This window comes from Lotus japonicus, chromosome 5 (genome assembly GCF_012489685.1).
Source record: "Lotus japonicus ecotype B-129 chromosome 5, LjGifu_v1.2".
NCBI lineage: Eukaryota > Viridiplantae > Streptophyta > Magnoliopsida > Fabales > Fabaceae > Lotus > Lotus japonicus.
In genome coordinates this window covers 19513579-19584695 of record NC_080045.1, presented here as the reverse complement: position 1 = coordinate 19584695, position 71117 = coordinate 19513579, and the positions used below count along the sequence as shown (strand labels likewise).

The following is a 71117-nucleotide window of genomic DNA, read 5'->3' as shown; positions in this document are numbered from 1 at the left end:
TTACCCAGCCTGCAACGGGAAGATTGGCGTCCTCCGTGTGGATCAGAATGCAGCAAGAGAATGTTACCTAAGAAGTGTGGTGCTCTACGGGCGAAAGGCCGCCAAAGAAAGCCACCGTATCACAGAAATTTTTCCACAGGAAGGGTTTACTTTGGACCCAAAAGATGAAGCTGATGATTTCAGCCCATAGCCTTTGGAAGAAACTAAATCAGCGCAAGTCAAGGATAAAGTTTTTAAAATTGGCAGTAGTTTGACAAAAGAACAGGAGGAAAGGTTGATCACCATTTTGGGCGATAATCTAGATCTCTTTGCTTGGACAATTAATGACGTACCAGGGATTGACCCCAATGTGATCACTCATAAACTGGCTATACGGCTAGGAGTGAAACCAGTCATCCAGCCAAGGCGAAGGATGAGTGATGAAAAAAACAAGGCGGTGCAAGTAGAAACTGAAAAGTTAATCAAGGCCCAATTCATTCGCGAAGTACAGTACCCAACCTGGCTCGCCAACGTAGTGATGGTCAAGAAAGCTAATGGGAAGTGGAGAATGTGTACGGATTACACAAGCCTGAACAAAGTGTGTCCTAAAGATTCGTACCTTCTTCCCAATGTTGATAAATTGGTGGATGGGGCTTCGGGAAATGAACTTTTAAGTCTCATGGATGCATATTCTGGGTATAATCAAATCATGATGCATCCTTCAGACGAGGAAAGTACGGCGTTCATGACTAATCGGGCGAACTATTGCTACAAACTATGCCTTTTGGTTTAAAAAATGCGGGAGCTACTTATCAACGTCTCATGGATAAAATTTTTGCGAACCAAGTAGGAAGGAACAAGGAAGTATATGTAGATGATATGATTGTCAAATCCGCCAAGTCTGGCGACCACTGCAATGATCTTAAGGAAGCATTTGCTCAGCTAAGAAAATATCGTATGAGGTTAAATCCCGAGAAATGTTCATTTGGGATTCAAGGGGGAAAGTTTCTGGGATTCATGATAACATCAAGAGGGATAGAGGTAAATCCAGATAAAGGCAAGGCGATCTTGGAGATGAAAAGTCCAACAAGTGTCAAGGAGTTACAACGGTTAACAGGACGCATGGCTGCCTTAGCACGTTTCTTGCCAATGGCAGGCGACAAAGCAGCTCCGTTCTTCACTTGTTTGAAAAAGAATTCGACGTTTCAATGGACTGAGGCGTGTGAACAAGCTTTTACTAAATTGAAAGAATCATTAGCAACATTACCAGTGCTATCCAAACCCACGCCATGCGTTCCTTTGACGCTCTACTTGGCAGTTACAGATAGGGCGGTCAGTACGATATTGCTTCAAGAAGAGGGGAAAAAGCAGAAGGTTATCTATTTTGTATGTCATACTCTGTAAGGTGCTGAATTGCGATACCAAAAAATCGAGAAGGCGGCTTTGGCAATTCTAAAAACGGCGAGACATCTTAGGCCATACTTCCAAAGTTTCCAAATCAAAGTTAAAACTGACGTTCCCTTACGACAAGTGCTCCAGAAACCTGATCTGTCTGGGCGATTGGTCAGTTGGTCAGTCGAATTGTCTGAATATGATATACAGTATGTGACAAGGGGGCAAGTTACAATCCAAAGCTTGATTGATTTCGTGGCAGAATTAACACCCACGGAAGGCGAGAAAACTCAGGGAGAGTGGGTCCTGTCTGTTGATGGATCCTCCAATGATACGGGAAGTGGGGCAGGAATAACTATTGAAAGCCCGGACAAGATGGTCATCGAACAATCTCTGAAAATCGAGTTTAAGGCGAGCAACAACCAATCAGAATACGAGGCACTAATCGCCGGTTTAAGGCTCGCCATTGAATTAGGCGTTCAGAAATTGTTCATCAAAGGCGACTCACAGCTGGTTGTTAAACAAGTAAAAGGAGAGTATCAGGTAAAGGATCCACAACTTTCCAAATACTTGGAAGTGGTGCACAGGCTAATGATGGAAATAGAGAAGATCAGGATAGAACATATTCTAAGAAGTCAAAATGAAAGGGCGAATATGCTAGCAAAATTGGCCAGTACGGGGCGATTGGGCAATTATCAAACAGTCATCCAGGAAACCCTTCCTCGCCCCAGTATTGACTTGGTGGAAGTTAAGTTAAAGGCGGTAAAGGCGGTAATGGAAGGCGAGCCTTCGTGGATGGAATCAATCAAAACTTTTCTCCAAAACCCACCAAAGGATGATAATTTGAACACAAAAGAAAAGCGTAGGGAGGCTAGTTTTTACACGCTGGTAGGCGATGAGTTATATCGGCGGGGAATTATGTCTCCTATGCTCAAATGTGTTGACATGAGAGATGCTCAGGGAATCAGGGCAGAAGTTCACGAAGGAGTATGCTCTAGTCATATAGGAGGGCGATCATTGGCAGTAAAGGTATTGAGAGCAGGATTTTACTGGCCAACAATGAAGAAAGACTGCCTGGAATACGTCAAGAAGTGTGAAAAGTGTCAAGTTTTCTCTGACTTACACAAAGCCCCGCCTGAAGAGTTGACAACCATGATGGCACCTTGGCCGTTTGCTATGTGGGGGACAGATATTTTAGGACCATTCCCAGTAGCAAAGGCACAAATGAAGTATATAATTGTGGCGGTTGATTACTTTACCAAATGGATAGAGGCGGAAGCAGTGGCGACTATTACGGTCGCTAAAGTCAGGAACTTTCTATGGCGACGAATTGTGTGTAGGTTTGGGGTCCCCATGACCTTGGTAATGGATAATGGGACTCAATTCACAAGCAATGTCACCAGAGAATTTTGTGCAGATATGGGAATTGAAATGCGATTTGCATCAGTAGAGAACCCTCAGACAAATGGGCAGGCAGAATCAGCCAACAAGGTCATTTTGAAGGGCTTAAAGAAAAAATTAGATGAGGCGAAAGGCCTTTGGGAGGAGGAGCTTCCAGGCGTCCTATGGGCATACAACACGACTGAACAGACAAGCACGAAGGAAACCCCATATCGTCTAACTTATGGAACTGATGCCATGCTCCTAGTGGAAATTGAAAACCAAAGTTGGCGAGTAGCTCGGTTTAATGAGGACGACAATGGGGAGAATTTGATAGCAAACTTAATCATGCTGCCTGAGGAACAACGGGAGGCACACTTAAGGAATGAGGCGAGAAATGTGAAGATTGCAAGGAAGTTCGCAACAAAGGTGGTCCCAAGAACTATGAGGGTATGAGACTTAGTGCTTCGAAAGAAGACTATACCTGACAAGCATAACAAACTCTCGCCCAATTGGGGCGGGCCTTACAGGATAATTGGCGATGTTGGAGGTGGAGCCTATAAAATAGAACAACTTAATGGTCAGAAGATTCCACGAACATGGAACGCCTCACATTTGAAGCAGTACTTTAGTTAAGTGGAACAACAAAAAGGAATGAAGCCGCACTCTTTTTCCCTTTCTTAGGAAAGGTTTTGAATGAGGCGGCATAATGTAAAAATGAAGGGACAACAGTTCCCATGTTTTGAAAAGTAATGAAAAGATCATTCCAAGAGATTACTTATTTTTTATTCATATTATGAATTTATGCAGTGTAAGTCGTATCAAGGTATAAAGTACCGCGAGTAATCCTTTCGAAATAAGAAAGTATCGCCACTGAGTATTAAAAGCCTTGGCAATTCTAGTGGCCACTAGAAACCAAGCCTCGTCGAAAAAACGACTAAGGTACATAAACCTAAACGTTGATAAAGCTCAATAACTAACAACAACAAAGTAACAACATAGTTAAACTGAAATGAACTTCATTGAAGATAGAAAAGGGCGTGGCCCATACATGCTTTAAATGACAAAAAGGGGCGAAGCCCAAAACAAGGCTTGGCCCATAAACAAAATAAACAACATAAAACAACAAAGATCAAGCCAGGTTTTCATTGTTGGCGTTGTTGTCTTGGCTTGCAGCAGCTTTGGGGGTCCTTTTCCCCTTCATCTACATTCTTGTTCTCGCCATGACCGTCTTCACCATTTTCTTCCTCAGACTCACTCTCAGAGTTGAATTGAGGGAGGAGGTCAATATCAACATCATCATCACCAACTACCTGCCCATCCTTAATCTCCTTCAAAAACCCGATACGGGAAAGGTCAAAGCCGGGTTCGACAACACTGATTTGCTCTTTAGCTTTGAGAAAGCCTTGACCAAATTGAATGGATGCATGCCCAAGAATGGAAGCATTCAGGCGTTCATACTTCTCCTCCATCTTCCGACACTTAGCCTGAGCAGCAGTATGTTTGACATTAATGGCTTCCTTCAAAGACTTAGTTTTTTGAAGGAGTAAGTCAGAAGTCACCAAGTCCTCAGATAACTTAGCACATTTTTCCTCGGACGACTTCAGGTGCTTGTTGGCAGTTCCGGCATCGAACTTCGCTCGCTCATACGCAGCCTTCCAATCAGCCGCCTTCTTCTCAAGACGATTCTTGGCCGCATGCAAATCCTTCACATAATGAGCCATACCCGCCACAGTGCTGGCGGCAGAAAGAGCATGGTGAATGGCCATGGAAGCAATGTCGGGGGGACCTTGACCAGAAATATCTTTGTGGAGCCTGTTGTCAAAGGTTCGATTCATAAAATCCAATCCGTTGAAATGAGGATCAGACAAACTCAGCAGGGTAGGGAGAGCCTCGCCTCCAATGGCTGAACTAGAGCCAGCATGGGCAAACGGAGTCAGCGGGCGGTTAATCAGTGCATTTGGATCTCCCCGGGGTGGCGGGACATTATCATGTCCCTTCTTTTTCTCTACCGGTTTACCTCTTGAGGCTAAACCGGATTGATTTAGAGTCGTCTGGTGCAAGGGTTTGTCACTAGCAGCTTTTTCAGTGGCGCCTGAAATTTTCTGGCACTTAGGATCTCTGATATTATCTGAGTCTGAGGTACCTTCGGGTTTTTTCTTCTGCTCAACATCAACAACTCTTTTTCTCGCCGCCTCAGCAGATTGGACGAGATACTCTTTCATCTTCAAAGGGCTGGCATCGACCTTACCTTTACCCATCGTGGCTGCACAAGAAAGTATCACAGTTAAAAGTGAGGAATGAATGAAAAAGCAAGTTATGTGTAAAGATCATTAACTTACTAAAAAATTGATTTAAGGTGCCAGTTTTTGACGCCTCAATCAACTCATGACCAGAGAATACCGGCAATGAACGAAGATAATCAGCAACCCCTCGCTCATAATCGTCTAAGGCGTCATACGAAACTTAGATTTTTCGGCGAGGGTTTTTTGTCCAGTAAAATGGGAAGAGAGGACAATTGTTGGAATCCCGGAACAAGTTCTTTATTTCAGGCGACTCAACAACTTTAAAATACTTTTTCTGCCACACTTTGTAATGACTTTTGAGAGCAGTAAACCTACTCATTTTCTTGCAGGCTAGGAGAGGAACCCACTTCACGGAAGTAGGTTTTTTAGTAACAGATTTATAGAAAAGAAAAAACAAAGGGTAGGTGGGCGTGAAGCTCAGATGATCACACAATATTTCGAAGCAACGGATGAAGCCCCAGGCATTGGGCTGGAGTTGGCAAGGCGCCACATTCAGAAAGGACAAAACATGACATATGAAAGGCGAAAAAGGAAGTTTCATGTTCAAATCAGTGAAAAAATAACTATAAACGTAAAAGAAATCGGGCGACTCATCTGACGAGTCTTTTCGCAAAAGAACACAGTCATCCTCGCCACATGGAAGAACATTTAGCTGAAGGTCCTCGTTACATGAAGTGGCAGGATTTACCTTCGTAAACCCTTGAGCAGATATTCAAAGCGAATTAATGCTCCCAATACTACCCCAGATAGAACGCCACAAACATTTTCTTCAACCAAATGTGCATCTGTTCGCCATTCAGGCGAGGATAAACCTTCATTGGAAGAAAGGACAGAATCGATAGAACCGGCTGGCCCGGAATCCTCGTGAATGGAAGGCGAGGAGTAAATTTCAATAACAGAAGGGGCAGAAATTTCCCCGTCCGTTGAAGGTGAAGAAAGCTCTAAGGAAGAAACGCTAACACTATTCAATGACATGCTGGGTAATTTCATGAAAGTTAAAAGAGGAAGATGAACAGTGTCAAGAAAGAGAGAAAATAAAATGAGAAAAAAGGATGTAAAGAACTCACTGGAGGAAGGGATGAGAGATTGGGTGAGGAGAACGTCGGCTAAAGGAGAACACCGCGCAATGACGACGACCGGAGTAAGCAAGGATTCGCCGGAGTTCAAAGAGGAGAAAGTGAGAAAGTTTCAGAAAGTAAAAAAGTGAATAGGTAAAAAAGGTTTTATAGGGAAAAGATGAGAGAGAATGAGTGGGATAAATAGCGAAGCGTCGTGGGATTTGAAATTTAAAAATTTTAAAAAGGTGCGAAGCGAAAAGGTATAACTCCTCGAGACACACAAATAGAAACTGCATTCATGGAAAATGATGACGAATCCCGGAAAACAAGGATTGCGTGTGTCAGTGGAAAAGACTTGATTGACGGTTGAGACAATGGCGACATATCTCTATAAACACAAAGTTGGCGATATAACAACAAAACATAAAAAGTGGCGGCACAACAACAAAACATAACAAGTGGCGGCATATCAACGAGTACGGAAAGTGGCGATATAACAATAAGCGTGAAAGGGGCAGTGTAGAGTAACCAATACATTCACAAACAACTTCACCAAAAATCACTCAATGAATAATGGAGGCAGGCGACGAAATAGCATACTGAAGACATTTCGAATCAATCTACCTGAGTCTCATGTCTTGGGAGCATGTGGACTGGGCGGGACATAAAGACCTCCATGCCCGCCCAAAACAAGCAATCAGCTGGATGAAGGAAGACATGGCGGGAACTAGAGAAATATCGAGGATTCTCGCCCCCTTTAAGTGGACCCGCAAGCCAGCTGGAAGATTCTCTTGGATTTATCCTATGTGCGTAGGGATTTGGGCCCTGGTTGTCAGGCCCAAAGGTAGGAAAAGTCCATGTCATGACCATACCCTCTATAAAAGGGAAGGTCATCACCTTGTACCAGGAACTTTTTGACAATTAATGAGAATATTCCCTTTTATTACATCTTTGCTATTTTCGTGCTCTGCTAGGGTTTGCTTTTTGTACCTTTCTTACTTAAGCTTACCTTAGAACGCAACATGTGTAGACTACACAGACCTGAACAAGGCATGTCCGAAAGATTCTTATCCATTACCCAGCATAGACAAGCTAGTGGATGGAGCGTCGGGAAATGAGTTGCTGAGTCTGATGGATGCCTATTCGGGATATCACAAAATGAAGATGCACCCGTCGGATGAAGACAAAACGGCCTTCATGACCGTTAGGGTAAACTACTGTTATCAAACCATGCCCTTTGGGCTGAAGAATGCGGGGGCGACGTATCAGCGGTTGATGGATAGGGTATTTGAGGGTCAAGTGGGGAGGAACATGGAGGTATATGTCGATGATATGATCGTAAAATCGGTTTTGGGATCAAGCCATCATGAGGATTTGACGGAAGCTTTTGGCAGGCTCCGAAAGCATAATCTGAGGCTCAATCCTGAGAAGTGTTCTTTTGGTATACAGGGCGGGAAGTTTTTAGGCTTCATGATTACGTCAAGAGGGATTGAGATCAATCCAGATAAGTGTAAAGCGATCCAAGAAATGAAAAGCCCCAGCAGGTCAAAAGAGGTGCAGCGCCTGACGGGACGGATTGCGGCCCTGTCCAGGTTTCTCCCTCATTCAGGCGACAAGTCGGCCCTATTCTTCAAGTGCCTAAAGAAGAATGCCGCGTCTGAGTGGAGTTCAGAATGCGAAGAAGCTTTTAAACGCCTCAAAGAGATGTTGTCCGCGCCACCCGTGTTATCAAAACCTGCCCAAGGCCTCCCTTTGCACTTGTATTTTTCTATCAGCGATCATGCAATCAGCTCCGTTATTCTTCAGGAGGTAAACGAAGAGCAAAAAATAGTTTACTTCGTAAGCCATACACTTCAAGGGGCGGAGATAAGGTATCAAAAGATAGAGAAGGCGGCGCTCGACATCCTCGTTATCGCCAGACGCCTAAGACCTTACTTTCAAAGCTTTCAGGTAAAAATAAGAACTGATCTTCCTTTGAGACAGGTGTTGCAGAAGCCAGATTTGTCAGGGAGACTTGTCGCATGGTCAGTTGAATTGTCAGAATATGGTTTGCAATACGACAAAAGGGGGAAGGTCGGTGCGCAGACTTTAGCTGATTTTGTGGTGGAGTTAACGCCGGAAGACGGTGAGAAGGTGAGCACGCAATGGACATTGTTTGTCGATGGGTCATCAAATGACAACGGAAGTGGAGCAGGGTGTAAGATCAAGATTTGGTCATGTGGTACAACTCTATATTTTGATGATAACAAATATTTATTTGTGGATGAACAATTATGGTACTCTAACGTTTGTCTTGAGTGTTTTGACAAACAGGTTCTGATTCTGATACCAGAAGATATATTCATCAGAAGATCTGAGGATTAGAAGTTCTGAGGATCAGAAGATCTGAGGATCAGAAGTTCTGAGGATCAGAAGATCTGAAGACCAGAAGCTCTGAAGGTCCAGAAGCTCTGAAGGACCAGAGGCTCTGAAGGTCCAGAGGCTCTGAAGGTCCAGAAGCTCTGAAGGACCAGAAGCTCTGAAGGACCAGAGGCTCTAAAGGTCTAGAAGCTCTGAAGGTCCAGAAGCTCTGAAGGACCAGAGGCTCTGAAGGTCCAGAAGCTCTGAAGGTCCAGAAGCAGAAGTTACGAAGGTCAGAGGATCCAAGCTTCCCTCTGACTCTGATCACCAAGCTTCACAAGTTCCAACATGAAGCGTCGTCAGATCAGAAGTCAATGGTTAAAGGCAAATGTCTCTATCAAGTAGTACAAGAGCAGTGTACTATTCTTACAAGCCTACCTACCAAGGTTCAGCCACAGCAGGTTCTGGAAGTTCCAGAAATGCCTTCCAACGGTCACATTCTCTCAACATAAATATCCTCTGCACCTTGGACTATTTAAGGCTGAAGAAAAGAAGAAAGATAAGAGAGAGAAACCAAGAGCTGCAATACAAGAAAAGATTCAAGCCTCCACTTTCTTCATCTGTTCTTATTTAGTTTACACTTAGCTTATTCAGAAGCAAACCTTTGTAAACACCAACCTCAAACAGTTGTTTGTTTTTCCTTAAGGGACCGGGTAGGTCAGTATCCTTAAGAAGACTAGGATCTGTGTATCTTAGTTGTGATTCCTTAAGGGACCAGTTAGGTCAGTATCCTTGAGAAGACTAAGAGAGTGAATCTTAGTGTTTACTAGTTCATTGTATTGTTAGTCACTGAGCAGGTTGCTAGTGCAGTTGTAACAAACTCTGAATAGTGGATTGCCTTCATTCTAAGAAGGAAGAAATCACCTTAACGGGTGGACTGGATTAGCTTGAGGGATTTATCAAGTGAACCAGGATAAAATACTTGTGTGCTTCTCTCTTCTCTCTATCTTTATCCGCAGCACCATCTATCTCAGATAAACCGAAAAGATTTACTTTAAATCTTAAGGGGAAAGTTTTTATATTCAAAACTCTATTCAACCCCCCTTCTAGTCGTTTTTCACACCTTCAATTGGTATCAGAGCGCAAGTTCTGATTACCACACTTAATAGCAGTGTTATAAAACTCGGACCGGACCGGCCGGTTCGATCGGTTGAACCGGGAACCGGACCCCTGACCGGTCCAAGCCATTTAATGGATCGGCCATGCAATTCAACCGGTATGAACCAGTTTGGACCGGTCGGTTCAGGGAATAAACCGGCGACTCGGCCGGTTTTTTATGAACCGGTCAGTTTTTTTTTTTTTTTTTCAAAACTGTTTTTAATGGTCAAATTGTAATTAATTTATATTTAATGTTAATTATTTGGTCAAATGATATTCAATTGAGAGTTATTTAAAAAAATTGTCATAGCTAGGACTTGAACACAGGACCTAGAGGGAAGAAAGCTAATCCAAATTTCCACTACACCACTTTGCTTCTTGTTAGGAAGAATGCATATTATTTTATATATATGATATACTAAATATTTTAAATTATTATAATTTTTTAATATAAACCGAGTCAAACAATCGAACCAATGACCCAGTGGTTGAACCATTGACTCATTGAACCAGTGTCTCGTCCGAGTCGATCACCGGTCCGAGTCTGATAACACTGCTTAATAGTGTTCAGTAGATCCGGGCCAGTGTGAAAAACTCATGGATTCCACCACTACTACAAGCAAATATCAATACAGTGCATGACCACCTAACTTTGATGGTCAGAGATTTGATTTCTGGAAAGACAGAATCAAAAGCTTCTTTCTTGGCTTTGATCCTGATCTCTGAGATTTTGTTGTTGATGGCTACACCCCTCCTGTTGATGAACATGGTGTAAAGATCCCAAGGGAGAATATGAGTGAAGATCAAAAGAAGGAGTTCAGAGATCATCACAGATCAAGATCTATTCTGCAAAGTGCCATTTCATATGAAGAATATGAGAAAATTACTGATTGTGATTCCGCTAAGTGTATCCTTGATTCCTTAAAGATGACACGTGAAGGAAACAAAAAGGTGAAAGAGACAAAGGCGTTGTCTCTGATCAGGCAGTATGAATCCTTCCAAATGGAACCTGACGAATCCGTTGAGGATATGTTTTCCAGATTCCAGTTGATTATTGCTGGAATAAGACCCCTCAACAAAAGCTACACCACTGCTGATCATGTCATGAGGATCCTTAGAGGTCTTCCTGAAAGCTGGATGCCTTTGATAACTTCCTTGGAGCTCACAAGAGATGTTGAGCAGATGAGTTTGGAAGAACTCATAAGCATACTGAAGTGTCATGAACTAAAGCATGCTGAACATCAGGATCAGAAGAAGAAGTATATAGCCTTGAAATCCAAATCTGAAAAGGCTAAAGCTCTCCAAGCTGAAGCAGAAAAATCTGAAGAAACCTCTGAAGATTCTGATGAAGATGAGCTAACCCTGATATCCAGAAAGCTCAACTGCATCTGGAAGCACAGGCAGAGCAAATACAAAGGCTCATCAAAGGACAAAAAGTCAAAGAAGCATTTCAAACCAAAGAAAGGCCTCATGGTGACTTTTGATGACTTAGAGTCAGAAGAAGTAGACTTTGATGGTGAGATCGTTGAAGGACTCATGGCAATTGTCAAGAACAAAGATGCAGAGTCTAAGGATGCACCTAATGTTGAATCTGCATCAGAGGAAGAGCCAGACTCTGACGATGAAAATGAGGTATTTGCTTCTTTCTCAACTTCTGAACTTAAAGATGCTTTGTCAGAAATTATGGATAAATATAACTCTCTCTTGACTAAGCATAAAAAGTTGAAAAAGAATTTCTCTGCTGCCTCTGAAACTTCTGTTGAACATGAGAAAAAGATTTCTGAATTAAATGTAAGTAATCATGCTTTAGTTAACTCTAACTCTGTGCTCAAAAATCAAATTATAAAGTTAGAGGAAGTTATTGCTTGTGATGCCTCTGATAGTAAGAATGAATCTAAATATGAAAAATCCTTTCAAAGATTCCTGGCTAAAAGCGTAGACAGAAGCTTAATGGCTTCAATGATCTATGGCGTAAGCAGAAATGGAATATATGGCATTGGCTATTCTAAACCTTCTGAAGTTGCTCCATCATCTCTTAAGAAAGGAACTTTCTCTATGTCAAAATATCATGCTCAAATTCCTTTATATTATCCTGCTGAAAGACCCAAAGTTGTCAGAACTTCTGGGCTAACTAACAAGAAAGGACCCAGAAAGTGGGTACCTAGGGATAAGATTATATATGTTGCAGATATCTTCAATAGGTCCATCGAAACTCCAACCATGGAACCTGGACAATGGATGCAGGCAACACATGACGGGAGAAAAGCATATGTCCCAAGATCCAAAACTTGAACCTGAAGGTGAAGTTGATCTTGGAGGCATCAGTAGAGTAAGATTTGGTCAAGGAATCGTTGGTTTTTGATAAGAACCCCTCTGTTGATATTATGAACGCTATTCATGTTAGAATTAATGGTAAGCTTGACTCTGACAAGTCAAAGCTAGCTGAAAAAGCTTGCAGAGATGAGCATGACCGTTTCAGAAAGAAACAAGGACTCAGAACTTGACAAACCAGAAGCAACAACATCAGAAGATGCTACTACAACTTCTGACTTGCGTCATCAGAAGAAGAGTAGGTTCATAGCTTCTCATTCTGAAGTATCTGAAGATGAAATTTTGTCCAGAATGGAGATGTCACCAGAACCACACTTCTGTTCTCATCAGAAGATATACTAATCAGAAGCTAAGTATCACTTGGTATTCCTTCTGAGGGGGAGTATTTCGTCTTATGCTCTTACTATTTTTTTCCACCTTTATTCTTTTTGCTTATGACAAAAAGGGGGAGAACTAATAGTATCTTGAAAACTCCCTTATGTGATCAATTTCTATGCTCTAACGATACATTCTGATTGATGTCATCTCCTTCAATGCTATGATACATCTTATGACTCAATTAACTCTGATCACATACTTCAATATAGCTCAGAATCTAGATACTTCTAACGTGGTTGATATTAAGTATTAGATTCAGGGGGAGCTTAGCTCAGAATCAAGCTCGAGTCTTGGATTCAGAAGGAGCAAGATAAACTATACACATCAGGATAAGTTTTAACTCTAATACCTTATACTCTGAGTGTATTCAGTTTATTTGTTTAGAGTTGTTCATCAAAATACATGGTTTTGTCATCATCAAAAAGGGGGAGATTGTAAGATCAAGATTTGGTCATGTGGTACAACTCTATGTTTTGATGATAACAAGTATTTATTTGTGGATGAACAATTATGGTACTCTAACGTTTGTCTTGAGTGTTTTGACAAACAGGTTCTGATTCTGATACCAGAAGATATATTCATCAGAAGATCTGAGGATCAGAAGTTCTGAAGATCAGAAGATCTGAGGATCAGAAGTTCTGAAGGTCCAGAAGCTCTGAAGGACCAGAGAATCTGAAGGTCCACAGGCTCTGAAGGTCCAGAAGCTCTGAAGGACCAGAGGCTCTGAAGGTCCAGAAGCTCTGAAGGTCCAGAAGCAGAAGTTACGAAGGTCAGAGGATCCAAGCTTCCCTCTGACTCTGATCACCAAGCTTCACAAGTTCCAACATGAAGCGTCGTCAGATCAGAAGTCAATGGTTAAAGGCAAATGTCTCTATCAAGTAGTACAAGAGCAGTGTACTATTCTTACAAGCCTACCTACCAAGGTTCAGCCACAGCAGGTTCTGGAAGTTCCAGAAATGCCCTCCAACGGTCACATTCTCTCAACAGAAATATCCTCTGCACCTTGGACTATTTAAGGCTGAAGAAAAGAAGAAAGATAAGAGAGAGAAACCAAGAGCTGCAATACAAGAAAAGATTCAAGCCTCCACTTTCTTCATCTGTTCTTATTTAGTTTACACTTAGCTTATTCAGAAGCAAACCTTTGTAAACACCAACCTCAAACAGTTGTTTGTTTTTCCTTAAGGGACCGGGTAGGTCAGTATCCTTAAGAAGACTAGGATCTGTGTATATTAGTTGTGATTCCTTAAGGGACCAGTTAGGTCAGTATCCTTGAGAAGACTAAGAGAGTGAATCTTAGTGTTTACTAGTTCATTGTATTGTTAGTCACTGAGCAGGTTGCTAGTGCAGTTGTAACGAACTCTGAATAGTGGATTGCCTTCATTCTAAGAAGGAAGAAATCACCTTAACGGGTTGACTGGATTAGCTTGAGGGATTTATCAAGTGAACCAGGATAAAATACTTGTGTGCTTCTCTCTTCTCTTTATCTTTATTCGCAGTACCATCTATCTCAGATAAACCGAAAAGATTTACTTTAAATCTTAAGGGGAAAGTTTTTATATTCAAAACTCTATTCAACCCCCCCCCCCCCCCTTCTAGTCGTTTTTCACACCTTCACAGGGGTCACGCTACAAGGGCCTGAGGAGTTGGTATTAGAGAAGTCCCTCAGATTCCAGTTCAAAGCCAGCAATAACCAGGCAGAATATGAGGCCCTGATCGCCGGGCTGAAGTTAGCAATTGAGGTACAGATTGAGAGTTTGCTGGTTAGAAGGGACTCGTTGCTTGTGGCAAACCAAGTAAATGGGGAATTCCAGGTGAAGGAGCCGGCCTTGAAAAAATATCTAGAGTGCGTACGACTGTTGATGGGTCGACTGCAAGAGGTGGTAGTTGAATTCGTGCCAAGGGCGCAGAACCAGAGGGCGGACACCCTGGAGAGATTAGCCATCACTCGAAAGCCTGGGAACAATCAAAGCGTGATCCAAGAGACGCTCGCCAATCCTAGCATCGAAGGAAAGTTGGTAGCCTCGGTTGACCGCCAAGAAATTTCGATGGACCCCATTGTAGACATCTTGGCGGGTGAGCCAAGCGAGGTGGTAAAATACTCGAAGGAACAAAGGAGAGAGGCAAGACACTACACTTTACTCGATGGGATACTCTTTCGGCGAGGATTTAGTTCGCCACTCTTGAGATGTCTTCCGCCCGGGAAATACGAGGCTGTCATGACAGAGGTTCACGGAGGGGTTTGCGCTAGCCACATTAGAGGAATGTCTCTGGCTAGCAAAGTCCTCAGAGCAGGTTTTACTGGCCTACAATAAGAAAAGACTGTGCAGAATTCGTGAAAAAATGCGAAAAGTGTCAAGTGTTTGCAGACTTGCCAAGGGCCCCAGCGGAACAATTGGCCCCGATTAACTCTCCGTGACCCTTCGCCATGTGGGGAGTTGACCTCGTCGGGCCTTTCCCCATCGCCAGGTCACAAATGAAGTTCATCCTTGTGGCGGTGGACTACTTCACCAAGTGGGTGGAGGCCGAACCCCTCACAAGCATTAATGCGGCCAAGATCGTAAGTTTTTACTGGAAAAGAATCGTATGTCGGTTCGGGGTACCACGGGCGATCGTTTCGGATATTGGAGCGCAGTTTGCAAGTAATCAAACCAGAGAATTCTGCGAAGAAATGGGTATTAAGAGAAGATTCTCTTCAGTGGAGAATCCACAGACTAACGGGCAGGCAGAATCAGCAAATAAGGTAATCCTGCGAGGTTTGAAGTGCCGGCTCACGGAGGCAAAGGGAGCCTGGTTAGATGAACTCCCAGTTGTGATATGGTCCTACAATACGACGCAACACTCAACCACTGGGGAGACTCCGTTCAGGATGGCTTACGGGGCAGACGCCATGCTTCCCGTAGAAATAGACAACAGTTCTTGGCGAACAGCGCCACGGTTCGAAGGCGAGAACTCCTCGAACATGGCGGTGGAGATAGATTTGTTATCAGAAACACACGACAAGGCTCGCATCAGAGAGGCTGCGATGAAGCAGCGGGCTGCGGCGAAGTACGATACGAAAGTGCGTCCGAGGGCGATGCAGAAGGGAGACCTGGTGCTTAAGAAGCGAACCGGGATCACCGGGAACAAGCTGAGTCCAATCTGGGAAGGCCCCTACAGAATTCTGAAGGCTTTGGGAAAGGGGGCTTATCACCAAGAGAGCTTAGATGGAAGGCGAGTGCCCTGTTCTTGGAACACGGCGAGCCTGAAACACTATTACAGCTGAAGGGCTTTCCCGCTCTTTGCGTAAAGGACGAAGGATAGGCGGGATGGACGACGACCCGAAAATACCGGCGAGCTAGAAGGGGTTCAGGGTCACCCTGGTAAGGGCTGAGTCGTTCCCGGCCCGGGCGGGGCGCCAGTTTGACCCAGCCGGGGGACCCCAGGGATCGGGAATCCACTTCGAAGAAAAAGAAGAAGAGGGCAGTTGAGGGAACCACGTCGGCATTACTACAGAGAATTTCAAAACACCTCAAGTAAGCCCAGGTGCGGGGGTGAAGTTGACAAGGGGAAACGTTGACGGCATTTAGCGCTTGGCTAAGGAATGGGGAGAAAGGGAGTTTGATGCCAAGGTCAAGAAACAGATATTCGTACATAAAAAAGAAATGGGAGTACTTGGGGTTCTTAAGTGCGCGGTGCTGCCACGGGCGATCTTGGCCCTGACAACCGGTGGTGCGAAGGAGGTTTTCTAACGACGGGGTGCTACAAAAACCCCCAACCCGGCGAGTGAGTTTAGAGACAGAGTCACCGGTAACAAATTCCGAAGGTTGGTCAAGGATTCCTTGGTCAGGAGCATTCTGGATTGGGGAAGGGAGAGTGGCGAAGGTTCTCAAGCGGTGGGCTTTGATTTCCTCCACGGAAGAAGGGTTTCCTGTCGGAGGCGTCGCGAAAACAAAAGGAAAGAGTAAAGACAGGGATGAGAGTACTAACCAAAGAGAAGCTGTGAAGAAGGAAGCAGGAGAGGTCGGAGTTCGCGGGGTTGTCAGGAGAAGCCCATGTAAGAGACGGGAGGAGTATGAGGGCAGTAGGCAGTGAGGGATGGGGAAATAGAGAAGGAAGGAGATGGTTCGCAGTTAAGTAAGGAGTTGTGACCTAAGATCGCAGGATGAAATGATTGTTAGGGAAAGACGCGTATTTCAGGAAGTGGGAGTGGTGCATTAAATAAAAATCATGACGGTTGATGGGATTAAATTCAAATTGACAGGCTTTATTGCGGTTCGAGGGGACGTTTCGAGGACATCGGTTGGGATTCTGCAGATTCGCTGGCCTTTACACTTCTTCAGTACATTACAAGTGGCCTACACGCGTCAGGCAACCGCGATTCATGACGAACACAGCTGCAACTGGGCGAGAGGACCAAGCACCTTCACCACCGGCCTACCTGTGGACTTGTGGACTCGGAGGAGCTCGTGAAGGGAATCAGAAATGAGCTTTAGCTTACTTACTATGCCATGTTGGCAATCATTTTTTATCACTAGGCTTTGGCGTTGGTTAGTTTTGATTATTAAGACACTCTTAGCTCTCATACTTCGAGCTCGGTGTCTTATGGACTGGGCGAGACCTGGGGGACCTCGCCCAGAGACGCTTGCCTCAGGGCGGTGTGGTGAGTGAGCTAGAGAGTTTGGGCCTTCCCGAGAGGCCCAACTGGCCCACTAAGGACGGTTAGGAGCGCTAGGCCCAACCCCACGCCTATAAATAGGGGGCGGCTACCAATTCTAAAAGGTTATTAGCTCATTTGATAAATAAAAGCTTGAAATTCAGTTACTCTCTCTCTCTAAGCGGTTATGCTCTAAACTCTCTCTAGATTCTCGCATCACGATCCTTTCACTCTAGTTACCATACCTCATCTCTATGTTATTAGATAGAACAATACCTTTTAATCAATTGATTATATAAAAATGAGACTCAATTTTGTTATTCTTTAGAAAATACAAATCAAAAAGAAAACTAAGGCACCTCTTCATAATATGGCTTAATTTCTCTTTTCGTCCCTAATGTTTCACGATTGTGCAATTTTAGTCCCCTTATTTTAAAATGAGCAATTTTAATCTCCAACGTTTGTGTCGTGAGCAATTCTGATCCAACCGTTAATTTGCTAACGGCAGAGGCTGACCTGGCTTTCATTAATTGAGCTGGCATCTATCTATATATATATATATATATGTAAAGGAGACTTGAGATTTTGCATGTATTAAATGCATTAAACCATTAAACTCTAATACATTTATATTAAATATATTAAAAAATAAAAAATATATTAAAAACTGAAAAAAAAATTATATAATAAAAAACTATTCAACTACTAAAATTAAATAACAACATTCATAAACTTAAAATTGACTTGGACTTTGCATTTGACAAATATTAAAAATTAAATATTTATTAATAGATAAAGTATTTTAAAATAAAAAAATTCTATCCTTCAATATCTATCTATCTATACCTTTATGTATTTGTGACTTTGCTTAAAGTGATTGTATGACTACTAAAAAAATTGCTTATTGCAAAAGAAATGTTTAGCATTAAATAAGTTATGTGATATAAATAACAATAAGTTATGTGATATAAGATCATTGTCATGCTCATTTAAATAAAATAAACTAAAACTCTTGGTTTCCTGTAACCACCATTTTAAAATAATAAATTTCTAAATGGAATTTTGTAATTTTATAAATTTAATTTCTTTAAGAATAAATTAAAAATGAAAAACTTCCATTCTCTATTATCCGTTAATGAATGATTCATTCTTAGAGGTGAGTCTTTTCTTCTTCCACTACTCTATGGTCATTGAGAATGCAGTTGGAATTCCATATAATTGAAACTTCGCTTATCAAAAAAAAATTAATACGGAGTAATAATAATAATTGAAACTCCAACCAATCCTTTTGTCTTAAAAAATTCTTATTATTCTCACTCTCATGCTATTTAAGCTAATTATATCAATTGCCAATTCTTCATGTTTCTATTCATCCCCTTCTCAACTTGCGTTGTTAATTATTTGTATAATATTCAAGCTTTTTTTATACACGGTTTGTCTACCCTCTACTCAATTCACCATTTTAATTTTAGGATACAGATGAATCACTTACACAGTGTAACAAATGGTACCAGTTGCCCCCTATGTTCTCTTATCAATTTACCGGTCATTTTAATTTCAGGAGAAAGAAGAAGCAGTAGCAGGTTCAATGACCATCTCTCTTGAATGCTCAAAGCATGGATCATACTGGAAACACAAGAAGAATTAAATTAAAGCCCTGCTACTAATCTATACATATATGTAAAGGAGACTTGAGCTTTTTGCACTCCTTTCCATTTTTTTTTTGTTACATCGGAAAATTAGACAAAGTAACACTACGAACAAATAAACGAGTCCCTCAAGATGAAAGGTTCAATTTCCACCGGGGGTCTCTCTATAAAATAAACACCAATCTTATTCGATTCTCTACCTAATTGAGCCAGCCCATCCGCTGCCATATTGCACTCCCTTGGGACCAAGTTCAGAGACACTTGCCATGAGCGGTGAAGAAGCAAAGCTACCTCCCCTGCCAGCGGACAGAATTCATAAGATGCTGCATTGTTTATCGCGTGCAAAACGTCCTTGCTGTCCACTTCTGCAATAATCTCCTTGTATCCTTGGTTCCACGCCATATTTAAGCCATCCCGCAGCGCCTTGATTTCAGCTGAAAACGCACTATCTCCGACATCAAAGGACCAAAACCCATGCACCCATGTGCCTTTGGAGTCACGGAGAAGCCCGCCTCCCCCTATGCTGTTACTGTCTCGATGCCAGCTTCCATCCGTGTTTAGCTTGAGCTTTGCCGGAGGTGGCGGTCGCCACACATCACTAAGGAGGTTGTCACGTCGAGTTAGCTGTTCTGGTTGCAAAACTACGAGAAAATCATCATGTTCATGAGTCAATTTCCGCCACGCCTCCTGTACACTCCATGGTTCGTCTTCAAACACTGCATTATTTCGCCACTTCCAAATTCCCCAGATACCGGCAACAAACAAGATACCACGGCTGCCGCACGCATGTTTCCTGAGCGATTGTTGAATTGTACCAGCAAGGAAACCATGCCAGCTGAGGGCTCCCAACCGGAGCCAAATTTCTCGAGCGTGCGCACAATCACGCAGGCAGTGGAGCTCATCCTCCACTGGGGCTGAACACCGTGGGCACGCCGTCGAGGGAGCCATCTTGCAAAGAAAGCGTTTTCCGTTTGTCTGCAGCGCATTCTGCATAGTGATCCAAACAAAAAACTTTACTCTCTCTGGAACTTTCAGCTTCCAAACCCAGGCCCAAGATTCTTGGTTTTCCTCTTCCCTCCAAGTGTCCCGGAGCCAAGCGTATGCATCCCGAACTGAATAAAGACCAGTGGCACTGTGCTTCCAAATCCACTTATCATCGCGGGTAGGATCCAAAACAGGTCTGATCTTCTTCAACTTTCCCTGCACCTCAACTGGCAGCACTGTGTATAAGCCATCCAGGTGTCAGCGACCATCCTTCACTATATCACACAGTCTTCGCGTTGTATCAGAAATATGAACGAATGGTAAACGCTGAGCCACAACTCCTCCTCCAGACCAGTCTGAATACCAAATAGAGGTGTTCCCTGTTCCTAGACGGAACTCGAATCCTTCTCGAAGCGAGTCCCTTGCTCGTAACAATCCGCGCCATACCGGCGAATCCGTGCGTTTGGACTCCACCTGCAGAATAGACGTGTTTTGGAGGTATCTGTGTTGCATGACCTGTACCCAAAGTTTTTGGGGTTTATGAATTAAGTTCCAAATTCCTTTACCCAGTAGAGCTGTGTTCACTGATGCCAGTTCGCTAACTCCCAGGCCTCCTTCCCTCTTACCCTTCAACACAGTGTCCCAATTTACCAAGTGCCAACCTCGCCTCGTTTTTCCTTTGGACCACATAAAAGCTCTCATTCGCCGCTCCATGCTATTAATGATGGTTCGAGGCAACCAGAAGACTTGCATCGAGTAGGTTGGAATCGCTGCCATTACTGATTTGACTAAACACGTTCTCCCCGCCACATTGAGGAGGTTGGACCTCCAGGAAGCTAGCTTCCGCTGAATGTTTTCCAGTAAGAAGGAAAAAGTACTAGCTCTCGTTCGTCCTCCATTTAATGGGAACCCTAAGTATTTTCCCAGGTTTGTTACAAACGGGATTGGGGCTATGCTCGCAATCTCTTCCCTCACCTCCACACGGACTCCTTTCGAGGCTATGGCTTTTGATTTTTGGATGTTCACCTTGAGACCAGAACTATCACAGAAAAGTTGCAGAGCATCTGCTACCACATTCACCTGTGAGGGGGATGCCTTACAAAACAAAAGGACATCATCAGCAAAAAACATGTGGGAGATCGGTGGTCCCTCACTAGATATCCTGACTGGCTTCCATCTTCCTGTGTCCACTAACTGTTGAATGTATAATGAAAGGCGTTCCATACATAGAACAAATAGATAGGGGGACATAGGGTCTCCTTGTCTCAGGCCACGACCCGGTTTAAATGGTTGCAAGCGATCCCCGTTCCATAACAATGTTAACTGCGAAGAAGAGACACAGTACATGATCAAATTAGTCATACCTGTGGGAAAGCCGTAGAGCATAAGAGTTTCACGGATAAAGTCCCAAGAAATATTGTCGTATGCCTTCTCCAAATCAATTTTGAAGGCAAGACACCCCTTAGCCGACTTTGATTGATCCATAAAGTGCACTATTTCTTGCGCTAAGAAGGCGTTATCCATAGTTCCTCTCCCTGGCAAAAAAACTACTCTGCATGGGACCAAAAATGTCATCCAGAAAGGGACGCACTCGGTTCACCAAAACCTTTGTTATCAGTTTAAAAGTGACGTTGTATAGACTTATGGGGCGAAAGTCTTTGATGTTGGAAGGATGGTCCACTTTAGGGATTAGTACGACAAGAATTTCCAGCAGTTTATCATCTACTTTCCCCTCCTCAAGGGCCTTCTTTACTAAGTTCCATAAATCATCTCCCACCTGGTTCCAGAAGCTCTTGTAGAAGAACGGTTGAAAACCGTCAGGTCCCGGAGCGGTAAATGATTTCATTGCCATTAAAGCAGCTCGCACCTCTTCTTTCTCCACTTGTTGAGATAGTAAAAACCTAGCAGCGTCAGAAAGCTTTGGGACTGTCACTGGAGGCATGGATGCGCGTGGCATGGATGGGTCCTGTCCGAATAAGGAGGTGAAGAAATTCTGGGCTATTTCCCCCAATTTGACGTTATCAGAACACCAGGAGCCATCCTCCACTTTGAGCCTGTGGACCCTGTTTCGTTTGTGTCTGATCACTGCTTGAGTATGAAAGTATTCAGTATTTCTATCACCCATCTTGATCCTGTTGTCTCTCGCTCTTTGATACCATGTAAGTTCTTCCTGGTGCAGGATACTTTTATATTCCCTTTGCAGCTCCCTTTCAAATATTACTAGATCAGACGTCAACTTCTTATTCAGTTCCCGCTGCACCCCTTTCAGTCGGGCCTCCACTCTCCGCTTACGTCTATAGATGTCCCCAAATACATTTTGATTGAACGAGGTTGCATCTACCCTGACTCGGTCCAGCTTGCTGTGAATGTCCTCTTCGGTTTGCCTCCAAGCATTTGTTACCAGGGCGTTAAATTGAGGATGATCTACCCAGGCCGCCAGGAACTTAAAGGCCCGCTCCTTGTGACGATGTTTCTCTGCACCACAGTGTATCAACAAAGGACTGTGATCTGAGTGGATGCGCTGAAGGAGTTCAACATGAGCATCAGGAAATTCCATTCTCCAGTTGATATCCCCCACGGCTCTGTCTAACCGTTTAGAAGTCACCACTCTATTATTTGCCTTCCTGAACCACGTGAAACGACCTCCCTCCGCCCCTAGGTCAATCATTCTGCATGCATCCAGGACGGAATTAAAATGGAGGGCTCTATTGGGCAAGAAATCACCTCCACGAACCTCTGAGGGGTGAGAGATTTCATTGAAATCCCCCACCATGAGCCACGGGTTGGCGATGTCATTGCGCAGATCTGACAAAAGTGTCCAAAGTGTATCTCGATGTGCCGGGCTAGGCGATGCATACACTGCTGTGCAAGTCCAGGAGAAGTTCTCTCTCCAAAGATCAAAGGTCACTGCTTGGTGATGGAGATTCACTAGTCTGCATGACACACCAGAGCTGGAATTGAAAAGGACCCAGATGCCTCCACTGAATCCTCGTGCCTCCGATATATAACCAGGAGCAAATCCCAACGAGTTCCAAAAGTTTTTGACCCGTTTAAACTGACAACGGGTTTCTAGGAGGATGATAATATCAGGCCTCCTGCTACGTACCATTTCCTTTAAGAACAATCGGCCATTTTTATGCATGGCTCCTCTCACGTTCCAGGATAGAAGTTTGAATTCTTCAAATCCAATCATAAAACTTCTATAAGAACGGAACCCTCCTGGCCTGGAGGTGGAGCGAGGCTGCTCCTAATCATTCCCCCTCAAGGGTGGCCTTGCCCCCCTCATTTTGGAGCCTGTTGTTGAGTTTATCAACCTCCTCTTTGTGCTTACTCGATTCCCCAAACACCATTGCATCAGTTAGGATTTTTAGTGGGCCCGGACCATCTTCTGTTCTTGTTCGCCTTTTTTTATTATTTGCATACAACCAATCCATGTTGGAATTGTTAGCTAGGGTTTCTGGGGCAAAAACGGGAAAGGGCCCCACGGATTTTGATTTTTCCCTCACATACCGCTGATTGGTTGTCGTTTTCTCCATCTTGCTGTTATAGGAGCGAGAATCCCTAGCTGGTCGTTGTTCTTTTCCACGTTCCTCTTTGTCGTTTTGACCCTGGGCCACCGCCAATCCCCTTGATTTTCGTAGCTCATCATTGGCTTTTGATTTCCCATTAACTGTTCCCCCATCATTGCCCCATAATTTGGTATTTTTCTTCTTTTTCTTAGAAACTATCATCCAGTCCCCCAAGATCTCCACCTCGTTCGCAGCAATATTTGGAATTGAAGCACTAGGATTGCTCTCTGTTTCCGTTTTGTCAGCCACAATGCTCGCCCCATCATTAACCGCATTGGAGGGGGGCCCACCCGAGGCCATTTCCCGTCTTGTTGCTGCCGGGGTATCCTTACCGCCGGCAGATACCTCCTCCATTCTAGACTGACTGTCTGTGCCCGTCGGCCCCTCACCTGCTTTCTCTGTTACTGAAGACTCAGTCGTCGCCGGTTTCTTCATCCTCTCCGGCGGAGCACCCTTGCACTCTCTGCTCCGGTGGCCGTAGCAGCCGCACTTGGTGCATATTACATGGAGGCCTTCGTACTCCACCTTATACCAGAAGTCCTCAATACATAATCGACCAATCACCGCCTTTGTGAGATCAAGTTCGACACAAATGCGTGCAAATCTTCCTCTGTCCCCAGAGAGAGTGGTGGTATCCACCTTGATTGGTCTGCCAATCACTCGAGCTACCGACAACAGGAAGCTTTCATCGTAGAAAGCTACGTTCAGACCCGGAATGCGAATCCAGGCAAGTGTCCTCTGAACTCTCGCCACCGGCGAAATAAACTCCGGGCTCCACGTCGACACCGCCAGATAATGGTCGAAGATCATCCATGGACCTCCCCCAATCACCTTGTTTTTGTCCTCCTCTCTATCAAACGTCACCAGGTAGAACCCGTTGTCTACATCCATCAGATCGAATCCTCCTCCTGGTCTCCAAGTGCTTTCCAGTTTAGCCTTCATTGTCCGGTAACCAAGTCGTTTTCCTAGTAAGCAAACCACCAAGGCTTCCGTCCATGGTGCACACATTGATTCAATCACCGATTTGTCCACTCTGATCCGAGGCAACATCGGGTTGTCATCTACATATTCCACAGTCATCTTTCCTTCATCGAACAAGTCGACTCTTTCCGTGCGTGGAGGCTTCTCCTTGCCCCCCATCAGTTTGTCTTTGAACGACATGCGTTGTGGTGGTTTTGTCCCCTCTTCGGGAGGCTTTTTCCGGCCTAGGTCTTCATCCCCTGCCGGCGGCGCCACTCTCTCCATGTCCACGTCCATGATGTCAACCTATTAGTTGTTGCTCTCTCCATTAAATGCATTAAATAGTAAAACATTTCTTTTATATTAATACATTTAATAATAAAATTAAAAATTAAATAAAATTCTTAAGTCATAATCTATTCAACTACATACTAAATTGTAAAAGTCACTTTGAACCTTTGTATGAAATACATTAAATTAAAATATTAAAAATGAAAAAAAATTTAAGTCATTAGCTATTCAACTACCTACTAAATGTAAAACTCACTTGAAAGTTTGTTACAAATACATCAAGAAATAAAAAAAAAAATCTATCTATATCTATATATATAAGTAAAGCACACTTGAACCATTACATTAAATACATTAGTAAAGATTGCATGTATTATAATGCAATAAGAAATAACAAATTATCTTCATAATAAATATATTAAATAATAGGATTAAAAAATGAAAAAATAATTGTATTGTCAAAAGCTATTCAACTACCTACATTAAATATTCACAAAAATATATATATATATATTAAATAATAATAGTTATAATTTTAAAAAATAACTTGAGTTGACAAATATTAAGAATTAAAATTAATTAATTATAAATAATATTTATAATTAATTAATTTAGATAAAATAGACTTAAAATTAAGAAATATTTGATATTAAATAATTATTGATAGTTAAAATTATCATAGAGTAATTTTTCTATTTAACTACATATATGATGATAAATAAATTAAATATATTAAAAACTAAGTTAATTAAATTAGGAGATATATATTAAATATGCTATGCATGTCATCTTAGTTATAAAAAATAATAGAATAATTAAATTAAATTTATTTGTCAAAATTGTTCAATTTTAAATTTTTTGGTCGATAGTAGTTATAATTTTGATTTAAAATATGTTTTCTAATAATATTTAATATGAGTTTATAACTTTCTATGAGGTTTATCATTGTTGCACTTATATACAAAAGACAAAATGCAGTATTTAGTAAAGTTCCTAAATAAAATCATATTTGATATATTTACAATATTTCTTCATTGATAAAAAAGAACAATCATTCTTAACCAACTTTCACTTTTGCAGATTATTATGCTACACGAGTTTAAGAATCTTTTTTAACTAAATCCTTATAATTTATTTGTGTTAACCACATGTATCCTCTACTGAGAGAATCATGTTCTACTCAAGTGTAGTGAAAGTTAAAGGTCTATCATAAAGTGCATTCCTTAAGGACAGAATCTCAAGGATCCAAAGAGTTAATTTTAACCAATGTAATAGACATTCATTAGGTTGAACGATTTGTGTTTTCAAATTGTCTTATGAGGTTCTATAATTTATTACCTTCTATAAAACTATAAAAAATTATCGAATAAGATAACTTATTATCTTAATTCATAATTATGTTAAAAAATATATGCTCTTACAAACTGCATATTAACTAATTAAATACTCATTATGCAATAAATAGTATAAATTTTATATGTGTAACTAAGAATATGTTTCGACATTAAACTTTCATTAACACACTTTCCATAAAGTCTCAACTGAAAAACACTAATTTCATGGCCAAAACATGAAAGTAAGAGATAAATACCACTTTATAAAAGTCTTTTACTTTTATAGATATATGATTTTACACAAACACTGTATTCAACTCTAATTATATATTTTCATCAATTTACTTAATATTGAGAGTTCATTACTATTTAAACATATAATCACCAAATAAAATGAAAATAATTTTTCTTAAAGAAACATAAAATATAAAACATAAAATATAAAATATGTGCTTTTAATATACTAAAAAATTAACCCAAGAGGGGTAACTCAGTTGGCAACGCAGATTGAGTGAGTGTGAAAAGCTCTCGGATTCGATCCTCACACAATACACTCTGTGGGAGGGATGAGGAGTCTTAATTGTGACTAAATCTTGAATCTGTCGGTATATCCAAAGGGTGACCGGTACCAAATGTTTATAAAAAAAAACTAAAAGTTTAGTGTACAATAATTTTTTTATTGAGCTTCATTAATGTAATTACATTACATATGTTTATCATATTCTTAATTATCTACTATTCAATAATTTTTCATATTACATAAATTATTTTTACAAATATTAGATACATAACTTAAAAACAAATCCGTGCAACGCACGGGTTTAATTTCTAGTTGTTAATGTATTTCCAATTCATTATTATTTTTTTTCAGAAAAAATTAATTAGCACTTAAAGAAGCATGTGGAAGTCACGTGAGGAAGCGAAGTGAAAGTGAATTGGGGATAATTCAAATGGATTGAATTGAACCCTAAAATTGAGCAATTGGAGTGGGAGAGAAAGAAAGGAAGACGAAGTCTCTTTTGAATGATTAATTTGGCTATTGAATTTTGGCATGACTGAATGAATCTTGTCTTTGACACATGACTAAGAGTGCATCAAAGCTGCAAGATAATTCCTTGGCAGTTTTGTGCGTAACAAGATGATATATTTGGCTATTTGGTATATTTTACTAGTGCATTATTTCTGATATGGAAAGCCCCTTGATATTTGGCTCTGCGTATTTACAACGGTGGGCACATAATTTCGTCTAGGCTTTAACTCCTTCATGGGTATGCTTTTCTTGTTGGGTAGTATTTTGTAACTGGTGCCTTAGCTGAATTTTATGGTTTGTTTCCCCTGTTATTTCTTTCCTCCTCACCTCGTGTATGTTTCTGTCTTGTTTGTGTCCTTGGCCCTTGGGTCTGTACAGTTCTTGACCTTGGCACTTCTTGCAATCGCACGATCCAACTGAAGACGGCGAAATTAGGGTTCGGAATTTAGGGATTTTGATTTTATATTCCTTTGCAATCTGATCTGATCAAAAGCAAACTGATTCAAGGGTTGGGAATTTTTAGATTTTTTTTTATCTAGGTATTATTATTAGTTTTTCTTAAAAAAAATAATGACTGAGAAATACATTAACAATGCCAGCTCAATTAATGAAAGCCAAGTCAGCCTCTACCGTTAGCAAATTAACGGTTGGACCAAAATTGCTCACGGCACAAACGTTGAAGATTAAAATTGCTCGTTTTAAAATAAGGAGACCGAAATTGTACTATCATGAAACATCAGGATGAAAAGAGGAATAAGCCTTCAGCAAATCATAAACAATTGGCGAAAGCAGCGTTGGAACCAGATTCGGTCCCACAAAGCATGAAGCTGGGGCCCACACCTACCTGTTAGCTTCAACCGATTCCATTCCATAACCGCTTTGCGAGGGGCGCGGAAATAAAGTGAGAACAGCGACTGACGCATTTGCATTTCCAAGCAACAAACAAAAAAAAGGAAAAACAATCCACCGATTTTTGGATTAAATCAAAGCAACGAGCGCGTTTTCATTTTCCGAGTAACCAAACAGCGCCGAGAAAGTGAGAGAAAATAAAAAGAAAAAGAAACATAACAACATTCCCAATGGGGATTCCGGAAGCCATGGATGCTCTCCGGCAAAGAGCGGCGTTCGTCAAAGACTCGCTCCACAAGAGCCAAACCATCACCGATAACATGGTCACCATTCTCGGCTCCTTCGATCACCGCCTCTCCGCCCTCGAAACCGCCATGCGTCCCACTCAGGTATGAACTTCGTGAGAAGCAAAGCCAATACAAGAAAATGCACATATGCTGTTCAATTTGTAGCTTAGAATTGAAATTGTGAGGTGCATTCATCAAGCTGTGTGCTACATTGTTATCGCTTATCACTGTTCTTCGAAATTTAATGTGAATTTTCGGCTAGTGATTTGACTGGATGAAGTGTTAATTAGGGTTTTAATATTTGTTTCGTTCTTCGATTCGTTGTGTTTGTAGATAAAAACGCATTCGATTAGAAGTGCGCATGATAACATTGACAAGACTCTCAAAGCAGCAGATGTGATTTTGGGGCAATTCGACCAGACTCGCAAGGTGGGTATATTTTTTTCTTCGTTTTCAATTGATTTTGGGGTAAGTTTCTGCTTCTGAATTTGATATGTGGATGTGATTAAGAAATTGTAGCTAGTGGTTTATCTTTTAACGACTGTTAGTATGTGGCTACTATTCAGATTGCTGCTGTGCATTGTTGTGGAAATATCAAATTTGCTCTGTTTTTATGGTGTAACTCATGAAAATAAAAATATGAGCTTGTGGGCCTGTTTATGAATCTAGTCATGTTTCATATTATGTTTATTCTGCTTAGCTAAGGCATGTGGAATTTCCTGCCTGACATGAAGCATTTAATTCATTCTTTAATGCTAGGATTGATTCATCAACTAGCTTTTTTTTTCCCGGAAAATGCTTGGTGGTTCGAACAGTTTCTATACGAATGCAAACGAATTACTATCATTGTTTGAAAATTTCATTATATTGAGGCAACCATCCGTCCAGGATCGATTTTTATTGGATAACCTTAAGATTCTTACATTTCGTGCCTAATTCCTTTTGTACTAACTAGCACTGCTCTTTTTTTTTCTGAGTTTATAGAAGGAAGGTGGAAGGTGCAATAGAAGACAATTTGACTCCTTGACGCAGTTGATAGCTTCTGAAACAGTCTTCTCAATTTAAATGTTAACTGAAGAAAGAAAAGTTTTATCGTTTAATGTCACTAGAGTGTGTCCAGTGAAAAGTTTGATACCCACTGTTGTCCATTTTTATTCCCCGCCCACATTTCATAAACTCTTATTACCTTACATTTTGATTTTTGGTACAAAATCCAGTGTTGAACTTTGGACTATTTCTGCCATGGTGTTATTCTTTAAATTGCATCTATAATTGATATAGGTTTGATAAATTTTATGATGATTTTTAATTCAATTAATATAATAGTATATGCTAATGACATTTTATGATTTTAATTCAAATTTAATTTTAGGCGGAGGCTAAAATACTACGAGGGCCACATGAGGATCTAGAGAGCTATTTAGAAGCCATTGATCAGCTTAGAGCTAATGTCCGTTTCTTTAGCAGCAAAAAGAGTTTCAAAAGTAGTGATGGTATTATCAACCATGCAAACAACTTGCTTGCTAAGGCTATCTCAAAGCTGGAAGATGAGTTCAGACATCTTTTGACAAATTACAGGTTGGACTTCTCAAACTTGAGTTTCGGCTTTCCTTCTCAGTAGACATTTGTTTATGTATGCATTATCTTTCGTTCTTAATTTCTCTTGGGATTTTCAGTTCTTCACACGACATCTACAATCTATAGATCATGTTTAAGTTAGATTGTCACTACTCACTACTGAAGGTAAATGCTTATTTATTTTCTCTACTGAAGGCACAGGACAAGATCTTTGTTCACATGCAACTCAATACAGACTTACCTCTTCACAGTTTGCAGTTTAATATATAGTTATTTAATCTAGAACTGGTAAAACCTCTTGAATATTAGTTTCTCACTCATTATCGTTTGCAACTACTTTATGAGTCTTGTTCTTTATGCATATCACATTTTAGATGCTTGAAAGGTTTCTGGTATCTTTTATTGGGCTCTAAAACCTAAAAATATCATGATAAAGTATTTAATGTATTGACTTCTGATTTCAGCAAGCCTGTGGAACCTGACCGCCTTTTTGACTGCTTACCGAACTCTCTAAGGCCGTCAGCTACCGGGCAGCAGAGTGATGGAGGTGGTAAAACCCATTCTGACAAAAAGGACCTCCAAGCTGTCACTTTCACACTTCCAACCCTCATTCCACCTCGAGTTATTCCATTGCTACATGATTTAGCACAACAAATGGTTCAAGCTGGCCATCAACAACAGCTCTTTCGAATCTATAGGTTGAAATATTTCCTTTTTTTTTCCTGTATAATCTGATGACCAAGTGGTTGCATGTATTGTATGTCCAAAGCTGGTGTGATAAATCAGGAACAAGTCAGACGTGCATTTTTTCAATTTTGAATTTATTTATTAACTATATGTTCCAAATTTGTAGAGACACGCGTGCTGCAAGCCTGGAACAGAGTCTTAGGAAATTAGGAGTAGAGCGGCTGAGTAAGGAGGATGTTCAAAAAATGCAATGGGAGGTTTTGGAGGCTAAGATTGGGAACTGGATTCATTACATGAGGATAGCTGTAAGGATGAGTATGAATTTCCTTTTTTATCTGTTCTATTTTTGGTCCCATAATTGTTTCCAATTTTACTTGAACAGGTCAAATTGTTGTTTTCGGGGGAAAAGAAAATCTGTGATCAAATACTTGATGGTGTTGATCCTTTGAGAACTCAATGTTTTGCTGAAGTCACTGCTAGCAGTGTGGCTATGCTTCTTAGTTTTGGAGAAGCTATTGCCAAAAGCAAGCGATCACCTGAAAAATTATTTGTTCTTCTGGACATGTATGAGATAATGAGAGAACTTCAACCAGAGGTATTGTTTAGTTTGTATTTCTCAATTATGTTTCACCAGAATTATGTACACTATTTAGTTCTTGATTAAAAGGGCTTTCATTGTAAGGGGCTTTGTTCAATGTTGAGGCTATGTCGTTGTTTATTTTGGACACTTAGTTATTCAATTTAAATTTGTGTCTGCTCACTTCGATTTAAAGAAATACTATACCTGAACTTTGAAGGGTAGCTTGTCAATCCTGTGAACCCAAAGGTAAATATTCCTTTAGTAACCTTGGAGACACGAGAAATGTGTTGAGAGGAAACATGGGACAGCAAATGAAAAGGGAATAAAAAGTTGTTAACATAACTGTGGTTTTAATGTAGGTTTGTGCTGGCATATTTGAATAAGAAATGTAGTTTATATTCAACATATGCTCTGATTTGGTAGGTATTATTCCAGTCTGATTATAATGTTGATTGTACAGGTTTTCTTTGTATGTTACTACTTTCTTGTTTTTATCTTATCTTATCTTTCTTCGGTTGGGGGTGGTTACATGGTGCAGATTGAAATACTGTTTGATGGTAAAGCTTGCATTGAAATGCGGGAAACTGCAACGAGTTTGACCAAGCGACTTGCTCAGACAGCCCAAGAAACTTTTGGCGACTTTGAAGAAGCAGTTGAAAAAGATGCTACTAAAACTGCTGTGCTAGATGGAACTGTCCACCCTCTAACTAGCTATGTGATAAATTATGTGAAGTTTCTCTATGAGTGAGTGATACTGTTTGTATTGATTTGTATTGATTTATGGCTTGCCTGCAGCTGCTTTTTGTCATATCTTTTGTGTGTGATTGGTACTACCCTTTTCCAGACTATTTTAGTTTGGTAAAACAAAACAAGATTTACAGGAACAATAGTTGATGTTTCATTTGTGGTTATAATTTTTGAAAGTTGATCCAAATAGTTTTACCATCTTTTACTCCTAATTTGGCTAAATTGTGCCTGGCTATCTTTGTAAATTTTACCATCTCATTAAGGGTGCTGATCTGAATATGGACAGTTATCAGACAACTTTGAAACTACTTTTTCAAGAGTTTGATCCAAGTGATCCAGAAGCTCAGTTAGCATCTGTTACAACAAGGATTATGCAGGCTCTCCAGAATAACCTTGATGGAAAATCAAAACAATATAAAGACCCAGCATTAACCCAGTTGTTTCTTATGAACAATATCCATTACATAGTGAGATCTGTGAGAAGGTTGGCTATTTCATTTTCCCTTTTCCCTTGATACAATATTGTATTATGGATATTCTATCCAGATTCAATGCTGTTTTTATATTGTAATTATAGGTCAGAGGCAAAGGACATGCTGGGAGATGATTGGGTACAAATACACAGAAGAATTGTGCAACAACATGCAAATCAGTATAAAAGGATCTCTTGGGCGAAGGTTAATTTCTTTGAATTTGATTCCTCATGCTACGGCATTTCAGCAGCTCCATGCTATTTCTTTTTTTTTTAATCTTGTTGATCTATTTTATGAATATAAATTACATATATTTGAACACCCAGTTCATATCTAAATATAGACTTTCTACACCTTCCCTCTAAAGAGGTTGATTTCAAACTCCTCCCTTTTAAGTTTGGAAAGATAGCTTGTTACATATTCAGTACTCCTCATCAAGGTTGTCAGACTCGAGAGTCTACGCAAACTCGTTCTGGGGAGATAAACTCATTTCGCTAAGTTAACTCGTAGACTCGTAAGAGTCTACCAAAATAAAAACCTTAATAAAATCTGTCATGGTGTATAAAGAATACATACTACAATCACTAAGGAGACATTAACCAAATAAATTCAACATTCAACTTCATAATAAAGCAAATTTCAATAAAATACATAAACAATCAAAGTGCCAAGAGTGCATAGTTCATAATAAAGTCTCAAAATTTGAAGCGGCGACTAGAAACTCAATCTTTCTCTCAGTCTTTATTGAAAGTTTTTGCGAAAACCTAAAATTACCCCATCTAATTTGGGAATTTGGAGAAAAAATTGTTTTCTCTGTGACTCGTAGACTCGTGTAGAATCGCGAGTCTATGCGAGTTTACCGAGTCAGTAATAGTTTGCTCGATTCTTGGAATTTTAGAGTTTACTTGCGAGTTAACTCGTTTTGAGGACCTAGAAACGTAGAATCGTAAGATTCTAAGAGTCAACTCGAGAGTTTGACAACCTTGCTCCTCATCCTTGGTGGGAAATGATGTTTGTTCTACTTATGTTGACCCACATGTGAAGGTACTTCACAAGTACATTCAAAGCTGAATATATATATATATACAAAGTTATCCCTTTTGGTACCACAGAAGAATAATCTAACTGTCAATTTTTTTTTATTCATCTTTCTATTGCAAGTCAATCCTCTTATGAGGTGATTTTTTCATTTGTTTGTCTGGTATGAGCTTCTCAACGTTTTTCGGGTTTAATGTAATAACAAACTTGGAGGCTCTGCTTGATGTATCAGCTGCACATTGATTTTAAATTGACAAGCTGAATGTTTTATGTAAATATCTACAAACTTTAGTATTAACAAACTTCTGACTTGGGTAAGTGAAAAATATGATCTCAATTATTGAATAAAATTTCTTATGAAAAGTTCTCTGCAATGTGCACAGTAAAAACTCAGCGACTAAAATAACTAACCAAGTTACACTTACACCTAACCTACTGCACAGTTTTTCAACCAGGTGTATTAAGTATTCAAGTGTGATTATGCTGTAGATGGGTGTTGATGATGCTAATCCAAATCACTTATGAATTCAAGCTGAGTCTTGATGAGGGCTTTATTGATAGTGTAATATGGTCCTGCAGATTTTGCAATGCCTCACTGTCCAAGGAGCTTCATCCGGAGGGGACAGCAACAGTGGAGTTTCAAGAGCAATGATTAAAGATAGGTTCAAGACCTTCAACGTTCAAATTGAGGAGCTTCATCAGAGACAATCTCAATGGACAGTTCCTGATAGTGAGTTGCGTGAATCACTTAGGCTGGCTGTTGCTGAGGTTCTGTTGCCTGCTTATAGATCTTTCCTTAAACGTTTTGGGTACGTTCCAGTCAGGGTATTCCTTTTTTCTTTTTTCCTTTCTAGTTCTGTCACATAATTTTGGTCCTTCTCATGTTGATAAACATGTGTATTAATCTTCTAGGCCTATGATTGAGAATGGGAAAAATCCTCAGAAGTACATCAGATACTCTCCCGAGAATCTTGAGCAAATGCTCGGTGAATTTTTTGAGAGCAAGACATGGAATGAACAGAAGCGGTGAACAGTTTCTTAGATCACTTTCCTTTGTGTTTTGGAAATTTAGGTACTCTTCAATGATTGGTTCATAATGTAGTAGCTCATGTGTGTATACCAATTTCTTTTTTCCTCTCCCATCACCTTTTAATCCTTCTTACACCCAATTGGGAAATTCGCATTGAAGTGTTCAACAGTGGCTTCTTTTTCGTGCACTTGATCTGCGATACAGTGCAATATTTTGTCTATATGCTAATGCCGCAAATGAAATTAGCCTTTTGTAATGATATCATTCCTTCTTTTTTTACACACATCTTGGGGGAATGTGATAAAAAAAGGTTACTCATTTTGTTAGATTAGAAAATAAAATTTCAAGTGGTAAATATAGTGGTGATATAATGAACATGTAATATGAAATTGAACATTAAATTACAATTATTTGAAGAGAAATAAAAGTTTAAGATCTTAGAAGCTAGTAGTAGAGTGGACACATGCCAAGTTTTATTACTTGGAACATTTATAGATATGTATTGAGCGCTTATGGATTTTGGTGTCACTGTTGCATTGATATTTGTTTTTTGAAAATCCGGTCATGCCCTCACGTTTTTGCTTTTAACTTGTGCGTTGCTAGATTTGTTTCTTGTTTTTTTTTTTTTTCTGACTGGCTGTTTCTTGTTAACTTTTGAATGAGGTTGGTTTTTCATAGTCATGTTATCTCACCTGTCCCTTCATCATATAATGTTGTGTGTTCAGTTTGATTTGTTGATGGTCTCTTTAATTACCTTTGCACATTGGTTCTACTTTTTCATCTTATGATATTGTGAGAGTCCGAGACTTTGTGGAAAGAGGATGTGTTACTGGATACAAGTCCAAACAAACAAACAAACTATTTGGAAGGTTCACTACACAAAGAATAAGAGAATTGCTATGTAGGGCGGTTACTTGAAAGTTAATGTGTAATATAGGGTAGTTATTTATAAGTTATTTTGTAGGGTTAAATATGTTCGGAACCCTGAATTATAGTGAGAAACGGTATACATCCCTAAATAAAATTTTCGTTGGTTGCCATCCTTAAACTTTTTGGTTAGTAGATAAGGTGAAATTCTGGTTGTGATGGGGATACCCATGTGTATGTACAAGCTTTGGTTGAAATGAAATGTATGTACACTTGGTGTTAAATGAAATGAAAAGAATTTGGCTTTGGTGTGAAATGAAATGAATTTGTCTTTTGTGTGAAATGCAAGGGAAATGACATCAAATGAATTGAAATTTTGAGCATTCAAACAACAAGCAATATAACCATATAAAAATAACAGGAACAAGACAACTTGAATAAAGTGCATTAAGCACTTTCAACACACAATGCATTCAACTTAAAGGGCAAATAAAATCGTCACCAAGTGTACATAAATTATCTCCAAAAAGTTAAGAGTGTCATTGTTTCACTTAGCATTGGCCCCAAAACTAGTTTGAATCATATTGCGAAGAACATCATCCTGCTCAGGCATGTAAAGCCCATCATCTATGCCAAGATCCCTCTCCTCCTCACTATCATGGAAGTGGACCCCATTGCATGACTCATCACTACCGTTATCTTCAATTACAATAGGCTCCAACTTTCTCTTAACACCGTTGGTGTTTCTCACAACACCACTCCTAATCCTTGCACTCCTCCTACTTCCAGCAACTTTCATTGCCTTTCCAGAAGCTTTGTGTTTGACATTCTTCGCTTGCCCAGCATCACTTACTTTCTTCCCTCTAGCAATCTTCTTCTCTTTCCCAGCAATATCATCTTGCACATCAGATGTTGCAGTCTGCTTCCCTTTATCACATGTTGCAGCAATCTTCTTCCCTTTATCAGATGTGCGACGACGTCACACTAGACCGGGAACGACGAAGGCGACGATAGAGAAAGGAAGGATTAGGCGAAGAGGAATAGAGGTTACTAATTTAGGGTTGCAAACTATTAAGGTAGATTGAGGATGAAAACCATATGTGAAATGGAAAAGGGGGGTGGGGGGTGGGGAATAAGAAAAATGTAATTACTTATTTTATTTTGAAAAAAAAAAAATCGACCTGTCAGCACTTACCTGTGCATGTAAGCACCCCAACCGATAAAGGGATGGGAGCCAACCGGTTAAATAAGTTTAAGGATGACAACCAACGAAAATTTTGTTTAGGGACATATCCTGATTTCTCACTATAGTTCAGGGACCCTGAACATATTTAACCCTATTATTAAAATAGATAAAACAAACACAACCACTTATATAAAAGAGAAGAAAAAAATACTTTGGTGACTTAGAACATTTGTCAAATACTTATCTTGATCAACATATGACATTATTAGCACAAGAAAGGATTGACTGAGACAAGTGCAAAATGTACTTCTCAAAGACTTCACCTAGCTAAGCCAAAAAAGATAACCCCATTTTTTCGTTCACAAGAAAATGGGCAATTTATGCTCTCCTGAAGCATAGGAAATGATACTTTTTTTGAGTGGTGATATGGAGTTTGCCCCTTGGAATGCTGCAGCGCGTAGAAAATTAAAAGGTCCAAAATCACAAGAGTAAGCTTTTTGGAAGCCATCAAGGACCGCCATCATCATAATATTTGCTTGTTTCCTCTCTGCTTCATACTTCCTTAACAAATTTACCTGCAGAACAACATAAGTAAACAAGAAATAATCATTATTACTTATATCCTTAAGTTCCTGATATACACATGTTGTCTCATAAAGGAAGCGATATTCAGCAAAAAGATTCAATGAGCAAAAAGATTCAATGACTAAGGCAACTTCAATTCAGATGATTTTACAGTAAAAATTCCTTTATTTTTATTTTTTTTTTTGAACTAATTCCTTTATTAACTATGAAAACATCATTCCCAAGTTCTCATTTCTATGATTCTACTAATTTTTAAAATATATTAATTTGAGTAAGAGCAACTAGTGCCATGAAGCTCCTACCATCGCAGGATGTAGCAAAAGGGTCATAGACTCAATTGTGAGCCTATTGTAAGTAGTCTTTACCTTCCATTTGCAATGAACTGATTACACGACACAAACCCTCCTAATCATAGGTGTTAGAAACTCGGATCATTGCATCAAAGCTCCCCTTTTTTTAATATATAAATTTGACCACTTAATTGCTCCCCTTCTAATATAGAATTTTGACCACTTAATTTTTAGCATTTATTTAAGTATTTTATGATTTATTTATCATGCATCTATAATCTTAAGTACCCTTCTTAGGTACAACACTGCAAGATTGATAACAACAGTTTTTCCCCTTTCTTTCTGATAAAATCTTCTAGACATGTAGAGTTCACAAAAGTGACAACTGGAATGAAAGTATTCAATTTTACATAAATATATTGCATTTCCATAGTTAATCAAGAAAACTCTTTATAATCTAACCAACATATACATAGTTAATCAAGGATTAAGTTCTACATAAAAATAGGAAACATACCTCTCCAATATCGCTACCCAAAGCAATTCCCTCCGCAATAACTCTTGAAAGAGAAAATGCATCTCCAAAACCCAAATTAACTCCTTGACCAGCAAGAGGATGAACAGTGTGTGCAGCATCTCCTATAAGAACCACGCGTTTTGATGAATAGGAACAGGCATGCCTTAAAGACAGAGGAAAGACCATTTTTTCAGATGCCAATCTTACTACTTTTGGAGGAATTTCAACGAATTCGTTAGCCGATAATGTTGCATCCTTTTTAAACCAAGAGAACATGTCTCGAGTTCCAAAAAAGCTTGATGTAGGACGAGGTCCATATCCATCATCTAGAGCAGAATTCACATCCTTCAAAAAATCTTCCTCGGTAATTGATTTGCGGTTGTTTGACTCAGCTGGACTCATGGTCCAAACAATATTGCTAAACTTATCACCCATGGGTAAAAGAGCAATTGGACCTGTAGGTAGAAACCGTTGCCATGCACATTGGTTTTCAGAAGCATGCTCTACTGTGCAAATGATTGCATTCTGAGAGTAGTTCCATCCAGTTGTTTTGAATCCTGCTAAGTCCCTAACACGTGATTTTCCTCCATCAGCCCCAACCTTCAAAACAAGCATCTATTTGATTAGACACCAATTGTTGTATATTAAAGAATAACAATCAGATAGTTGCTAATCAGCCTCCAGTATGTAAATTAAGAATAACTCTGTTGCTATTTGTAGCCTTGAAACACAGCACATAAGCAAAGTATAAATTACCACCAACTTGCCATATATGCTACTGCCATCACTGAGTTGCAGCTTTGCACTGTGACCTTGAGCAGACAATGGTTCTTTAGATGTTGTATTCTCGTCCACCATAGACATAGAGTTTGTATTCAAAGTCATTGAAGTTAATCTCAACGGATAGATTGTTTGCTCGAAATCAGAATCCTGTCAATGAGTTTGTCGTTCTCAATGTAATGTAAGTGACATGCCTTAGAATAACAACTTATACTCATAAATAATGAAATAAGCAAAATTTTTAAAGGAAAACCACGGAAGCAGCCAAAACATATCAGTGAAACAGAAGAATTACATAGAACAGACAACAATATGACAATATTGTTACTCATTAACATTTTACACTAGTACTAGCATGATTACTATTCAGAGAGTAGTTTAGTATATGGTAAAATTAACATACAAGAAGACAGAATCTGAAAAGGCTAGCCTTTCTAGTTAATGAAGTACATTTATAACAAAGTAGAAAAAGTCATTTTTCACAGAAGAATTGTGTTAGGAGACAAGAGAATTAAAGATATAGTGAATGAGGATCCTCCAAAACGGCTTCCAAATTCCAATTATGAATAATTTTTAGTCACGTAGTTACATACTGCATATCACAGACAGACAATGTGAGTACCTTCATACGTGACAATAAGGCACTATGCAGCACTTTATTCTCTGCTACGCACCTGAGTGATCAAGTGTCTGCAATTTGTAATGCGATAGCTATTTTGTAAAGAGCTTCACTTTATTATAACAGATGACCATACTTACCCAAGAAAGTCTTTATTTACATCTCTTGCATCATATCTAACGTATCCGAAACCTGAATAATCCCAGACCTGCAGAGAGATACAAAAGAATTAACGAAATTTTCAATAACAGAATAAACAATGTTTCAAAGGAAAAAAGGCATCCTTGGAAGTCGGGAAACAAGGAGAGTCTACATCCTTGAGGCAAGAAGCACATAAAATGCAGCCGTCACTAGTTAAACAAAGGAGCCTAAATTACAAAGATTAATAATATATTACACCATCAACAGCACCTACCAAGTCTTCCAGAAAAAAGCAGACACCAATGGTGCTTACCTACCCACCCTCAGGTGAACTTGGTTACATGGATCAATTGACAGAAACCAAATTTCACTCTAAATAAAACTATTTGTCAATATATCATGCACCTTGCCATAGCAACTTTGGTGCAGTTTTGACATCATGGGTAGAAAATGTTTGAATTTTAAATGAACTCTCACTTCCCTTTTTTTGGAAAGAATTATTCATCTGGCTTGTCTTGGAGATCTCATTCATGGATTAAAATGGGTAAAGAAATTGCAACACTAAATGACAGCTAAATCCCAACAAACAATCACACAAGGTATATACACGAGAAAGAAGCATATGAACACAACATTTAGGTCACTTTCGCTAAATGAGCTCTTAACAACTTTGCAGTTTTCACTTTGAGAACTCAGTCAAGTCATACCCATCATTGAGCTATTCATGAAAAAAAATTAAATTTTAAATTACTATAATGAATGGGAGAGAGAGAGAGAGAGAGAAAAAAAAACACCTGCATTTTATTAAAATAAGCATGTCTATTTTGCTCAACATATTTCCAAGCACCGGCATCTGGAAATAGACCAAGTATTAAGAGTCACTACAGAAATCATAAGTTTCATTCCCTATCATGTTACCTAAGCAAGGAAGATTCAATTTTCTGACATGCACATGCTTTGCACAAATAAGCAAAGAAGAATGCCATTAGATCTCTTAGGAGTGAGGAATATGATGTTTAGACTACGAAGAACTTTCAAGATTTGACACACCTATGATTTCAGGATTAAAAGTTAAACGTTGTTTCATCGCTAAAATAATTTGACATTTGATTATCATTAAGCAAGCATGATTTGTATTTATTTGTACACGTCAGTTTAGTTTTTCATATATATATCAGTAGTTCCATTTCTCCAAAATAGTTTTGTTATGCTCTTTTCTATTCTATATAGTCAGATGTGGAATCTGAACAACTTGCGGAAATGTGACTCGTGGAATGCACATGTATATGACAATGTCTCTTCAACCAAAAACTTTACATGGAAATGATAATATGTATTTCTTCCTTTTGGTGTTATATTCTTGGTTGTTTGAGGAGAGTTCCTATTTCTAGTAATTAGAAGGATTCAGCATGCTATATTCTTGATCTTTGATATGCATATCTTGTTCTAACTTGACTACTTTGTTTTGGATGATATCATAATCTCCGCATAGTAGTATTTCCTCCTTTTCTCTCTTAACAAAAGTTTGGCTTGTATGATCAGGAAAAAAAGAAGAAAGTAGTCAAGTTAGAACAAGATATGCATATCAAAGATCAAGAATATAGCAAGCTGAATCCTTCTAATTACTAGAAATAGAGTGAATTTGAAATTGTAACCTTAATGATAGTGAATATCAAACCTTATGAACTGCATACCTCGAAGAAATGATATAGTAGCAGGAGTTACTGTACTGACTCTTGGATCAGGGGGGTCTTCCTTCTTGATGCACAAGCTACTACCCAGAGCTGGATTGCTATCAATAATTGCAACACTCAACTGCTTCGTCAATGGCATACTTGCTGGAAGAACAAAATAATTGGTCAGTTGTGGCTTCAATGGTTTTGTGTAACTTAAGTAATACATTCAGCATCATTATCATAAATTAAGTGATTATTTGTTTTCATTGTATGCTAGTCATATTTTTACTATTTCCACCTGTTTCATTTTTCAATAATACTATTGCCACAATCATTCTTAGCCTGCTTCATACCAAATTAGAAAATACCAAGCACAGACATAAGTAATTCAACAACAAAGATATATTTAAGAGAGTAAAGCACAAATTGCTCGTGAACATATGCAACATTAAAATTTAATAAGCAACCTCATCAATCTCAAGTGAAAAAAGGTTGAACACCAATCTTTATAAAATAATCGCAAATAAATTTAGTATAAGACAATTAGAAGCTCTAATACTTTCTTTGATAAAACTCAAGTCATCAAGAGCTATCAAATACAAATACTTGGAGGGTGTTAAAGCAGTATCAAAATACTATCCTCAAGCAGCCTAACCATTCTTATTATTAATTTCACCTGGAACCTAGCAAGAAAAAAAAGCAATTATGATTTCAAACTTTAGATAGTGCAAGCAGCAATACTCGAATGATATGTTACAGTAAATCATTATAGCTGATTGCTTAGTTTGATTTTAATTCACAACCATCATAGCATATCACATGATGTGGTATGGAACACGAGTTGCCTATTTAGAAAGCTATATAAAATGACCACGGACAGTACCCAAGTACACAGAGTTCAACTTAAACCATGTAATGATAATGAAGCAGATTATCAATCATTTTTAGGATTAGGATAAGAGTTCAGAGATCAGTTCCACAGTCACAACAAAGAAAAGTGAAACTATTCTTTGTTATATTGACCTGAGAGAAGTGGCAAAACTAAGACCAGAAAGACAAAAGATTAAGACATGCACGATACACCCATCTCTGCAAGTAGATTATTACTTACCTAAGAAACAAGCGAAAGCCATGCCAACCATGCCACCTCCAACGATAGCAATATCATATTCTGGAATGCTTTTGCTTATACTCTGCTTCTTCCCATGCTGCTATACAATTTTCAGACCATAAATAATGTAATTCTCATTGGCAAATCATTAACTTTCAGCACAAGCTGTTATGAATGATAATACAAAAATACACAAACAAAAAAGGAGTATGTGAGAAGTGATGACAATGGACAAAGATTATGAAGAAGATGAGCATCAAGTGATATTAATCACAATCATCACTTCAATCAATATGACAAAAATAAAGTACAGAATTAAAATCTATGTTACAAATCTATGTAAAAAAGTGGAGAAAAGAAGGTCATGTCACATACTTTTCCCTTTACATCTCTGGTCAGTATTAACTCGAGTTTTTTACTCAGGATAGGGAGGGCAGGTGGCTAAACTTAATAATGATTCAGTTATGTGCTAGGGACTGAAGATTAGTTTCCCAATTTAATAATAATCATGATATGTGTTAAATTGTTAATCCAAAAAGCAGCGAAGCCATGAGAGTAAAGGCAAATTGCCCAACTTAATAATGATTCTGGTCTGTGTTAAGTTAATCCATAGAGACACTTGCTTCCTGGTGTGACATTGAGCTGCACAAATGGGTGTTTAGTTTTGGTTTGCGGTTGATATGGCTTTAAAAGAATTGAAGAAAATACAGAGGTTTCATGTTAGGTACCAGAGAAAATCAATAGGAAGAGTAACTGAGATTTACTAGAACACTGAATCCTCTGGGATTAACAACCAGAAGCAGTGAATTAGGGAAATTACAAGCAGAAGAAAGAAAATACAGTAGTAGAATAAGAGCAATTCGAGAGTGCTCTGCTCTCCTAGTCCTAGTCCAATTTCCGCCTGGCTATTCCTCTCTCCATAACTAACATATATTCCCTATGATGATTGAGTGGTCCCCATCAGGTGACAGGTGGCTCACCTCACCTAGTGGTCCTAACTTCTAGAAGGATTCCTTTACAGGCCTTTTGACAAATCATTGGGCCTCCTGCCATATACCTTACCAAACCTGGCCTTAGTTGTAGTAAGGTTTGCATCATCTCTCCCCCCTTGAAAACTCACCTTGTCCCCAAGGTGAAAGTATGGAAATTGCTCCTTCAAAGCAGTGAGCTCTTCCCAAGAATTTTCAAACTCTGGCAGCTCCTTCCATTTCACTAATACCTCAGTGCTCCCATCTGCTGTTTCTCTGAAGTTCTCAATTGTCTCAGGCTCCACTTTTAATTCCCAGTCCTCAGCCAAAACCTTAGGAAGAGGTTGGCTAATCACTGTTCCACTCATTGCCTTCTTCAAGAGGGATATGTGAAAAACAGGATGAACTTGGCTCCCCTCAGGAAGCTTCAACTTGTATGCAACAGGGTTAATCTTCTCTACAATAGGGTAAGGCCCATAATATCTAGGACTCAGTTTCTGATTTGTCCTTTTAGCCAAGCTCCTCAGTTTGTAGGGTTGAATTTTGAGGTATACAATGTCTCCAACCTCATACTGCACATCTCTTCTATGTTTATTGGCTTGTTGCTTCATCCTGTTCTGTGCTCTCTCCAAGTTCCCCTTGAGTTCATCCAATATCAGGTTCCTTTCAGTGGTCATTCTACTAACTTCATCCACTGGAGTTCGAGCCATATCCCCTCTAACAATAGTTGGGGGATCCCTGCCATATAAAGCCTTGAAGGGTGTTGTCTTGATTGCAGAATGGTAATTTGTATTGTACCAGTATTCTACCCAATTCAACCACTTAGGCCATTGTCTTGGTTTAGTCCCTGTCATGCATCTCAAATAGGTTTCCACACATCTATTAACAACTTCTGTCTGCCCATCAGTTTGGGGATGGTATGCAGAACTGAATTTCAGCTTAGTACCAGCCAATTTGAACAATTCAGACCAAAAGTGACTCAAAAAGACCCTGTCTCTATCAGATATTATAGTAGCTGGAAAACCATGCAATTTCACCACCTCCTTGGTGAATACCTCAGCCACTTCCTTGGCAGTATAGGGATGAGTGAGGGCAATAAAGTGTGCATACTTGGTGAACCTATCTACTACCACCAAAATGGTGTCTTTCCCCATAGCCTTAGGAAGACCCCTATAAAATCCATGGAGATATCAGACCATACCTGAGATGGTATTGGCAGAGGTTGAAGAAACCCTGCAGGGTTGAGAGCTTCATATTTGTTTCTTTGACACACCTCACACTTTTGCACAAATTCCTAGATGTCTAATTTCATCCCTTCCCAATAGAAAAGTGCAGAGACCCTCTTGTATGTCCTAAAAACTCCAGCATGGCCACCTAGGACAGATTCATGGAACTCCTTAAGGATGATTGAAACCTTCTCAAAACCTTTGGGGATCACAATTCTGTCCTTATACATCAGCTTCCCCTTCTTCATTTGATACCCCATAGGATAATGACCTTGAGTTGCTATCTCCTGCATAATCTCTCTATACTTGTCAACAGCCAACAACTCAGCTTCTAGATCTTGCCATTCTTCACATTGGACAGAAGAAATAGCTGTAAATTGCATCTTTCTGGATAGAGCATCAGCTGCTCTATTTTCAACCCCAGGTTTGTACTTGATTTCAAAGTCAAACCCCATTAATTTTGACATCCACCTTTGCTGCTCTTCCCCCATTACCCTTTGCTCTGCAAGGAATCTTAGGCTTTTCTGATCTGTATGGATGACAAAGTGATGTCCTAACAAATAATGCCTCCACTTCTGTACTGTTAAGACCACAGCCATCAATTCCCTCTCATATACAGACTTAGCTTGAGCTCTAGCTGAAAGTGTCTTGCTCATGAAGGCAATGGGCCTCCCCTCTTGCATGAGCACTGCTCCCAACCCCTTGCCAGAGGCATCTGTTTCCAGAATGAAAGAGTTGTTGAAATTAGGTACTGCCAATACAGGTACAGTTGTCATAATTTCCTTCAGTTTTTCAAAAGCCAGATTGGCTTCATTGCTCCAAATGAAGTTGTTCTTCTTCAATAACTGATTTAAAGGGTATGCAAGCTTGCTGTAATTTCTCACAAACCTCCTATAATACCCTGTTAAACCCAGAAACCCTCTCAAGGCCTTTACTTCCTTAGGAGCAGGCCAGTTCAACATATCTTTGATTTTGTCAGGGTCAGCCTCAACACCTTTCTGGGAAATCACATGTCCCAAGTAAATTATCTCTTCTTGCCCAAAAGAACACTTCTTTTGGTTTACCACCAAGGAATTGACTTGAAGTGCGTGTAAGACTTCCCTCACATGATCAATATGCTCCTTTTCACTCGCACTGTAGATGAGAATATCATCAAAGAAGACTAGCACAAATTTCCTTAAATAAGGTCTCAAAACTTGGTTCATCAAGGCTTGGAAAGTAGAGGGGGCATTGGATAACCCAAAGGGCATCACAAGATATTCATAATGGCCTTCATGAGTCCTGAATGCAGTTTATGGAATGTCTTCCTCATTCATTCTGATCTGATGATAACCAGATTTCAAATCCAACTTGGAGAAAATCACTGCTGCCCCAATTTCATCTAGCAGTTCATCAATTATGGGGATTGGAAACTTGTCAGGCACAGTAACCTTGTTAAGGGCTCTATAGTCAACTCATAATCTCCATGTCCCTTCTTTCTTCTTAACCAAGATTGCTGGACTGCTAAATGGACTTGTGCTTTCTCTGATTATTCCAGAATTCAGCATCTCCTTGACCTGCCTTTCAATCTCATTCTTTTGATAGAATGGATATCTATAGGGCCTGCTATGTGGAATGACTGCTCCTTCTTTCAACCTGATGACATGATCACATTTCCTCTTAGGAGGTAACCCTTCTGGAGTCTTGAAAACCTCAGGGAATTCCACTAACACTTCCTTAAGTTGTTGAGGAATCATCTCTTCCTTTTTGGTGGCTGCACACATACTATCATAAGCAATGAATTCCTCTTTTGTTGCCCTCCTCTGAAGCTTCTTGCTACTCCTCATGGATTGCTTGTTTTCTCTCTTGAAGTGGTCTCCTTGCAGCCTCATCTTCCTACCATGCACCTCCCATTGAAGGGTAAGGTTCTTGAAATTGGCCTTAATGTTGCCTAAACTTGCCAGCCAATCCATACCTAGAACCAGTTCAGTACCTCCAAGACTCAGTAGGAAAAAATGTTGAACAATAGGGATCCCTTGTGCTTCGATTTTGAGATTCTTACAGACCCCTGAATTCCTCTCCTTGGCACCATTTCCCACCTCTACAACATATTCTGTGGTAGCAATCACTTGCAGCCCCAATTCAGCAACTAGTTCCTGAGAAATGAAATTACTAGTAGCCCCACAATCCACCAAAATCAACACCTCCCTTCCTCCTATTCTTCCCCTGATTTTGAAAGACTGATTAGAGGTTAACCCTTCCTTGCTGTTGAGGGACAGTTGTAGCAATTTGCCCTCCAAGATAAACTCCCCATCCTCAGCTTCTTCAAAGATTTCCTCCTCTTCCTCATCCTCCTCACCTTCAATTAGGATGAATTGGTAATGCTTCTTAGTGCACACATGCTCCTTTCCCCATTTTTCCCCACATTTAAAACACAATCCCTTCCTACTTCGCTCTTGCAATTCACGTTGTGATAGTCTTTGCCCATCATTCCACTTCCTCTCAGGAACTTTAGCTTCATTCCCGCTTCCCTCATTACTCTCTTTGGATTGAGTGGTCTTGCCCTCTTGTCCTTGTCCCCCAGCAGTGTTCTTCCCAACATAGCTTGAACTAGAATTGTAATGTTTTTCCCCATTACTGGAAAATTTGACACCAACTCCTCCTTTATCCTTCCATCCTCTCTTGTCTTCTTCCTTGGTCTTTCCTCCCCTGAGAGCAGAGTTCTTTTCTTCTATTAACAAGGCCCTATCCATCAGTCCAGCTAAATCAGCAGCAGGATACAACTTCATCTCTGCTCTAATCTCCTCTTGTAACCCATTCAGAAACACCCCTTTCAGAATCTCCCTATCAGCACCTCTCATCGGAGCTGCAGCTTCTTCAAAGCTCTCTCTATAGGCCATGACACTACCCTTCTGCTTAATGCTAAGCAAAGGGCCAAATGGGTTCTGAACCAAGGTGGGTTGAAATCTTCGAATCAAGGCATGCTTGAAAGGTTCCCAAGCTCGCTCCGGAGCTTGCTCCTCCCACCACTGGAACCATCCCAGAGCCTTCCCTTCCATGGCGATCATCACCATTTCCAACCTTTCCTCTTCTCCGACTCGACTGAGTTGGAAGAAGCGCTCTACCCGATTGATCCACCCATAAGCGTCGCTCCCATCAAACATCGGGATATCCACCCTCCTTCCCGTTACTGCTCGCAAATGGACACGATGAGGATGATCAAATCGCTCCTTGCTGTGGTCAGAAAATCGCGACCCGGTTCGCGACCCGGAATGTGAAGAGGCTTCGCGTTCTCTCTCACGCGATGCTTGCCGGAATCTGGGTGTGTTGGAACGTCCTCGAGTTCGCCTCCGCTCGCGATTCATGATGAGCCTTCGGAGTTCCTCAAATTGCTCCGTAGCCATCTCCTTCATCGACGTGACGGATCGCTCGAGATCATCAACTCTGGATTCCATCGCAGCTCTCGTCACCACCATACAAGCTCCCTCAGGATCGGGAGCTCTGATACCAATATTAGGTACCAGAGAAAATCAATAGGAAGAGTAACTGAGATTTACTAGAACACTGAATCCTCTGGGATTAACAACCAGAAGCAGTGAATTAGGGAAATTACAAGCAGAAGAAAGAAAATACAGTAGTAGAATAAGAGCAATTCGAGAGTGCTCTGCTCTCCTAGTCCTAGTCCAATTTCCGCCTGGCTATTCCTCTCTCCATAACTAACATATATTCCCTATGATGATTGAGTGGTCCCCATCAGGTGACAGGTGGCTCACCTCACCTAGTGGTCCTAACTTCTAGAAGGATTCCTTTACAGGCCTTTTGACAAATCATTGGGCCTCCTGCCATATACCTTACCAAACCTGGCCTTAGTTGTAGTAAGGTTTGCATCATTTCACAATCTAGTTGATTTGCATTGCTGGCTGTGACTCAAAGCGACATGCAAAGTCATTGAATCAATATACTGATTTTGTTTGTATTGCTTCTCAGTGTATTGATTTGATGATCGTGTTACTGTCAATGGAGTTGGGATTTGAAGACTTCAGGGATTCATAAAGGTGTTTCATTTGTTACTGGCTAGTCCAGTGTTGTGCAGACCAGCTTGAGAATTGAGGGGACCAATGAGGATAAAATCAAAGACTTTTGAACCTGTGTTATGTGCTTGAGATGTCTTTCAAGGTCACGAATAAAAGGTCATGTTATTCAAGGGGACTACTAGTTGCCATAGTTTGTTTGTTGAGATGGGTAGTGTGGTAGGTACCTCAGCACTCTTTGTTTTTTGTTTATGGCTTTGCTACTTGAACCAAGAGCTTGCAGCTAAAGTGACGGGAGGAATGTTATGGACTATTTTATATTATTTTTCTGCTTGAAATGCATCCAGGCCAAAAGGTACTTGTGTCTCCACAAACATAGGATGATAGCTTTTGTAAACAGATATTTTGGGGTCAGCTTATGCAGTATGCTTTTAGTTATTGATAATAGATAAAACAGCATAAGCCATAGTAATACTGATTAGACATTTTGGGGTCAGCTTATGCAGTATGCTTTTAGTTATTGGTATGGTGGTGATTGAGGAACAAATCTCTGCTCCGCATCTCTCTTTAACTTGATCAAATCTCAACCAGATTTCATATCAACGACTAGAAAGTACAATTTCATAATGGTCATCGTCTAAAATCTAATCATAATGCCAAACAAGTATATAATAAAATTTTCTCCATAGCTATAATCAGAATTATAAGTCTACCTAGCTTTTCGTTATTGTTTCCTATGTTAAGGGAAATAGTATCACATCCTTCAGAGAACAGTGTAATTAATCGGGGATTGCGGCAAATCGCGATGAGGCGAAAATCCGCTTTGTCATATAGTGGATAGCGTCGCGGGCAAATAGCGTTTATAAGTAAAACTTTATATAAAAAACAGCTTGTCACAAGCTATTATTTCAGATAAGAAAGCTGAAGAGATGTTCAACATGTTTACAATCTTAATGTGTATCCATGCCAAATGGCCAGTTTAGATACACAATACCAAAATTTTGATCAAATTATAGAGCTAAACTTTGAAGCTGCCAGAACCTAAATTCTCAAGATTCCATATAAAAAATAACTATATCCAACTTGCTCCGTCAATTCCACTCATTTTCCTAAACTTGTCATAACAAGAAGCAATTCTAAGCTAGAATAGTGAAATGTGAACCCAAAAATAAAATGAATCTAAAAACAGAATCATTGATATGAGGGATAGTTATTCCTTACATTGGAAGGCTCTCCAGTCGTGGAACCAGCAACTTTCACAACCTTAGAACAAAAAGACTTCCTTGGAATTTTTAGTGCATAGATATTTGAAACAGACTTCTTTAAAACGCTGTAATACAAAGAAAGAAAATTAAGAACAAAAGGCCATTAAAAACGCCACACGTTCACTTCCTAGCATACTCATATACCAACGAGAGAGGGTTAGAATGAAAATTAACAATAAAATGAACAAGCTCTAAACTTTTCAAAAGTGGAAGAACATACCTGTTCATTGTTTGAACTGGTGGGAGCAGTCGGTACTGGGTACGGAGACGCGAGAGGGAAAGAGAGTGATTTTTTTTTTTGGTCAATGGGAAAGAGAGTGATTAAGTGAGGTTTTTTTCAATTTGGTCCCTCAACTAGACTATGGTTCTCATTTTTGCCCAAACCCATTTTTTTCTGGCCCAAAGAAATTTTTTCCAGCCTTGGCCCATGGTTTGAAATGATGGAAAAATTGGTTGATATATGGCTTTAAAATGAAGGAACGGGGGATTTTTTTTTTTATAGACAAATGTTAGTGGTTAGTTATTAGTAAGTTATAAAATTCCTTCAAATTTTCCTTCCACGATTCGAACCCTGAACCTTCCCCTTCCCAACCCTTATGTCCCCTAACTCTTACCACTTGAACTAATCCTCGGGGACGAACGAGGGATTTCTTGACTTCGCTGTTCGAATCTAAACCATGGGAGGAATCTCCGTTGTCACAGGTGAGAGTTTGTTGAGGGAAAAAAACACATTCTTTTTCCAAAAACAAAGTAATTAAAAAATTTATTAAATTGATCATGTAAATTTGATAAAAGAATTTGAGCCAGTGGCTTGGACCTTCCGGCTCGAGTTGTTTCATAGATCTGACTTGCAATTGAATCGGTGGAATGGAACCAGATGAGATCTCTTAGCCGATCGAGGAAACCTCCGGCAAGGTGCCACAGGTCGAGACCAAACTAGTCCGAGCCAACACGACACTAACAGCGTGAGGAGAAATGTCTGGACAAGACAGAACGACTAAGAGTTTACTCCCTTGAAGGTTCCTTGCAGCCAAATCCGAAAGGAGGTAACTCGTTCGCAACTGAATTTGTTCAAATTTCCATTTCCTACTGATTCTCAGAGAAATGCAGACAAGTCCTCCCCGTGGTGCGAGTTTCATAGTAGCTCCAGTCATGACACCGACGATCGTGCTAACCTACGCAATCATGTCGTGCTATATCTCTCTCTTGGAATGTCAACAACCTGAAGTCCAACTACAGCTAGTGCTCTAGGCTTTAAAACGCCCTAAGCTTTTGTTGTTTCAGTCTTTTTTGTATTTGACGTTTGAATCCTGTTAAGTAAAAGTAGAGAGTACTCTTTTCTCTCCCACTAAGGGGGAGTTTTTTTATGAGACCTATAATATGAAAAATCTCAAACGCAGAAGGACTAGCCTTGCCACTTGGTTCAAAACCAAGTGAGCTCCATCTCCGCTGACTCTGTTTGGTCGTTGAGCCTTGCCACTTGGTTCAAAACCAAGAGAGTTTCATCTCTGCTGACTCCGGTCGGGCGTCGAGCTTGGTCACTTGGTTCCAATCCAAGTGAGCTCCATCTCTCCACTGATTCCAATCAGTTACTGAATCTTACCACCCGGTTAAAATTTGGGTGAGCTCCGAATACATATACTCTGGTCTAGCCGCCCGTTAATTTCAATTATGATGCTTGAAAGGAAGGAAGGACATGAAAGCAATACAACATGGTTAACCTGATATCGGAAAAAGTAACACAAGAAAGGGGATTTGAATTGTGTTTAGTTAAAATAATAGTTTTTCAAACAATCATAAGTTTATGAAAATATTTTCGCAATCATTTAGTGCGGCAGATATAAAAAGTGAAAGAGTAGACGATAAGCACACAACGATATATCATGGTTCACCCACAAAAGATGGATATACGTCTAGTCCTTGGCTTAACCAAGATTTTCACTAACAAGTATCAAGGACTTCTCCTACAACAAGTATTAGACATGACTTCTCCAACCATGTATTCGACAGGACTTCTCTCAACAAGTATACTACAAGACTTATCTTAACAAGTATTAGACAAGGCTCCTCCCTCAACAAGTATTTTTCAGGACTCCTCCTAAGATCTTTTTCAAGATCGTTTGGCTCTACAAGGTTCTCTTCTCACAAGAGGGATAGTAGAAATTACAAAGGTCGGGAACTACAAAGTGTTTGAGGATTTGACTCTGAGGTATACTTTGTGTTTTTGATCTAGAGAGAGTAGGATATGAAGATTTGACTCTTAGGAATATCTCTCTTTGAATTAGACGATGTCTAAAGGTTTGACTCTTAAGCTTTGAACCGAAGAAGAGGAACTGAAGATCGTGAAACAAAGTCTGCAGCTTTAGAGGAAAATAAAGAAGAACGATCTTCACAGTCAAATCATCTTATTGAAAGCAAAATGAATGAAGCTAAGAATTGTCATATGAAGATCTAGAGAATGATGAAGAAAGATCGTCTGAAGAAAAAGGAAGACGACAGAAGCAGAAGATCATATGAAGAATCCAGCTCACACTCAAATCAAGTACACTTCTCATTGAAGAAGAAGCCAAGAGAGCTTTGCGTAGAAGTTTCAAAGATGAAATCTCAATATCTGAATACAATGCTATGATGAAGATAAATGAACCGTGGTGTCACTATTATATTGTCATATTGTACATCTTTACGGCAAAAGGTCTCAATAAAATATATCATGCTACTTTTTAATTTGTAATGTCACAATATTATAATATAATGAATAAAGTTGGTTGATCCTTTAATTTTTTAAGTTTTTTAAAATTGATATTACGTGGTGAGGAGCTATATAGATTTGTTTACTCAATTTCTTAACCAAGCTCAACTAAGAATTTTGCATCGAAGACAAATATCACATGTCTATAACTTATGCTTATAAACATTGACCCCAAGAGAATAAGTTAGTAACATGACATTCAGTTTCAGTCATAGATACCACTGTTCAAACGTTATTAGAGGATCTTTTTAAGTGCCCTATGTAACATAAAAATCTTGTCAGATGGACACTTCAGTGTTCCTTGAGTTCTTAGGGATTTGCTCCTAGTAGAATGCTTTAGCATCAGCCGGAAAATTTTAACAACTCAGTTGTTGGCAGCCAAAACTGACACAAACCTCTATTTCCGTTTACGCAGCATCAAAACCAGTTAAGATAAATGTTAGAATCCATAAATTGATCAGTTCAGCTATTTATCAGAAGACTTCGAGGTAGAACCTTATTCCCAACATTATCTTCTGTGAGATGGATTATAGTCGTTGGAGCTTGTTCTTCATAAAGATTCTAGTCGTCGAATCAAACGGTACAAAGTGTACTTGCGTCAGAGTGTAATATTGTTTGATTGAGACCTTTTGCCGTAAAGATGTAATATGTCATCTAGCAGGTAGCATAGGTATGAACTTCTATTTGTTGGTGTACAAATATGAATATATGATAGTGACACCACGGTTCCTTTATCTTCATCAAAGCATTGTGTCATATCTTGAGATTTCATCTTTGAAACTTCTACGCAAAGCTCTCTTGGCTTCTTCTTCAACGAGAAGTGTACTTGATTTGACTTTGTAGCTTGCTTTGAGTGTGAGCTTGATTCTTCAGATGATCTTCTACTTCTGTCGTCTTCCTTTTTCTTCAGACAATCTTTTTTCATCAACCTTCAAATCTTCAGACGAAGATTCTTAGCTTCGTTCATTCTGCTTTCAATAAGATGATTTGACTGTAAAGCTCGTTCTTCTTTATTTTCCTTTGAAGCTGCAGACTTCGTTTGAAGATGGATGATGTTCCAATCAGAAGTTCTGCTTCCAGCGTTCTTCTAAGCTATAGACGATGCTTCTTGCTTTAGCCATTCTTCTCTCATGAGATTTGTTAGCTTATCACATGCTTCATTGCTTTCTTCAGTTGGTCATTCAGAATGTGATTGATGGCGTTTGACCAAATCTTCTTCTTCTTCAGAAATGGATTGTCTTGTGTTTCCAGAATAAGATAGATGGTTGAAGGCGTAGTCTATAAGCTTTGGTCAATTTCTTCATTTCTTGATTGAGAGAGAAAGAGGAAACTTTGAAGTTGACATCTTGTATTTGTTTCCTTGGTCAACGTGCCTGAAAGGGTATCACGTGATTTCTCAGCACATGGATTTCTCCTCAAGAATGTCATAGATATTTCCATTTGAATATGACGCTCTTTTCTTTGAGCATTGCTTCCCATGATCAGCCTTGAGATAGACGATGTAGTAGACGTTGAGTGCGGTCTTCTCACATGATCTGATATCTTGACTTGATCTTGCATGTGTATAGTCCTGAAGCTTGACTCTTCTTGTGTAGATGAGATTGATGCTTTGGCTTCTTCTTCAGATGATCTTGATAATTTGACTCTATTTGCTCATAATGTTTATCTTGATCTTCTTCAGTTTGTGCAAACTAGCTGATTTGACATTTCCTTGCTAGTGCAATTGTCTTGTAGCTCTAACATTCTTTTCTTTTCTTTGGTCAGACGATTTGGCAGATATATCATTTGCTTTCTTGTCCCTGATGTCTTGACGCTTTGAATCTTCCTTTGGTCTTCTTGCTTTTGACTCTTCATTTCTTCTGGTTGGATCATTTAGCATATTCAACATTCCTTTGGTTGTCTAGTCTGCCTTGATGAATTGACTCTTCTTCTTTGATCTTCTTGCTTAGACGATGATGCATGTTTGACTTCTTTCGCTTGTCTTGTCTTCCTTTGATGCTTTTTGTCGTTTCTCTTCATTGCTTGAGCGTCTCCTTACGTAGTCTTATGCTTGAATAAGAGACATAAGGAAAGAGGGCATAAGTGTGATTTCCTGAAGTACAATTTACATTTTAGATTTAATCACATCACTACACTCTTGAAAGTTGTTATCATTCAAAACATGATAGAAGATATAATTAGTATTTGAACTTAACATAATTATTGTTAAGAAATGCTTTATTTACATTTGAAGTGTCATTTTTGTATCTGCTCTACCATTCACTTTTTTCCTTGTTAGAATGAATGAGTTCATATAGTGGAATCTATTAAAAAATGAAGTACTTACAAAGAAGTCATTCACGGTTGAATCCAAGCCAATTGCATCCTCGTCAAGTTTTTGAGTTGAAAGAGATCAGCCATTGCTACCAAAAACATTAATCATTTGGTTGTTCACTTGCCAAGGAAATTCTTAGTATTTAAATATGGTTGTATTTACCATGTGCAGCATTACTTAGATCAAAGAACACCCCGTCATGCTTTTGCATGCGTATTTGGGTTAAAATTCACCTCGTTCCATAGCAAAGGATCACTCAAAAATCGCATTCGACTGAGATTTTTCAGAAAGGGTAGACGACAACCCAATCACGATTTATGATTCATCATACCAGTTGTGGCACATGATTTATGATCCGAGGTGGTGGTGGCGCAGGTTCCAATCTGAGGGGTGATTTTCGTGTTCGAGTGGAAACACGATATGTGTTCTGAAGAAGTGTTGAACAACGTTATTCCCATCTAAGGCATGATTTTCGTGATGTTCCAATGTCGTGTGATGCGGCGGCTCGATTAGTGTCCTGATGTGCGGTGGTTGTGCCACCTTCCTTCTGAGGAGAGCTTTTCGTATTCAAGTGGGAGCACGATCTGTGATTTGAAGAAGTGGTGGTGAGAGCTTAAGCTAGTACAACTCATATTTAGTAGCTTCTTTTCAAAATAATGAACAGTGGAATGATTTAGCATGTTTATATTAAAACTTACCTACCCGATTATAAATGTACATAAAATGAATGAATAATGCTTCTTTTGCATAAATAATACTTAAGGCATTCCCATCATGGCATAAGACTCAATGTTACTAACTGAGATAAAGCAGAGATACAGGATAATCTAGCCAAAACTAAATAGCTATAGGATGACAACCAATTAATTAGCAAGGTGAAGTAGTATTAGGTTTTACATCACTTATTTAATAGAATTAAGACAAATGGTACAAAATATAGACAACAATAATTGAGAAGGAAATAATACACTAGAGATATTAGTTAAAAACATACCTAACTTATAAGCAAATAAGTAAAGTAAGCATTACCTTGCGAGTGGAGGTCCTGTTTCTAGAACCGGGAAGAGGCAATATGGTTTCCCATTAAGGGCTCCAAGGATGGTACATTAGTTTATGAATTTGTGTTTTAGTTTTGGCTATTCATGGATCATGATGAATTGTTTTATTATGTGAATATTTCAATTAAAATGTTGCAAGTTTTAGCTTTACATCATGTATTAAAGGAAATCAAATTACACTTGATTATTTTATAGAAACATTTATCTTTTCCAACCAGTTATACGTTACAAGTTTTACTTTAATTGTTGTCTATTAGTCTTGCCCGAAACCATATTTATTGAGGTTCCTCGGGCATGTAATTAATGGTTTAGAAAATAATAGTTTTTGTAATTTTAGTGGGTGTTGATGGTTAAAGAAGATAAAACAACACTTGATAAAATGTTCACAAATGGTAGAAGATGACACATAGGATAAAATGTTGAGGTTGACACTTTGGCAAAGAGTGAAAATATGATGTGTCAGTGTCATATTCCACGCTTCAGAATTTATATATTATAATAGATAGATATATAGATGTTTGTCAATAAAATAGAAGGCATTGTTTCAAATCCTGAATACCATTGCTTGAATATAAGAGAAACATATGTAATTTATGTTACTTACTAGATGGTTCGGATTTCTAATTTTTGTTGTTGTACCTTATAATGTGAAAAGATTGGGAATAAATCAAATCTATCACTTAAAGAGAGTTGAAACATAAAGAGGGTTCAATTGTATTCAAACTAAAAACAAAAATTACAAAACTATATTCTCTACTCTTAAAAATTAGGCTAAAACCGTTTTGAAATTGAGTAAAAAAATCTATATAGCTCCTCACCACGTAATATCAATTTACTTAAAAAAATTAAAGGATCACCCAAATTTATTCATTATATTATAATATTGTGACATTTCAAATTAAAGTAGCAAGGTATGTTCCACCGGACCACAATGAAATTATAATTATTACAGTATTTTTCTAAAATGAGCTGCTGGGAAAACCACAAAGTGCTTAGGGTGGTATTACAATATTATTGGAGTACTTGAAAATTTTTATAGGATGCAGATGTGAAGGGATGAACTGACTCCATTAGAGTCCATGCATAGACAACCGGACTTCATGTAGGAATAGTACTCCTTTTATGTGAGAATCCACACATAGGAAATTAATGGCTCCACCGATTGTGTTTAGTTTTGTTGTAAAAGCCATGGAAATCTGCTCGTTCAGATTATACCTATTCAAATTTGATGGCACAATACCTTTATTATAAAGCCTTGCAATCAGTTATGTGTTCTTCCTCTTCTCAACGACGAGCTTGAAATATTGAGGTAGATTAAATTTGTTTCTAAGCATGCACCGCGACACTTCCATTCATGCGTCCAAAACATCTCGGGAATGTCAAATAGATTTGTTCAAAAATAATCTAGATCAGCCCTAATGTTTTGAACCTGTAAATAAAATAAAAGGGAATTGGTTATTTAATTCATTGAAATTTGAAAATATAAATTTCAAAAGTGTCAGCTTAAAATCAACAAACGCATATTAGTCACCAGACTTAATTTAAATTGTGTGTTGGTGGGACATATATGTTTGGCAGTGGTAGGGGGCTGGGTTATGTTCGCAGGCCAGATCCCGTGAATGGTAAATCTCTTTGGTGGGAGTAATATGCAAGGCTAAGCAGCAAACATACAAACAGTGGGGGCCACTGTTGGGATAATATCAAGTAGTGATGACCGAGATTTTGTCCTAGTTTTTAGGGTATTTTCTTTGCTAGTTTTGAGTCTTTTTCTTTGTCTCATGTAGTGTTTCATGCATTTTTATCTTTATTTGTGTTTTTCCACTTGTTTTGGGAGCCTTTGAGCAAAACTAACCTTTGAGTTTCTAGATATTTTCCTAGCTTGATCATCAAGGTTTCAAGTTACTTCAACTGAAGATGGAAGGTCTAGAGGCTTGGAGGCTTAAAGGAGGCATTGAAGTGGAGTTAAGTTGAAGTTCAAGAGGTTCTCAGGCGTGCATGTGGCGCTCAGGCCCTAGACAGGGGCACCTGAGCTCCAATTCAACATAAGCCAGGAATCTGAAAAATCTAAGGCTGGCGCTCGAGCGCCCAGCACTCTAAAGCCAACATAAACTTTTCATGTAATTGGCGCTCAAGCATGCTTTCCCAGTGCTTGACCGCCCAGACACGTCTTAAAACTCTATAAATAGGTGTTTAGTTGTTTTGTTTCATATCTTTTGTAATATCTTGATACTTTGTAAAACTGAGAAGGAGAAGAGAATCTAGGAGAGTGTGAGAGGGCTTCCGAGCTTGTAATCCAGGTTCTTAGCACCATGCTTGGATAATCTCTTCTATTGCTTTGGTGTTCTTTGTAAGATTTTTCATATTTAAGTTATAATCTTAAGTTATATTTCACATGTTCTTCTTCTATCCTTGAATCTCATTTTCTGAATTTCAATCTAAGCTTGAATGCATGCTTGCTTTATACTTTTCTATAATCAGAACAGAAGTTTGTTATAGATTAGGGAACTGATTTAGGATTACCCCTTCTATGCTTGCTACTAGGAATAGAGGAAGGGTTGAAGTTTGTTGTCTTGAACATTGTAATCTTTATGCTTCAAACAAATATTTAAGGACACAAGGAATTGGGCTTATCTTTCGGTTTGAAAGAATTATCTATGTGAGGCATCGATAGGTAGTTTCTTAGGCTATAACATCAAGGAGAGACCCATGAGTTTATGTGCATAGGATGATGTACTTAAATTGATTAGTTGAGCAAGAATCCAAAGTATTTCAATCTCTATTTTCAATCTTTGTTTCATTTTTGAATATATGTTTATTTTCTCTTTCACTACTTCGACGTTTCATTATCACAATTAAATAAACCTTTGAACTCAAGACTTGAACTGAATTTATTCACTCATAATCCCTGTGGTTCGATATTTAAAATCGGGTAATTCTTTACGGGTAAATAGCCAAGTTCGTCCCTGAAAGTGTCCATCGCCTTCAACTTCGTCCCTGACCTTTAAAAATGACGCCCGTGGTCCCTGAAAGTGGCAAACCTCCCTCATCAGTGGTCCTTGGTTAAAAAAAAGTCACGTCCGTTAACGGAAGTGTGACATGGCTTTTTTTTTATGACACATGATTTCATGAAGTGAATTTGTTGCATATGAGTGTCATTGTTCTTCAGCATAATTCCCTGCATGATCCTAATCTCTTCAACCAAAAACACATTCTTCTTCTGCATAATCTCCTTCATCATCACTACCTCCTGCAACAAGGTCTGATTCTGCAACAAAATTTCCTTCAACAGTCTCACTTCTTCATCATTGTTGTTAGGGTTCTGTCCATTTGAAACCACTTCACCTTCTTCTTCAACCCAACGAAAAAAATTACAATTGGACACATGACCCTGCAAACAAACACAGCAAATGTTCAAGAACAACAGCATTCACACGATAGCTACAAATTGAAGCTTCTAGGTGACAAACTTTGGAAACAAGAGTTACTAACCTTAGGTAAATAGCAACTATAGAAAGCTTTTCCTGGGTTCAAATCAGTCCTCGATACCCTAACCACAGCCTCTTGACCACACTTGCAGTGGGGAACAACAGCATTCACACGAGAGCTTGAAGAACCACTGTAATTCCTGCAATTGTTCGGTTGAATCCGCGACTTGGAGCTCCCACTCATTGTGTGTTCAATTGCGACAGTGAGGGAAGGATAATTCAGAGGAAATGACCCTTGGAAGGTTAGGGTTATGAGAATTAGGGGAATTTGGGATTTTAGGGTTCATCATCATATAAAGGGCTGAAAGGACTAAATTGAACCCTTCCCAAACATCCACAACGTTTTTAGTTTCCACATCAGCTATGGATTTATAAAAAAAAAAAAAGCCATGTCACACTTCCGTGAGCGGACGTGACTTTTTTTTAACCAAGGACCACTGATGAGGGAGATTTGCCACTTTCAGGGACTATGTGCGTCATTTTTAAAGTTCAGGGACGAAGTTGAAGGCGGTGGACACTTTCAGGGACAAACTTGGCTATTTACCCAATTCTTTACACTTGCGGATTTTCCAACAGGTAGTCATACTGATAAGCACAAGTTAGCCTAATCAGTAAGGTAAGAAGAATGATAGGCATAGAACAACTGAGGAGATATTTCATGATGATTAATTTTGATGAAACTTAATTGCAAGAGTGATGAAATTATTATGAGATTTATGTGATGTATTTATAGTGGAGCTAGATGCATCATTCAAGTTTATTAGAGAAGGAGAATGTTTTACATAACCACCAAATTGCAAACAACAAGTGCAAAGTGGGTTTTGCTATTTGTGGAGGTAGAGTCGTAGATGCTACATCATGAAATATGCTGCACACAATGTGCATGTATTGTGACTTAATTAGCTACTACATAACTTATGCTCCTCAACTTATTAACATGTGTATTTCCACTTTCTTCACTTCGGCTTTAGTATAAGAGGATGGGGCGTGGAAAGGGAAGGGAGGGTTGTGTGAAGGAGGGAGGGCAGTGACAGAGGAGTGCGAATGGTGAAGAAGATGAGAGTGAGCCCTAAAATTGGAGATTTGGAGGAAGGGTAGGTTGTAATGAGTACATATTTGAAGGGTACTTTGAATTTGAAATTTGAAATTGGTGCATTTAGTGGTATTAGATGTAATGGGTGTTGTGCACTCATTTAATGATTCTTTAAAAAGTGGAAGCTGAAGTAAAATATGATATTTGTGAAGGGAGAAGATGACAAGACAATGTGGTGAGGATTCAATGAGAAAAATAGTGGGAAAGAGAAAATGAAAAGGATGAGATAGTGGGAGAGAAGAGATGGAAGCTGAATTAAATAAACAAAAATATTAAAAAGAGGACATGTGGAGGATTTTATGGAGTGAGGATGGAATAAAATAAGAACATCTTTATCCATCACATTCACTAGAGTGTCTACACTTCATTCTTTACAATTTTTCATAGTGTCACATCATCTAAATCACTTACTAATTTTTTACTCCAACCTAAAAACTCTTAAAAGTTTCTCTTGTAGACCCCACAATCAACTACATACTTTAGGTGATTAAAAGATAAGCAAATATAATAATATTTTATATTAACATATTTATGAGAGAGAAGTGTCTACATTACCACACCTAAATTAGACATGGTGGAAGAACAGTTTCTCTCCAATGGTGTGAGACACTAGTGCGAGAGTCTCTTTAGTGTGAGACACTCCCATTGGAGATGCTCTAATATAAAAAATTGAAGGTAGTGACACCTCACCTAATAGGGTCTTATAATTGTTGTTATTTTAATACTATATAAATTCCATATTAATGAGTTCAGCTCAAAAGATGTTAAAGGCATGAGCAAGTAAATGTCAATTAAAGGTCACGACATGAGCAGAAATTGGTCGATTTTTTTTTTTGGTAACATACGGAAAATAAATTGGTCAATTAAATTTAAATGAGTTTTTTTTTTGATAAGAAAATTTAAATGAGTTGGTTTAATTTATAAAATTTACTAATAAGATGAAAAAGTTAAATGCAAAACTAGAAAATAGAAAAATTCATACAATTAACATTAAATTGTATATGGTAGGAGCTTTGCATCAAAAGTCGAAACATTGAAGTTAGATGAACGCATCAAAATTGATTAGCATTTTGCAATCATAACTAGTATTTTTACCTGTGTGCTGCACGACGAAGCTTACTGTTCTATTTAACATATCAATAAATACTTTGATTATAAATAATTTAAGATACTAAAAATGAAAGAACAATCATAATAAAGACGAAGACATTCAAATAACATAAATTCGGACACTTACTTATAGTGTTTTGTACTCATACACCGATTTAACCAATATAACTATTTCAGGGAAAAAGAATCAGAAGCAGAAGATCATCTGAAGAATCAAGCTCACACTCAAAGCAAGCTACAAAGTCAAATCAAGTACACTTCTCGTTGAAGAATAAGCCAAGAGAGCTTTGCGTAGAAGTTTCAAAGATGAATTCTCAAGATCTGACACAATGCAATGATGAAGATAAAGGAACCGTGGTGTCACTATAATATTGTCATATTTGTACACCAACAGATAGAAGTGCATACATATGCTATCTGCTAGATGACATATTACATCTTTACGGCAAAAGGTCTCAATCAAACAACACTACAATTTGACGCGAGTACACTTTGTACCGTTGTCCAACGGCTAGAATCTTCATGTAGAACAAGCTCCAACGGCTATATTCCATCTCACAGAAGATTCTGAAGTATAAAGGGGAAGAAGTGAAGACTTGAAGACTAAGCTTTTCAGCTCATCAGAGCAAGCTTCTGGGCACACACCTATTAGAGTTTCTGTGCTCAAGAATACAAAGCCCATATCTTTAGAAGTCGATGATACTCTCAAATGAATAGACATTAATCATCGTCTGCTTCAACATGGAGAGTATATTTTCTAAAGAGTCAAATCATTTGTTACTATCTCATGTATTAGAATATAAAGTATACTTCTAGAGTCAAATTCCATACAAAATACTTTATGATTCATGAACTTAAATGTATATGAGGGTATGAAAAACACTAGAAAGGGGGGTTTGAATAGTGTTTTACGTTTAAAAACTTTCCCTCTAAGATTTTAACAAATCTTCTCGGTTAACAAGAACACAAAGTGCAAGAGATAAAGAGATGAGAAAAGCACACAAGTGTTTTATCCTGGTTCACTTGATAAACCCCTCAAGCTAATCCAGTCCACCCGTTAAGGTGATTTCTTCCTTCGTAGAATGAAGGTAATCCACTAATAAAAGATTATTACAACTGCACTAGCACACCTTGCTTAGTGACTAACAAATCTAAGAACTAGCAACACTAAGACACACAAGTCTTAGTCTTCTCGAGAATCCTGACCTCACTGGTCTCTCAGGGAAATACAAACAAAGTTTGTAGAAGGTTGGGTTTACACAGAGTTGCTTCTAAACAAGCAGAAGTATACGCAATAAGAAATATTGCTAAGGTATTTTGCTTGAAGATTTTCACTTGTATTGCTCAATAGTTTCTTAGCTATTTCTTCTCTCTTCAGCCTATTTATACTTGTTGGTCAATCTGCAAGTGTACAGAATCTACCCAGTTTTAATTTATCGAACCTCAGGGAATTGGTATGCGAATTCAGGAGCGCTCAGGCGCCAATTCCTCTCTAGCATGATGTAAACATCGAACCAATTGGAGCTCAGGCGCTCAACACGAGCGCCTGAGCGCTCTCTACATGCTAGAAAGCCTCTTGACCTTCTTCTTAACTACCCTTTAAGCCTCCCTTCAATTTTCCAAGCCTTTTGACCTTCTTTCTTCATCAGCTTTCAGACCTAGCTGCTTGGGAACAAAGCAAGGAAAATATCTAGGATTTCCAAGAGTTTATTAGCACAAGAGACCCTCAATTCAAGTAGAAAAGATATGCAAGTCCTAAACTCACTTAAAATGCAAGAAAGGTCCCTATAAAACTATAAAATTACCAAAACAAAGTGAAAACACAAAGAAAGATAAAAATGCATGATAGTGCATGAAACACTACATGAGACTCAATAAAAAGACTAAAAACTAACAAAGGAATGACCCTAAAACCACTACTAAACTAGGGTCATCACACCACTATACTCAACGACAACTCGCCCTCGAGCGTAAACAACACTCGCTTGCCCTCAAGCGCAAGAAATGCTCCCAAAATAAGTGTTCTCAACAAGGAATACTTCACACAAAACAGGGGGACAAAACAACTTCAGCTGGTTCCAAAAGAAAGACACAACAATCCATTTCATGCAACTTTTAGACAAAAGAGAGTGTAGAGTCCATCATTAGAAGCATATAGATCTAACATTCCTAGGATGAGATATTGATATAGTGCACTGAGCACACAAGAAGTTCATAGGTTCTGGATATCATTCACTCAAGAGAAACCAAGATCAAACATGCACAAATTCAATGAGACTTCAAAGGGTTGAAATGTTGGCTTGGTGAAGTACAAGGTGGTTGGTCCCTAAGGATGACTAGGCTTCAAAGCACAATGAGTGTGATCCCAATTAAGTAACACTGGAGCTTTTAACAACAAACTTTTTAAGCACAAGTCTCTTGACCCCCCCATTCCAACTTTCTTTTCTTCTATTTTTTTCTTTTTGCAACTCCAACTTGATTAAGAGTTTTTTTTTTCTTTTTTCTTTTCATTTTCAATATTTTCCACTTGGGGCAAGAGACACTTTCAACTTTATTTAGCTCCAAAACAATGCAAGGACCAACACTCCCCAAACTCCAACCTATCATTCATCCCAATCCTTTAGCTAACAAAGAAATCTTCAATAGGCTCAAAAGGGACAACTAGGGACAAATGTTCAAGCCAACAAACTCTGAAGCTCTAAAACCTACAGGTCTCAAGAATTGTGCAAGTATCACAAAGCAAGCAAAGAGCGAAATCAATACAGAACCAAGAAGTACAAGTGAGTCAGGATCCTCCAGGGAAATTATATGGTGAAGGGTCAAAGATGGACCCTTATGGACTCACACCAACTCTATCCTTAAGAAACACTCGGAAGACCGAAGTCTCCTCCTCTCTTCCCCAAAGCATGCAATCACTTATCCCCAAAAGACAACACAAGTATTCATAAAAATATTTTCAAAACCAACAACACGTTAGAGAGCATAACTACGAGCAAAAACATGTGAGTATAGGGAAGTAAAGACCCAAAAACGACACTAACAAAACAATGCATGAATAAAAGAAAAATAAAAACTACAAAAGAAAAATATGCAAAAATGCATGAGCTAAACTAAGGGAAATAGTCGACCTCCTTTACCAATTACCATGGAGGCCTTAGATACATGTCCTACTCCAGAATTCAGGCTCTCATTCCCTGCAAAATGCAACAAACCAGCAAGCAAAAGAAAACAAGACTTGGGTTGTCTCCCAAGCAGCCCTAAGTTATAGTCCTAGGTGGACTCGCCTTCCTTTAGTGTTAGGAAGGAAATTTCTTACCATCAATCTTCCTTCCACATGTGCAAGGTTCCTACCTTGCACAAAACATTTGGAACAATTCCTCCCAAGAGAGGGTATCATCTAAACCATCGTACCAAATCCTTGCTCCCCCCTTCAAGGAGTGAGGGAAGAGCTTAATCTTGAGCTCATCACTAGTCACACCTTCCATCTTTACAAGGTGACTACCTTGAATGAATCGAGCCATGTGGGCTTGGAAATTCTCATCTTTAGACCCACCATACTTGTTTTCACTAACAAGCTTGATGAGAGCTTGATTAGGCTCAATATCTTTTTCCTTCACTTTAGGGGTCTCTTTTGAAGACCTGGACAAGCTTTTGATCACATTACAAACAAAATCATCATTAAGGTTAGTTTGCAAAATAGGATTGAAAACTGAAAATCTTACCTTGTTCTCACCAACTCGGAGAATGAGCTGACCCTTATCAACATCAACCTTAGCCCTACCAGTGGCTAAGAAGGGTCGACCTAGAATGAGAGGAATCTTTGCATCCTCCTCCATGTCCAGCACCACAAAGTCCACGGGGAACACATACTTGTCCACCTTCACCATAACATCTTCCACAATCCCATATGGTGTTTTTAGGGATCGATCCGCCATTTGCAAAGAGATCATAGTTGGGGTAACCTCAACTAAGTTCAACCTCCTAAACATGCTAAGCGGCATCAAGTTGATGCTCGCTCCTAAGTCGCACAAGGCTTCAACAACAGTCAACCCCTTAATCTCCACTGGGATAGTAAAACTCTCAGGATCCCTTCTCTTCTTAGGCATTTTTCTTTGCAAAAAGGCACTACATGAGATGCAAATAAGTAACACTAGAGAGGGGGGTTTTAATTGTGTACTTGAAATTTACGTTTTAAAAACTTTGTTTTATGAAAAGAATATTAGTTCTTTTAAGAAAACGTTTAAGTATGACTTTTCGTAAACTGTTTGGTGCAGCGGAAGTTAAACAGTAAGTAAGACAGAACGATCAGCACACAGGGATTTATACTGGTTCACCCTAAACGATTGGGCTACGTCCAGTACTTGGCCACCACCAAGATTTTCACTAGAAAGTTTCAAGGACTTCTCCAATACAAGTATTCTCAGGGACTTCTCCCACAACAAGTATTCTCAGGGACTTCTCCCACCATGTATTCTAAGGACATCTCCTCCAACGTATTATCAGGACGCCTCCTTACAAGTATTATCAGGACTTCTCCTAAAACAATCTTTTGCAAGATGTTTTTCTTCTACATGATCTCTTCTTACAAGAGTGAGGTAGACAGTTCGGCTCAAATGAACTACAAAGTGTTTTGGACAGATTTGACTCTTAGGAAACTTTGTGTTCTAGATCTAGAGAGGCTTGAGAGAGTATTTGACTCTTTTGAATCTGTGCTCTCTTTCTAAGATATGACTCTTAAGCTCAATACTTTGAGTGCTAAGTACTTGGAGAGTATTCAAAGTTTGGTTCTCTAGTACATGGTTGAGGAGAATAATTGTTTGACTCTTAACTTTTCTTCAAAGGATGAAGATCACTTGAAATGAAGGATGGCTGGAAAGCTAAGTGATTTCTCCATTCTTTTCTTCTCTTCATCTACATTGTGATGCACTCTCTCTCTTTCAAGTCTTCAAGTCTTCCTTTTATATCTTTAAGGCTTCTAGTGGATAGTGATGTGTTGGCACATTGAGAGCCTTTCAATTTTCTAACCGTTGCTCCAACAGCTCTTTTCTTGAGCATTAAATATCTTGTACCTGCTCGCTCCCCTTGACTTTTTGCTCAAAGTGGTACTTTCTCTCTCTTCCTTTTTGTACTTTTATGACAACATTGTAATTTGTGCATTGGAGAGTGTGTAGAGATAGAAATCACATGAGCTTCTTTGCTTCTTCTCTAAGCTGATTTGACAAGTCCCCTTTTTGATCAGAAGATATTTTCAATTTGAATTTTCAATTTGAATTTTCCCGGTTCGTTGTCCTGAACGGTAGGATGATGACAGTACCCATTGGACGATAGTCATCAGACGAATGAAACTTTGCAAAGTGTAGTCTGAACAGTCTAGCTCTTTCTTCGGACAGTTTGTGATGATGCCATGAAATATCTTTCACGCCTTTGCTTTGACTGTCTGGCTTAAGCTTTGACTTTCCTTCTCCTTGTCTGAACAGTTTAATGATGAGGCCGTGAAAATCCTTTCACGCTTTAACTTGAACTGTTTGGCGAGACTTGTCTTTGGCTTCATTTCTACTAGCTTGATCAGTTAACGATGATGATCCCATGGAAGTGCTTCCATGCTTATGACTTGAACTGTCTAGCTCAAGCTTTATCACTCTTTCTTCTTCTTCCTCATTTCACAGTGGCTTCAGATGATGCACTGAAATTTCGTCCATGCTTTAGCTTGTACTATTTGGCTTGATCCTTGAACTCTTCTTCACCGAGTAGTCTAAGATATTTCCAAATATGAAGATGACGCTTAATCTGTAGACTTCGCAGCTTGCTCCGTTGGATAAACTTTCTTTGATCCTTTAGAAGGTCCTCTTGCTTTAGATTGTCTTCTTTCCTTAGATGGTCTTCTTTCCTCAGACGGTCTTGTGACTAGACAATTGACTTTGGCCAACTCTTCAGGATTTGAACTGTCTTGCAGATTTTGCATTTTTGCTTGGACAGTACACATAACGGGTATGCATGATAAGACATGATATTTCCTGAAATACACAATATATGAAATTTTTAGTATTTCATTTATACCCTTCAAATTGTTATCATTTAAAACATGATAAACGATATGATGAGTTTGAACCTTACACTACACTCCTCGGTCATCATGATAGTTTCATCAACCTCACTCAACTTCCTTCTTTTAGTTAAAATGTCCTTCATGAACTTAGCATAGAAAGGCATTTGTTCCAAAGCATCGGAAAAAGGGATATCGATATGGAGTTTCTTAAAAACATCCAAAAAATTTGAAAACTTTTTATCCAAATTCTCTTTAGCCAATGCTTTAGGAAATGGAACTTTGCTAAGCTCAGGAATTGGATCATTCATCACTCTAGTTTTAATAGGAACACTCCTTTCCTCCTCAACTATCCTCTCACTTTTTTCTCCCTCTGCTTTCTTTTCTAACCCATTCAACACTCTACCACTTCTAGTAGTCATAGCAAAAGCACTTTCTTGTTCGAGATTGGGGATAGTATCGGAAGGAAATTTACCTTGAGGCCTTTCGGCTATTTGCTTAGCCAGCTAGCCAAGTTGGTTCTCCAAGTTCTTGATAGCTGCCTCTTGGTTCTTATAGTTGTTCTTCATGCGGTTGATGCAGCTCTCCAATAGCTCCTCTAAGCTCTTCTTGCCACCATCATTTTCACCAACTTGCTCTTGGACTTGTTGAGCAAGTCCAGAGCTTTGACCTTGGAAACCTTGATTAGGCATGGTACTAAAATCACTAACATGAGGCCCTCCAATAGCCACACACTCCACTTTGGCTACTGTAGCACCAACCAAATTGGTCGCCTTTATGTGATTTTAAATCTCCGTCATTCGTTCGGAGAGTTTCTTGTTGGAGGCCAAGAGCTTGTCGTAAGCTTCAACTTCAAACATACTCCTTCGGGTTTGGCGATCATTTTCAGAGTTCATGGCTCTCATTGCCATCTTTTCTATTAATTCATACCCCGCTTGTGGGGTAAGAGCATCGAACTCCCGATTAGAAGTCGCGTCCAAACAAAACCTCCAAGAGTATTGTAGACCATCATAAAACGTTGCAACCAATTCAGCTTGGGTGAGATTGTGTTGAGGGCATTTTCTCAAGAGCTTCTTGAAGCGCTCCCAAGCTTCATAGAGATTCTCTTCAGCGGTTTGCACAAAAGTCATGATGTCTTTTTTTAGCTTCCTCAAAAGAGCTCTTGGGAAGAACCTTGTTGTGAATTTTTCTGCTAGGTCTTCCCAAGTAGTGATACTCCCTTGAGTTTGTGAATTCAGCCATTCTTCCGCTGCATCCTTCAAAGAAAATGGAAACAAGCTTAACCGGATTGCGTCCGCCAGAACATCGTTCACCCGATAAGTGTTGCAAATCCGGATGAACCTCTCCATGTGAGCGTGAGGATCTTCCAGGGCACCTCCACCATATTGGCTTTGGCTCACCAAGTTGATAAATGCCGGTCTCAACTCAAAGTTTCCAACTCCCTCGGGAAAAACAATGCTCCCGGGATAGTCATAACTCATAGTAGCTGAAGTGAGTTCCCGAAGAGACCGGTTGGCATTCTCAACTTCTTGTTCACGTAACCGGAGGATGATACCCTCTTGGATTCTTGCCTCAATATGGGCTTGCATCTCCTCCTCCGTCATATGGCCACCCATGATGGTGTCTCTCGAGAGAGCAACCTGAAAGTATGACACTAAAACAGAGAAAGATTAGTAGCACCAATTCTAAACAAGTTCAAAACTAAAATAAAACCACAAACTAAAAACTTAAACAAAAAATCACAAACAATTCCCCGGCAACGACGCCAAAAACTTGTTGGTCAATCTGCAAGTGTACAGAATCTACCCGGTTTTAATTTATCGAACCTCAGGGAATTGGTATGCGAATTCAGTTTAAGCCTCGAGTTCACGGTAGGAAAGCGAGTAAAATTCAGTTTTAAGGTTGATTTCTAGGTGGTTAATTAACAAGCAATTGAAATATAAGTGTGTGCGAACAATGGTGAGCATGCCTTGGGTTCTTGCTTAACTAATTCAGTTTTAGTCAACCCATTCTATCCACAAAACTCTGAGTCTCTCCTTGATGCTCTAGCCTAATCAATCATCTATCGATGCCTCGCATAGACAATCCTCTCAAGTCAAAAGATAGGCACAATTCCTTGAATACCTATACATTTGCTAAAGGCATTAAGCATGCAATTCAAGCCAACAAACCCTAACCCTTCCTCTATTCCTAGTAGCAAGCATAAAAGAGGTAATCCCACAACAAGTCTCTAATCTATAACAAACTTCTGTTCTATTATAGAAAAGCATAAAGCTAGCACGTGTTCTAACTTGAAACATTAAGCATGGATATGAGAGTCAAGGGTTTACTCAGAGGATTCATGAATAGAAATAGGAATTAAGATTAAAACATCATAAGTCTTACAAAGAACCCAAAGCAAAAGGGGTTTAGCCAAGCATGGATATGGAATACATACAAGAAAAGAAGGATAAAACCTGGAACATGGACTTGGAGAATGCTTCTCCTTAAGCTCCAGAGCCTAACCCTACTTCTAACTTATTTAGGAATGTATAGAAATGACAAAAGTTACAAAAGAAATGACAAAAAGCCTATTTATAGGCAAACAGGTCGAGTCTGGGCGCTTAGGCGCCAATTAAGCATGCCTGAGCGCCAATTTAGAGTGAAAAAAGTAGCTTCTGGAGGTAATTGGCGCTCAACAGGAGCGCTCAGACGCCAATTCCTCTCTAGCATGATGTAAACATCGAACCAATTGGCGCTCAGGCACTCAACACGAGCGCCTGAGCGCTCTCTACATGCTAGAAAGCCTCTTGACCTTCTTCTGAACTCCCCTTTAAGCCTCCCTTCAATTTTCCAAGCCTTTTGACCTTCTTTCTTCATCAGTTTTCAGACCTTGCTGCTTGGGAACAAAGCAAGGAAAATATCTAGGATTTCCAAGAGTTTATTAGCACAAGAGACCCTCAATTCAAGTAGAAAAGATATGCAAGTCCTAAACTCACTTAAAATGCAAGAAAGGTCCCTATAAAACTATAAAATTACCAAAACAAAGTGAAAACACAAAGAAAGATAAAAATGCATGATAATGCATGAAACACTACATGAGACTCAATAAAAAGACTCAAAACTAACAAAGGAATGACCCTAAAACCACTACTAAACTAGGGTCATCAATACTCCAAGTTGAGATGTTGTAGTCGTTGAAAGATTCTATCCGTTGGAGGGCGATTCTGGAAATTCCAGAACCTGCTGTGGCTGAGCATCGTAGGTGAGACGGTCAGAATATTACACTTGCTTTTGTACTATTGACAATGCCATTGCCTTAGCCTAGTTGACTCATGATCTTTGGCGACGCTTCATGTTGGAACTTGTGAAGCAATGTGATCAAAGTCAGAAGGAAGCTTAGATCCTCTGACCTTCAGAACTTCTGCTTCTGGATCGTTCACTCTGAACTTCTGGTCTTCAGAATTGGAAGTGTTTTGGTCTTGAGAGCAAGCTTACTCTTGGACTTCAAAATCTTCAAGTCTTCAGCTTCTGGACCGTTCACTCATAACTTCTGCTCTTGAGAACTTCAGCACTTGAGATTATCAGAACCCACATCAGAGCTTTAATCTTCAGAACATCTGAAGCGTTTACTACCGTTCAGAAGAACGTAGTGATTGCATAAGCGTTTCATTGGTTACTCTTTGGTCTTCAACTTCTGATGTATATGCCTTGAATCATAATCAAAGCCTGTTTGTCAAATACTTAATAGAGTTGTACCACTGACCAAATCATGGTCTTACACTATATACCATCACTCTTATTAGAAGATACTATTTGTAGATGAAATGATCTCGCCTCAAGATCATTTGAGGAGAAGTCCTTTAAACTTTTTGTAAAGGAGGAGTCCTGATAATACTTAGTAAGGATGAGTCCTACGAATACTCGTTTTGCCTAGAGAGGTAGGGTCCAAAGAATACTCAACAATGCCTGAAGAGGCAGTGGCCAAAGAATACTCATCTGCC

The 71117-nt window shown here is 39.3% G+C and overlaps 5 protein-coding genes and 1 non-coding gene across 8 annotated transcripts; 3 read left to right on the top strand and 3 right to left on the bottom strand.

Annotated features, from left to right (window-relative positions):
* Positions 1–801: 801 nt before the first annotated feature.
* On the top strand, positions 802–3597 carry LOC130719257 (uncharacterized). Its single transcript, XM_057569889.1, has 4 exons — positions 802–1162; positions 1385–2540; positions 2712–2940; positions 3562–3597. The coding sequence occupies exons 1-4, from the start codon at positions 802–804 to the stop codon at positions 3595–3597; spliced, it is 1782 nt and encodes a 593-aa protein (XP_057425872.1).
* A 19242-nt stretch (positions 3598–22839) lies between these two features.
* Positions 22840–24414, bottom strand: LOC130719255 (uncharacterized). The gene has a single exon (XM_057569888.1). It carries the CDS (start codon positions 24412–24414, stop codon positions 22840–22842), a length of 1575 nt encoding a protein of 524 aa, XP_057425871.1.
* A 3186-nt stretch (positions 24415–27600) lies between these two features.
* Positions 27601–34367, top strand: LOC130720709 (exocyst complex component EXO70A1). The gene is made up of 11 exons (XM_057571394.1): positions 27601–28010; positions 28242–28337; positions 29281–29486; positions 29951–30184; positions 30340–30478; positions 30556–30768; positions 31292–31497; positions 31787–31984; positions 32078–32177; positions 33591–33820; positions 33924–34367. The coding sequence occupies exons 1-11, from the start codon at positions 27852–27854 to the stop codon at positions 34039–34041; spliced, it is 1899 nt and encodes a 632-aa protein (XP_057427377.1). The 5' UTR covers positions 27601–27851; the 3' UTR covers positions 34042–34367.
* A 1894-nt stretch (positions 34368–36261) lies between these two features.
* On the bottom strand, positions 36262–49622 carry LOC130718140 (uncharacterized). Of its 3 annotated transcripts, XM_057568628.1 has the most exons (11): positions 49503–49622; positions 49239–49347; positions 41814–41913; positions 40721–40864; positions 39821–39879; positions 39026–39093; positions 38889–38940; positions 38243–38416; positions 37694–38086; positions 37487–37608; positions 36262–36669 (listed from the first exon to the last, which is right to left on the bottom strand). In XM_057568628.1, the coding sequence occupies exons 1-11, from the start codon at positions 49508–49510 to the stop codon at positions 36666–36668; spliced, it is 1233 nt and encodes a 410-aa protein (XP_057424611.1). In that variant the 5' UTR covers positions 49511–49622; the 3' UTR covers positions 36262–36665. The 3 variants fall into 3 exon arrangements, with proteins under 3 accessions (XP_057424611.1, XP_057424607.1, XP_057424608.1); XM_057568624.1 differs by having other exon boundaries at positions 37487–38086; XM_057568625.1 differs by having other exon boundaries at positions 37487–38086; positions 41814–41910.
* Positions 49623–58449: 8827 nt separating this feature from the next.
* Positions 58450–59072, bottom strand: LOC130719254 (uncharacterized protein At4g04775-like). The gene is made up of 2 exons (XM_057569887.1): positions 58893–59072; positions 58450–58791 (listed from the first exon to the last, which is right to left on the bottom strand). Exons 1-2 carry the CDS (start codon positions 59070–59072, stop codon positions 58450–58452), a joined length of 522 nt encoding a protein of 173 aa, XP_057425870.1.
* A 9103-nt stretch (positions 59073–68175) lies between these two features.
* Positions 68176–68282, top strand: LOC130721743 (small nucleolar RNA R71). Its single transcript, XR_009013662.1, has one exon. It is a non-coding gene; the product is annotated as a small nucleolar RNA R71 (small nucleolar RNA).
* Positions 68283–71117: the final 2835 nt, after the last annotated feature.

Coding starts and splice junctions, on each gene's coding strand:
- LOC130719257 (XM_057569889.1), top strand. CDS start 802: ATGGATAAAATTTTTGCGAACCAAGTAGGAAGGAACAAGGAAGTATAT. Junction 1,163..1,384: donor AGCAGCTCCGTTCTTCACTT/GTTTGAAAAAGA, acceptor ATACTCTGTAAG/GTGCTGAATTGCGATACCAA. Junction 2,941..3,561: donor AGCTTCCAGGCGTCCTATGG/GCATACAACACG, acceptor GAATTTATGCAG/TGTAAGTCGTATCAAGGTAT.
- LOC130719255 (XM_057569888.1), bottom strand. CDS start 24,414: ATGGACGTGGACATGGAGAGAGTGGCGCCGCCGGCAGGGGATGAAGAC.
- LOC130720709 (XM_057571394.1), top strand. CDS start 27,852: ATGGGGATTCCGGAAGCCATGGATGCTCTCCGGCAAAGAGCGGCGTTC. Junction 30,479..30,555: donor TTCATTACATGAGGATAGCT/GTAAGGATGAGT, acceptor TTACTTGAACAG/GTCAAATTGTTGTTTTCGGG. Junction 32,178..33,590: donor AAAGGATCTCTTGGGCGAAG/GTTAATTTCTTT, acceptor ATGGTCCTGCAG/ATTTTGCAATGCCTCACTGT.
- LOC130718140 (XM_057568624.1), bottom strand. Junction 40,865..41,813: donor GGCTTTCGCTTGTTTCTTAG/GTAAGTAATAAT, acceptor TTGTTCTTCCAG/CAAGTATGCCATTGACGAAG. Junction 39,880..40,720: donor TACTATATCATTTCTTCGAG/GTATGCAGTTCA, acceptor GTCTATTTCCAG/ATGCCGGTGCTTGGAAATAT.
- LOC130719254 (XM_057569887.1), bottom strand. CDS start 59,072: ATGAGTGGGAGCTCCAAGTCGCGGATTCAACCGAACAATTGCAGGAAT. Junction 58,792..58,892: donor ATAGTTGCTATTTACCTAAG/GTTAGTAACTCT, acceptor GTTTGTTTGCAG/GGTCATGTGTCCAATTGTAA.